Below are 70,478 nucleotides of genomic sequence, written 5' to 3'. Positions count from 1 at the left end.
CCTCAAGGCCAGCAGCCCAGGACTTAGTTTGGGACTTCCGCTAGGGTGCCGGGACTCCAGTACCTGGGCCCTCACCTACTGCCTCCCAGGGTGCATGCTAGCAGGAAGCTGGAATCAAAGCAGAGCCGGGACTCAACCTCACACTCCCATGTGGGATGTGAGGGGCCCAAGCAGTGCCTGGACTGCTGTGCCAAACGCCTGCCCCTGTTGTATTTTTTTTAAAGATTAATTTTTAAGATTAATTTATTTATTTGAAAGTCAGAGTTACACAGAGCGAGAAGGAGAGGCAGAGAGAGAGAGAGCAAGGTCTTCTATCTGTTGGTTCACTCTCCAGATGGCTGCAACAGCTGGAGCTGCGCCAATCCAAAGCCAGGGTCCAGGAGCTTCTTTTGGGTCTCCCACGCAGGTGCAGGGGCCCAAGCATTTGAACCATCTTCTACTGCTATCCCAGACCATAGCAAAGAGCTGGATGGGAAGTGGAGCAGCTGGGACTCGAACTGGCATTCATATGGGATGCCAGCACTGAAGGCGGTAGCTTTACCCGCTATGCCACAGCGCCAGTCCCCGTTGTTTTTTAATATACAGAAATAAACATTCAAAACCACTGTTGATAAATAAATCAAGACAAATTCTTTAAAAAAAAGTCCAAACAATCCAAAGCAAGGCAAGAAAAAGGAACTGGAATAAGCAAGACAAACAAACAAAATGATATATTTAAGCCCTCATATATCAATAATTACATTAATTGTAATGATCTAAATACATCAGTTAAAAGGCAGAGATGAGCACTGTGACTTAAAAATACGACTCAGCTACATATACACTGTCCATAAGAAGCTCACTTCATGCAAACATCGATCAAAAGAAATCGGGAGTGAGAATATTATCATCAAATAAAGTGGACTTCAGAGCCAACAAATTACCTGAGACAAAGAGAAACATTTAATACAATGATTAAAGGGTCAATCTACTAGGAGATAAAGCAATCCTAAATGTGGATGCATCAACAACAGTGCTTCCAAACATATGTAGCCAAAACTGACAAAACCAGGAGAAATAGGCAAACCCCTAATTAAGCTGATATTTCAGCATTCTTCTCTCAACCATTTATACAACTATGAGACCAAATCAGCCAGAATACAACTGAACACAGAACCACTACCAACCAAAAAAAATTAAAATTGGTATTTACAGAATTCTCCAGCAGGAGGAAATCTGTGATCCTAGCTTTTGGTGAATGCTGTTCTCTCTGAGCTTGGTGCCCTGCATAATGGTAGTCCTTACATACAGAGCTTTTTTTTTTTTTTTAAAGATTTATTTATTTATTTGAAAGGGAGAGTTACAGAAAGGCAGAGAGAGAGAGAGAGAGAGAGAAAGTCTTCCATCCTCTGGTTCACTCCCCAAATGGCGACAGTCAGGAGCCAGGAGCCAGGAGCTTCTTCTGGGTCTCCCATGCAGGTGCAGAGGCCCAAGGACTTGGGCCATCCTCTTCTGCTTTCCCAGGCCATAGCACAGAGCTGGATCGGAAGTGGAGCAGCTGGGACTCAAACAGGCACCCATATGGGATACCGGCAATGCAAGAGGCGGCTTTACTCACTACACCACAGCGCCAGCCCCAATACAGAGCATTGTTTTAAAAAAAGATTTATGTATTTATTTGAAGGGCAGATTTAGAGAGAAGTAGAGAGAGAGAGAGAGGCTCATCCTCTACTGCTTTCCCAGGTCATAGCAGAAAGCTGGATCAGAAGTGGAGAAGCCGGGTCTCATACTGGCACCCATATGGGATGCCGGCGCTGCAGGCAGAGGCTTTACCCACTACACCACAGCAATAGCCCCAGTACAGAGCATTTTAACTGAGCAGTTTGATAACTGCTGGTTTTTTAAATGATAACTTCACTTGCCCTCTAAAGGTATAGAAAAACTGGAGAAGGTTGTATCCCAACCATAGGCTGAGAACCGTGGCACTGAATCATGGAATCTCTGGATGAGAAAAAAAAGAAGTGAGCTTAGAAGTTACTCTGGCTGCCCACAACTGCTGTCAAGCCTGTTGACAGGGAACTAGGGTAGCCCTGTGGCCAAGCCCTGTCTAGCTGCCTGCCAAGTTCATGTTGCTACATCAGAAACATAAAGGACCAGACAGTGAGTCTGAGAACATCAGTGCCAAGCTTGGTTCTGGTACATAGTAGGTGCTCAATAAACACTCGTAGACCAAATGAATGAATGACTTCTTGCTCTGCTGCCCTAACCAGTGACCTTGGAGGCCTCCTGTTACTTGTCTGACCTGTCCCACGTGTAAATGCAGTGACAACTTGAATCCTGTTCTCTCCAATTTCCTTGAGCTCTTGTGATCCAGCAGTGCTTCATATTGCAAAGTATATCACCCAAATTAAAGCGTAAAAGGAAAGAAATACATGAAAATGAAAAAGCTGACAATTTTCTCCCACATCTTTTACAAAATCGCATGCCACATATTTATTTCTGACCTTCATAGACACAAGGCGGCCTCGGGTGCATGTAGGTGCCACCTGAGGAGCACACGTGCCCTGTGCTATTGGCTAGGTCCTCTCTGAGGCCGAGGTTCACCGTCAGGCCCTGGACTCAAGTGGCTGGGCAGGTGAGCTTCAGCCCAGTGACCATGGTGACACAGTGTGTGTGAGGAGCAGTCACTTTGTGCTTGCGCAGCTCCGGCTCTCTAGGCTAGGGAAGGGGTGGCGAGGACAGTGTTCCCACAGGGAGACCTCGGCTCACTTCTTGTCTGATTGTGGAAGGGTAGAGCGCCTACCCTCAGTACAGGAACTCCCAAAAACTGGCCTAAGACACGCTGTGCCGCCCGGTGTCTTCCTCACGCTCCTGGCTCTTCTCCATTCTTGCACGTTTTAGGGTGCCTCTTGGTCAGAGACAGAGGGTGGGGGAGAGCAGCCCCCAGCAGGAGGTGAGTGTAGGCTCATGCCTGGCCTGGACCCTCCGGGGAGGACTAAGCCCCCTCACTCCAAGAGGCAAAGCCAGCAGCTTCTAATCCTATCACCCAGTGACTGAGCCAACTGGCACATTCCCGCCTCCAAAGTCCCGGAACAGCCATCCTCTGTCAAGAGGGGGAAAAGGAAAAAGGAAAAAAAAAAAAAAAAAAAAAAAGAGAGAGAGAGAGAAAGGGAAAAAGCATTCACTGGGCACAATCTGGTCATCACAGCCGGCAGTGTAAGTGTGTCGCGTGCAGTTCTACAAAATAGCTGTGACACAATTTATAGAACTAGACAATTATCTCTGTTTAACAATTAGTATTGACATTCTTAACGTTCCTTAATGCTCACTATGTATCAGGTCTGTGCGTCATCTCATGTAACCTCAAAATAGCCTGTAAGAGGCAGGCATCAGACCCAGGCATCCTGCACCCCACATCAGAATACCTGGTTTGGAACCCCAGGTCCTGACAACAGCTCCCCCAGTGGGATGGTCAAATCCTCCAACAAACCCCAAGATCCTGATTCCCTAATTGACAGCTGGCTGACGTGGGGTGGGGCTGGGGGAGGGAGGGAGCTCCCGTACAGGCCCAGATGGTGGTTCCTAGAGGACTGAAACTCAGAACTGCACTGAAGGGCACGCCCTGGCCAAGGATGTGGGCACAGAGGCAACACGCCCTGTGTCTCTTTCTCCCAGCCTGACATCAGGGCCCCTCCAGTAGCCCCCAGGAGAAAGGGGACAGGGGCAGAAGTGAGGTGAGCAGGTGGGGCCAGGCGTGCTCCCAGTCACCTGGGCTCCACCTGCAAGCTGCTGGGCCTTGTGCGAGAACAAACCCCACAGTTTGCTGCACAAGTACAGACCCGGAGCCAGGTTCTGTCTCCCACGTGACGGAGCTCAGGGCCCACAGTCGTCCGGGACTCCTGGGGACTCTCCCGCATCCCCAAGGCACTAACCTCCGTGCTGGTTCCCTCCCCTGTCACCTGAGCCCACTGGAGTTCCTGAGGGTGCAGAGCCGGGGCTGGGGACACCACCCACTGCACGCCAACAACCCCACCCTCTCTGGTTCTGTTGTCCAGTGCAGGCTTGGGGTTGGGGCCTCTTAATCAGCTCTTATGCTGCCTTTAGGATTAATTTTTAAAGAACATGGCCACTCTCCAGGATTTGAGCACTCTGGTCCAGGGGTCCAGAGACTAGTGGGAAAGCAGGGGGAAAAAAAGCTCCTACTATGTGCTAGGTGCAGGGTTAACTGTCATTAACTGAACTCCTGCTATCCAGGCATGCCAGCTGGGTTTATATTTGTAATCTCACCAACCCTCTGAAGTAGGGCAAAGCACTTCTCTGAGGCTCAGAGAGGTTCAGAGACTTAATGAAGATCATGTAAAGAATAAAAAGCCACCCAGGAAACCCAGACCCAGTCTTCTGATTTGAAAGTCCTTTCTCATCTCGCTCCCTGAGGCTGCTGGGTGTTTAAACCCCGCTCTTTTATCCCAGATGAGACAGTGAGTGGGGGTGGGGAGGAGAGGGGGATGTAAGGCACCAGCATCGCCCCGGGGCCTCGTGAGAAATGCAGATTCTCAGGCCCAGCCCAGACACTGCAGGGGTAGGGCCCGGGCATGCTCCAGCGTGAGAACCACTGATCTAAAGGGCTGTGTCTCCCTTTGGCGGCTGAGAGTGTGGGGGCTCCAAGGTTAGCAGGATGAGAGCAGGCCCAACAGCAGGTCGCCAGCAGGGATGGTGTGACTGCTTTGGCTCACAAAGCCCCTCTCCAGACCCCACCCACAGAACCCTCAGACCCTGGCAGGACTGGTACTTGACATTTCCTTCCCTTTTCTGATTTCAAATCCTGGCGTTAACCCCTTCCTTGCTGTGACACCTTGGCCGAGTCCCATCTCTGCTGAGCCTTCTGCTCTTTGTAGCACGAGGTGATCCTGTGCCCCTGCTCCCCGGGGAGAAGAAGACTGCTGTGGGGCCAGGGCACAGGGTCTGTGCCTGGCACAGCGGTCTCTGGTGGGCATTATGGCTGCGGTTGGTCAGGGCCCCAGGGGACCAGGAAGAGGCCCCGCCCTGACGACTGCTCTGCTCCCTCCGGAGTCTCGCAGTGGGTGGCGTCCCCAGCTCTGGCTCTGCTCCCAGTGAGGAGGGCGCTGCGCCCTCAGGATCTCCAGAGGCGAAGCAGAAGCCCAGGCTTCACACACGCCCTGGATACCTCCATCACCTCCGTGCCTCAGTGTCTCGGGGGTATAGGGGGCAGGATGTGTTCGGGGCTCATCTACCGCATGGGCTTCATTCCAGGGACGGTTCGATGCTAAACAAAGACCGCACCACCCGCTTTTAACATTTCAGAGATGTTAAAACATGAGCTCCCAAATGGGGGAAACATGGCTGTTTTGCTCCTGCGGCTGCTCTAAGAGGCAGCAGGAAGTATCAAGTCCCTAATCACCTCCTCCTGGACAGATGTGGCTCCTAGCGGGAACCTGATCTGCCTGCAGGGGCTGCCCCTCCACCCCCCTCACCCCCACCCCCACCCCCACCCGGGCAGTCCCCAGGCGCCAGGGGGAGGCAGTCAGACCCATGCTGGATGTGTGTGCTGGATCCCACCCCAGCACGTGCCACTTCCTGTCACATTAATCACAAAATGCAAGCCTTTCCGGTTACCCATGCCTGCGTGTCTGTGGTCTCAGGTGCTCCTTGGAGCTGCTCCAAAAGCACTGTGTTGTTTCCATTTTCCAGAAGTTTGTACAGCTAAAAAGCAACGGAGCTGGGATTCGAGCTCACTTTCTAACAAGCGCAGGGTGCGTCACTTGGAGCTTTCATTGGGGGGGTCTATGATGTCAGGGCTGTGGGACAGAGGCCATCACGAGAGCCCCCAGGGGGTTTCTCTGCTTCAGGGGTGAGGGTGCAGGCTCAGATGGCCTACGCTCCAGGGCTGGCTCTGCAGTTTCCAGCTCTGTGTGTCTGACAAGTCAATCAGCTTCTCTAAAGGGTCATTGTTTTGTTTTGATCTGTTTTGAAGATTTTATTTATTTATTTGAAAGCCAGAGAGAGAGAGAGAAGAGAGAGATCTTCCATCTGCTGCTTCTCTCCTTAGATGGCCACAATGGCCAGGCATGGGCCAGGCTGAAGTCAGGAGCCAGGAGCTGCCTTCAGGTCTCCCACGTGGATGGCAGGGTCCCAAGCACTTGGGCTATCTTCTGCTGCTTCCCCAGGCTATAGCAGGGAGCTGGATCGGAAGTGGAGCAGCTGGGACTAGCAGTGGTGCCCCTATGGGATGCCGGGGTCGCAGGCAGTGGCTTTACCCTCTATGCCACATTGCTGATCCCTGAAGTGTCCTTCTTTAAAGCTGTAATGGTATAAATCGAGAGTTGTAACCTGGATTATTTTACAGGGAGAGGAAGTTCTGATTGGCTCTGATTTGATAAATAAAATGAATGAGGCTTCATTGTTTCATAATAAAAGTGATTTATTTGAGAGGCGTTCTTTGGGGAATACGTGCCACAGAATGAGAGATGGATTACAAGGGACTCCAAGTAATGAAAAGACTCAGGGTGCTGGAGACCGGGCCAGTCCCCTGGCGCCAGCCAGAGCCTGAGCTTGCACGGGGACTGAGCACGACTGACACGCAGAGGGATCCTGTGGGACACCACTCTGTGCTGTCTACCCACAGGGCTCGCGTGGCCATCTTGGTATTTCCAGCAGCAGGAGCTGCTCTCCCAGGCCACACTGCAGCAGCTTGGTGCCACTGACTGTCAGAAACCTCCTCGGCAGAGCGAGTCAGAACCAGTCTTCCGGGGGCTCGTGCCTTTGGTCTCGCTGTGGCCTTAGAGGCCACGTGGTTAGCCCAGGCCAACAGCCCTCTGGGTATTTGCAGACAAACTTTGGAGTCCCGCCAGCAAAGTCTCCTGTTTGTTTTGAGTCCACAGCCCTGGCATCCATAACTACCTCCCCACCACCTCATCTCCAGAGTATCCTGGCGTAGTTTAAAAATTGAGGTTAATTAAGCCCATAGAGGGAATTTCATAACCCCACCATGCTGAAAGACCTAAGGGATAATAATAATACCACCATCACTCCACATCCGCATGGCACAGCATTCCCTTGAAAGCACCCTCGCAGCCTTTATTCTATTTGATCTCCATAGCAGCCTAAGACATAGGCCAGTGAGGGATCGTTTTCCTTATTTCATGGATGAGGAAACAGGTTCAGAAGTCAAGAGACTGGTCTAAAGTCCCTGCTAGGGACTGGTAGGGCTTGTTAGATTAGGGGCCCCTGACTCCACGGTCAGTGTGGGTTTTTTTTTTTTAAGACACTTTTTTTTTTTTTTTTTGACAGAAACAGTGAGAGAGAGAGACAGAGAGAAAGGTCTTCTTTCCATTGGTTCACCCCCAAAATGGCCGCTACAGCCAGAGCTACGCCGATCTGAAGCCAGGAGCCAAGCGCTTCCTCCTGGTCTCCCGTGCAGGTGCAGGGCCCATGCACTTGGGCCATCCTCCACTGCCTTCCCGGGCCACAGCAGAGAGCTGGACTGGAAGAGGAGCAACCGGGACTAGAACCCAGCGCCCATATGGGATGCCAGTGCCGCAGGAGGAGGATTAACCAAGTGAGCCACAGCGCTGGCCCCACAGTCAGTGTCTTTTTGATTACAGCTTATTATCAGAACTAAAGCTAATTTTAAAAAATCCTTTCCTAAGACTTTATCCTCCAGGGATATTCATAAAAACTGCACACATTTGTGCACAGGTTGATGAACACAGCATCGCTTGCACGTGCTTGTTGGCAGATGACTATTTGCAATCAGGTTGTCCATCCATGGAGACATGGTTAGAATTTTGGGACAGTGACTAATGGAATTTTTCTACCTAGCTTTCAAAACAGAGTAGGTGGCTCTCTGTGTATTCAAGGGAGGAAAGCTCACGCTGTGTGGCTGATTCCTGTAGCGCAGAGGGAGGGTGCAGCTCCAAGCGTGCGTCAGATGGCAGGATGCATTCTAGCAGGTTGTTGGACGAGGGCTTTAGTTCCGCGCTGGCTGTGGTCTCAAGCTGCTTTCGGTTTCCTGCCTCGTGGGTCTCTCCACAGAGCAGCTCATACACAGCAGTTGGCTTTGCCAAAGCCATAAAAGAGCATATATCAGCAAGAGGGGAGTTACAATCTTGTGCCACATTCTACGGGTTGGAAGCAAGAAGAGGAGCAGCAGGTGTGATGACCAAGGAGCTGGGGTCATCTGAAGTCTGCCCACCCGAGCATTCCACCGCATGTTTTTTCTGTAAAAGCCTAGAGAATACATATTTTAGGCTGGCAGGTCAGGTGGTTTCTGCTGCAATTACTCAGATAATATGTAAATGAATGAACGTATTCCAGTAATTCTTGATTTATGGACACGGACATGTGACTTTCATTCAATTTTTACACATCACAAAAAATTGTTCACCTTTTGATCTTTATTCTCAATCATTTAAAAATGCAAAAACCAGAGCAGGCATTTGGCACAGCATTTAAGACATTCTTCGATCCACCCACATCACTTATTGGAGTGCCTGCTTTGAGTCCTGGCTCACCTTCTGATACAGCTTCTTGCTAACAAGAAGGGAGGCAGCAGATGATGACCCAAGTACTTGAGTTCCTGCCATCCACATGGGAGACCAGGATGAAGTTCTGGGCTCTTGGCTTTGGCTTGGCCCAAACCAGGCTGTTGCAAGCATTTAGGGAGTGAGTCCACAGACGGAAGATCTCTCTCCATCTCTCTGCCTTTCAAATATAGTGAAAATAAATATCTAAAGCAAGCAAGCAAAAATGTAAAAGCATTTTAGGCTGCAGGCCACACAGAAACTGGCCAGATTTGACCCAGGGGACATAGTTTGCCAATCCTGCCCTAATTCATCAGTTGGAAAAATTAAAATTGCTGGCCGGCGCCGTGGCTCACTAGGCTAATCCTCCACCTGTGGAGCCGGTATCCTGGGTTCTAGTCCCGGTTGGGGCGCTGGTTCTGTCCTGGTTGCTCCTCTTCCAGTCCAGCTCTCTGCTGTGGCCTGGGAAGGTAGTGGAGGATGGCCTAAGTGCTTGGGCCCTGCACCCGCATGGGAGACCAGGAGAAAGTACCTGGCTCCTGGCTTTGGATCGGTGTATAGCCGGCCGCGGTGGCCATTTGGGGGTGAACCAACGGAAGGAAGACCTTTCTCTCTGATTCTCTCTCTCTTTCTCACTGTCTAACTCTGCCTGTCAAAAAAAATTAAAATTGCTGCATATCAAATTTCCTTAATGTGAGTTACTCCAGAATCAGAGGCTTGGGGTGGGGCCCCCAACATGCAGGCAACTTCAGCTAATTGGGAATTGTTCAGCTCACAGACTCCGGGACTCTGTTTTATAGGAGAGAGAGAGAGTCCCCATGTCCACTGATCCCCAACTGCCTCCTCATTTTCACCTGGGTAGTCCAGGCAAGGAGAAAAGCATTTTGTGCTGAGCTGACTTGTCCTTGAGCTAGAAAGTGCCCTCTAAACAGAACATGCAAGGCACAGATAAGGACAACCAAGTCCAGAGGGGCGGGGTGACTGTCGGCACTACCAAGGCTGGGGCTGGAATCAGCTTCCGGCCTTCCTAGCCCATCAACTCCCTGTCTCTCTGTCAGCCCACACTGGCCTCTTCTCGTTCTGTTTTTCACTCTTGATCTCTCACGCGTGTGTGTGTGTGTGTGATTGTGTGTGTGTGTGTGTGTCCTAACCCTACTTCCAATCTCTCAAGCAGACCTGGAGCTGCCTGAGGCCCGTGCGCTGTCTCTTATCTCTCTGCTCATCCTCTCCAACTCCTCTCGCCCATGCCATCGCTTGGCTAGAGAGTAAGGAGCGAGGGCTGGGCGTGCAGTGGGAGGAAGGCGGAGGGCCGCAGGTTCTCACAGAGTCCAAGGGAAATCTCCTGAGCTATCTATGGAGAAAGCAGATAGATGCCTCTGTACGAACTGCTGTCTGCAGAGCACCTGGCTTTGGAGTTGCAGACGTGTGACCCAGTGACCCAGTCTCTCCTCCAGGGGGCACCCGCTTGCCTGGGAGGAGGAGTAGGCCCATGTGGCTGGTGGCAACAGAAGCTATTTGCATTCCATTTTTGTTCAAGGATTTATGAATAATAAATGACCAGTTACTTAATGTAAGTGTACCCAGGGGCTTAAAATGGAGCTTGTCTCTAAACCCTGGAGTCTAGAGTGATCTTTGAAAGACATCAATGGCACCACGGCACCCCTGCCCCATACACTCCAAGTCCTCCCAGCGGAATACAGCCCTGCCTGCCGTGGCCCTCCCTGCTTTTCCCTGCTCCCACGCCTTTGCCTCCACACTGGCCACAGTCTCCCTCCTTGGCCTCAGTCACGTTCATGGCTTTGCACTTGCTGCCCCACACGCTCAGGAGTTTTTTCCTGGGGGACAGGTGCTGTGGCCCAGGGGTTAAGCTGCTGCTTCAGAAGCCGACATCCCATATCAGTGTGCTGGTTGGAGTCCTGGCTACTCCGTGCTTCTGATCCAGCTCCCTGCTAATGCTCCTGGGAGGCAGCAGATGATGGCCCCAGTACTTGGGTTCCTGCCACCCGTATGGGAGACCAGGATGGAGCTCCTGGCTTCTGGCCAGCCCTGGCTAGTGCAGGCATCTGGGGAGTGATCCAGCAGATGGAATCTCTCTCTCTTCCCTCTCCCTCCTGCCTCTCTCTCTCTCTTCTGCTGTGCCTTTCAAATAACTTTATTTTTTTAAGGAAGACCCCTGTGGTTTGTTGAAGGGCTGGTTCCTCCTCATTCAGGTCTTGATTTCAATGTTGCTTGAAAGGGGCCTCCACCCCCTCCTCATAAAGCAATCACTCCTGCCCTGCCAGTTCTCTGCTCCGCCCTCTGTCTGCTTCCTTCTAGCCTTTATCAGCCCCTGCAATCATCCTCCTTGTTTACAGTTGCTGCTCCTTCTTGTTTACTACTACATCATCAGTACCTCTGTAGAACCTGGCTCATCAGGACGATTCCACAGATACTTACTGAATGCATCAATAGATGATTCCTTTCTTTTATAAGGAATGCTTGCAACCCCAAAGCCCTTCAATGGGTAAAAGGTTAAACAAACAGTGGTGCATCCGCACTGCCCCTACTGCTCAGCAATGAGAAGGTACAAACTCTTGAGACACCCAACGACCTGCAGGAGAGTTCAAGGGAGTTCAGTGAGTGGACAAAGCCAACCGCCACAGGTTCCATGCTGTTAGAGTAGGTGTGGCTCCACGTACATGACATTCCTGACATACCAACCTCAGAGGCAGAGGAGAGATGAGGGGCCAGGGATGGGGTGGGGAGGGGCAGTAGAGGTGAGCCCCATGGTGATGGCTCAGTTCTGCATCTTGATTGTGGGGGTGCTTACAAAAAGCTACACGTGCAATTAAATTGTATGGAATTACATTCACACATTCCACAAATGAGTGATTGTGAAACTGGTAAAATGTGAACAAGTTCTGTGAAGTGTGCCAAAGCCAAATTTCTGGTTTTGACAGTTTATCATGGTCATGCAAGATGTGAACACCGGGGAGGCTGGGGCTGTCCGTATTTTTTTCAAAGATTTATTTGAAAGGCAGAGTTACAGAGAGAGACAAGGAGAGACAGAGAGGGGGGGTGGAGATCTTCCATCTGCTGGTTCACTCCCCAAATAGCTGCAACAGCTGGGACTAAGCCGGGCCAAAGCCAGGAGCTAGGAACTTCTTCCAGGTCTCCTACGTGGGTGTAGGGCCCAAGCGCTTAGGCCATCCTACACTGCTTTCCCAGGCATGTTAGCAGGGAGCTGGATAGGAAATAGAGCAGCCAGGTCTCAAACTGGCACCCAACCGGCATCACAGGCGGAGGCTTAAGCTACTGCACCACAATGCCAGCCCCACATTGTTGTTTTTTTGCAACTCCCTGTGAATCTGCAATTATTTCAAAATCAAAAGTTAAGAAAGTGCCCTACACAACCAGAAAAAAAAAAAGGTTAAAATTTAATATCAAATCTTTTACCCTAAGAATCTTTTTGAAAAATAATTGGGCAATATATTTTGCCTCAGATGTCAGCAAGCGATTCTTTTGTTTTGGGATTTGTTTCTCCCTGATTAATACATACCATGGATAAGGGACTTGCAGATTATGTAGAATTGTCACAGGTATCGGTTTTTAAAAGATTTTATTTATTTATTTATTTGAGAATTAGAGTTACAGTCAGAGAGAAAGGTCTTCTATCCACTGGTTCACTCCCCAGATGCCTGCAACTGCCAGAGCTAGGCCAATCCGAAGCCAGGAGCCAGCAGCTTCTTCCAGGCCTCCCTTGCAGGTGCAGGGGCCCAAACACTTGGGCCATCTTCCATTGCTTTCCCAAGCCATAGCAGAGAGCTGGATGGGAAGAGGAGCAGCTGGGACTCATATGGGATGGTGGTGCTGCAGGCAGAGGCTTAACTCACTACACCTTGTCGCCGGCCCCGGCAGGTATCATTTTTTAAAAAATTTATTTGCGAGGCAAAGAGAGAACAAGAGATCTCCTATCCATTGTTCATACCCCAAAGGCCTGCAATAGCCAGAGATGTACAATCCAGAGCTGGGGGCCAGAGTCTCAATCCAGATCTTACACATGGGTGCCAGGGACCCAACTACTTCAGCTATGACCCAGTGCCTCCCAGGGTGCGCATGAGCAAGAAGCTAGAACCAGGGCTCAAGCCCAGACATTCTACCTTATGGAGAGCAAGTAGACCAAGCAACATCTCAACTGCCACGCCGAATGCCTGCGCTGTGGCTCAGGCACCAGTTCATCGGAGACTAATGACACTGGGGCAGTATCTGATTGATAGCCCCATGTTATGGATGAAGCAAAGATGTGGTTCAGATAAAAAAAAAAAAATCCGTGTAACTTAACCCAGAGGTGGAGCATAAGTCATTTATGATCCAGGTTTCCTGCTTGCAAGTTTCCCTCCTTCCTCTTTTCCAGCGAGGGTCTACAACTGAGTACCTGAGGGTCTACAATTGAGCACCTGTTCCTAAGTCCTTAATTAGAACCTGACTTCATTCTCACGTTCAGGACCCAAGCACGCACCCATTGCCTCCTCTAGGGACGCTATGGCCTTGCAGCCCTAGCTAGCTTCAAGAGGCTAATTAGCATTTCTTTAAAAAAAAAAAAAAATCCTCAAGGTGGACTAAGAGAAAAGAGGCTGCTGGTTGTTGCTCACTTGCGGATGTTTTCCCTGCAAAACCACATCAAAGCCGAGAAGCCCACCGTGGACTTGGCCGGAAACCAAAGCTCGCTGGCCAATCTGAGGAGCAGCAAGTTCCGTCAGGCAGAAAACCATTTCATCCTCTGGGCCCAGATTCCTCGCTCGGAGCTGATGGAGGCGGAGTATCCCCCCAAGCAGCAAAGCTCCTAAGTCCCCAGCCGGCTTAGGGAGCCCCCCACTTGGAGAGCCCTGCCCCACGCAAGCCTGAGTGGGACGGGAGGGCGGAGGCGCGGAAGGGGCCCTACAGATGGTCGCTGAGTGCCCACCAGGTGCGGAGCGGGGTGGATGCGATCTCGGGGAGCCACCCCAGCACGTGCCAGGACCAACACAAGGAAAACGCGGTTCAGGCTTCCTGAAAGGCCACAGCGCACGTGTGGTGATTTTGTGAAAGGAATCGGAGGGGTTATCCTGTCTGATGCCAACGAGCGAGCGTGCTTGGCAGGCATTGCAGGAGACGAACGCTACAACGCCTTGGGCCTGCCCGCCCCCGCCCCCCAGCTCCCGCATCTGGACCTCACAGAGGAACATCTAAGGCTTCCTCCCGGAGGAGTCCACAGGAGAGCTGCAGGAAGCCCGGGATTTAGCCGGACGCCGGGGCTGCTGTGCCGGGGAGGGGGGAGGGTATTCCGGCGAGAGGGCTCTGAGCACCTTGTGTGTTCCCATCTCCCCAGGTAAAACTGTGCTGAGCGCTACCGCCTGGTGTTCATAGACTCTAAGCTCCTGGGAGTCCGGTCCCCGGTTTTCATCTTTCCAGTCAAAGCATATGGCATTGTATCTGGCATTTAGTAGACACCAGTACAGTTTGTTTTCTTTTAAAAAATTTATTTATTTGAAAGAGCAGAAGAGAGAAACGGAGGGAGGGAGAGAGAGAGCCAGAGAGAGAGAGAATGTCTTCCATCCATTGGTTCACTCCTCAAATGCCTGCAACAGCCAGGGCTGGGCCAGGCTGAAGCCAGGAGCCAGGAGTGCTATCTTGGCATTCTATCATGAGTCTCCCACACGGGTGGCAGGGGCCCAAGCACCTGAGCCATCTTCTGCTGCCTTCCCAGGCACATTAGCAGGAAGCTGGATCAGATGTGGAGCAGCTGGGACTTGAACATGTGCTTTGATACGGGAGGCCAGTGTTGCAACCAGCGACTTAACCCACTGCACCAGCCCCAACCAATACATTTTGAAGGGAAGGATGAGTGACTAATGCATGGCTTGTTTCCCTGATAATGTAGACCCACCGGTGACTTTTGAGCTGCAGAGGTGACACGATTTTATATGTTTTAGAAATATCACTTAGCGTTCACAGTAGCCTGAGTCTGGAAATTTTCGCTGGGCATTCAACATCATCTGAGCCAGGTAGGGCACATCACTTTAAGCCTCCCCCGCACCCCAGTTTTATCCCTGGTCCTATAAATAAAAAGCCTGCTCGAGGCTTGGCATGTACAGGAACTGAAACCCTGGAGCTCCTTGGAGATCTGAGGCTTAGGCTACAGATGACAGTCACTCGCCTCTTCACGGTGCTGTACCTGCACCTGGGACTCCATAAACAGAAGTTGCATTTGTTGATTCATGAACTGAAGGGACCTGGGGAACACCATGGCTTTGGGGATGCAGACACTCGTCAGTTCTCAGCCCCCTGCTGCTGCCCCATGCCTCAGAGAAACCCACTTAAAGGAAAAGTAGAGCAGACCCACCACGTTCACCCAGGGGCAGGGCCTTTGATAGACAACGCAAGAACTCTTGACAAGATTTCAAGTTAGGGGCCGGCACTGTGGCGTAGCAGGTGAGGCCGCCACCTGCAGAGCTGGCATCCTATATGGGCGCCAGTTCTAGTCCCAGCTGCTCCTCTTCCGATCCAGCTGTCTACTATGGCCTGGGAAAGCAGTGGAAAGTGGCCCAAGTGCTTGGGCTCCCGAACCGATGTGGGAGACCCAGAAGGAGCTTCTGGCCCTTGGATTCGGCCTTGCCCAGTCCTGGCTGTTACGGCAATTTGGGGAGTGAACCAGCAGATGGAAGACCTCTCTCTGTGTCTCTCCTCTTTGTCTATACCTCTTCCACTCAAATAAATAAATATTTTTTTTAAAAAAATGGATAAATTGGGGCTGGCACTGTGGTGTAGTAGGCTAAGCCACTGTCTGCAATGTTGACAACCTATATGGGCGCCGGTTTGAACTCTGGCTGCTCCACTTCCGATCCAGCTCTCTGCTATGGCCTGGGAGAGCAGTGGAAGATGGCCCAAGTCCTTGGGCCCCTGCACCCACGTGGAATACCTGGAGGAAGCTCCTGGCTTCTGGCTTTGAATCAACGCAGCTCCAGCAGTCATGGCCATTTGGGGAGTGAACCAGCAGATGGAAGACCTCTCTCTCTCCCTGCCTCTGCCTCTGCCTCTCTGTAACTCTGACTTTCAAATAAATAAATAAATCATTAAAAAATTTAAATAAAATGGATAAATCATTTTAAGAAGGAATACTGTTGAAGATAAAGCCTGCAGCGGTAGACTGCCCACATTGATTTGCTAGGAAAAAATTAATCTTGTCTGTGTCCTAATTTTTGAGGACTGATGATCAATAGATAGACAATAGGCAACCCCCAAGACATTTCAGTTGGTTATTCACAAATTTGACAGCAAAAGTATAAAGTCCAGCAAGCTCCCTGTTCTTTGGGTGCCAAAACTGTTGCATCCAGGTCCATGGCAGACAGGAGCTTTCCATGGAAAATTTGAACAGGTGGAATCAAGATCAAAGAATTGGAAGAGGGGATGAAACAGGGCCTTACCAGTATGATCCTGAAGACAAAGCACAGTCGGAACAATGGCTATGGAGAGGCGGACGGAGAGGTGGCCCAGTCAAAACGAAGGTCAAGACAACTGCTTTCTGATTTTCCAGAAGCTCAAAGAATAACATCTGAGTTTTAACTTTTATCTATGTATTTGAAAGGTAGAGGATAGAAAGAGAGAGGAATAGGGATAGGGATGGGGATGGGGATGGGGTGAGAGAGAGAGAGAGAAAGATCTTTCCATCTGCTATCTACTCTCCAAATACATGCAACAGCTGGGGCTGTGCCAGGCCAAAGCCAGAAGTCAGGAACTCCATCTGGGTCTCCCACGTGGGAGGCAGGAACGCGAGTCCTTGGTCATCATCTGCTGCCTCCTAGGTGCCTTAGCAGAAGGTTGGATTGGAAGCAGAGGGGGTTCTCCATCCCAGACCTTCTAACAGGGGATGTAGGAAGGCCTGGTGGCAGCTTAACCTGTTACACCACAGGCTCGCCTCAATATTTGGTTCTTATGAGATTGTTTTGAGAAAGTTAGTTAAAGCTGTAACAGAAACATTCCAGGAAAAACTTCACCATTGGGTCCTTTTCGGCCCTGCGCTCTGCCTAGTCATCTCCACAAACAAGGGCGAGAGCTGAGAGTTGCAGAGGGAAGCCATCGGGCAGCCACCTTACAGTCCTGACTTGGCCTTTTCCAACTTCATTTTGTTTCCTAATTAAAAAAATCTTTAAAAGGTACTCATTTTTCTTCAGTTAATAATGTGGGGAAAAAAAGACTGCCTTGACACAATGAACTTCCCAGGGCCACAGTTCTTCAAGGAATGAGCGAAATGGTTGCAATCACGATCATCATTTACCAAAGGGCCTTGAACGGGGTGGAGCTCGTGGTGAGAAATGTTTGCATTTTTTATTTTTACTCTTTTAATTCCATTTTTCCCTCAAATGTTTTGAAGACCCTTCGTAAGTGAGAATATGCAGTGTTTGTCTTTCTAGGCCTGACTTATTTCAGTTAGCATAATGTCTTCCTGGCTCTTTCATGTCGCCACAAATGACAAGATTGCATTCCTTTTTTTTTTTTTAATGGTTGAGTAGAATTCCATTGTGTGTGTGTATGTGTGTGTGTGTGTGTATGTATATATATATATATATATATATATATATATACACACACACACACATTTTCTTTATCCATTCATCCATTGGTAGAAACCTAGCTTGATTCCAAATATTGGTCATGATGAATAATGTTACAATAACCAAGGGACTACAGATACCTCTTTGATATATTGATTCCCTTTACTTACTATTCTTTTTTTAAAGAATGAGGATTTCTGACAGAAAGTACAGAGAAGAGTACAGTGAACCCCAATGATCCATTGCCCAGCCCCGCCTCCCTGGCCTTGTTTCACCGTATCTATCTTCTCCACGTGCTCCTGCTTCTATTTGAAACAAGTCCCAGCCATCGTTTCATGTAGAATATTTCTGTGTGTATTTTAAATGGTTAGGCCTTCTCTCTCTCTTTCTCTCTCTGTCTCTTTCTCACGCAAACATAATGAAAATACCACTTTAATATCCCCAAATTAAATATAATTCTTTATTATCAAATATTTATTTGGTGTTCATATTTCCAAATGTTTATTAAATGTCAGAGTTTTTTCTCTTTGAAAAATAATCATGATCTAAGTATCACAGTTTGCAATTTGCTGCCTTTAAAAATATTGTAATATTGTTAAGTGCTGTCTTTTTTGTTTTAATTTTTAGTTTTTAATAGATGCAATATGATTTGTAGATACAATTCTAAGAACATAATGATATTCCCCTCTCCCTCCCTCTCTCCCACCCTTCTTCCTTCTCCTTTTCTGTCTTTTTTTACTTTCTGAGATAGCATATTTTAAATTTGCATTACAGTATAAAGGCTTAATATTTCACCGAATAAGAAGTTTACCAACACTGTGTCTTTCACGTTGCACTTTATTTGTTGAAGAAGTTCAGGCCTATGGAGCCCCCATTGTTTGGGTTTTGCTGGTGACATCGCTCGGAGGTGACTTAACGTTCTTCGCTCCTCTCTCTCCTCCGTGTTCTCTGAGAACTGGTGCTTTGTTCCAGACCGGTGATCAGACGGAGGTCACAATTTATGGAAAGGAAACAGCCGCAAGGGGCTGGGTGGGATCCATGCTGATGGAGCCCACACGTGACTTGCGTCTTTGTCACCAGTGTGACTCTGTTCACGAGCCACTGGTCAAACCTCAAGGTGTCCGAGGACAGAACTAGGCTGATGTGCATTGCCTGAGTGACACTGCCCCTCAGCTGTTTAATTCCCTTTGCCACAGTGTTCCCGGATGAGCATTAAACAGCGCACTTGCCACGCTTGGGGCCCACTCCTATAGGTCCATCCGCGAGCCTGTTCTCCAAACTTGTTTGTTCCCAGTCTTTTTTTTAATTTTTCATTTTTATTAGTTTTTTTTTTAACAGATTCAGTGTACTTTTGTAGATATAATTCTTTTTTTTTTTTTTTTTTAATTTGACAGGTAGAGTTATAGACAGAGAGACACAGAGAGATCTTCCTTCTGTTGGTTCACTCCCCAAATGGCCGCTACGGCCGGCGCTGCCAGGAGCCAGGTGCTTCTTCCTGGTCTCCCATGCAGGTGCAGGGGCCCGAGCACTTGGGCCATCCCCCACTGCACTCCCGGGCCACAGCAAAGAGCTGGACTGGAAGAGGAGCAACAGGGACTAGAACCTGGCGCCTATATGGGATGCCAGCACTGCAGGTGGAGGATTAACCAAGTAAGCCACGGCGCGGGCCCCCCACTCTTTCAATTTTGCTCTTTACAGGTGCCTGGCAAACCAGCCAAGCCACTCACAGCCCAGGAAGCTACTGTCCACAGAAGATGCATTGACCACTGGTAGGAGACACAGGGTAAAAACAGTGTTTTTACTTCTGTTACACAGTCAACACAGAACACTTCACATGTGCTAGGCGTCACCAGAATGACAACCAACAAGCAGTTCTCCAGTGTGCCATATATATAGTGCCATATAATTCAACTCAGCTCTGATACTGTCTCCCTGGAATTGAAGTCACATCCCAAAATTGAGGGTCTGACCCCACGAGAGTGCCTCCACTTCTTCTTCTTCTTTTTTTTTTTTTTTGACAGGCAGAGTGGATAGTGAGAGAGACAGAGAGAAAGGTCTTCCTTTTTGCCGTTGGTTCACCCTCCAATGGCCACTGCGGCTGGCGCATCGTGCTGATCCGAAGCCAGGAGCCAGGTGCTTCCTTCTGGTCTCCCATGCGGGTGCAGGGCCCAAGCACTTGGGCCATCCTCCACTGCCTTCCCGGGCCACAGCAGAGAGCTGACCTGGAAGAGGGGCAACCGGGATAGAATCCGGCGCCCCAACCAGGACTAGAACCCGGTGTGCTGGCGCCGCAAGGCGGAGGATTAGCCTGTTAAGCCACAGCGCCGGCTGCCTCCACTTCTGATGCTAATTGCAAGCCCCAGGTATGACCTGCACTTCCATCCAATTGGCTGCTACAAGTGCCCCCTAGCATTTAATTTGCTAGATGAGTTCACAAAACTCAGGAACACACTCATATTTACTGGTTTATTGTCAAGAATATTAGCAGAGTTGTGGATAAAGCCACTGCCTGCAGTGCCGGCATCCCTTATGGGCGCCAGTTCGAGTCCCGGCTGCTCTACTTCCAATCCAGCTCTCTGCTATGGCCTGGGAAAGCAGTAGAAGATGGCCCAAGTCTTTGCACCCCTGTACCCATGTGGGAGATCCAGAAGAAGCCCCAGAATCCTGGCTTCGGATCGGCTCAGCTCCGGCTGTTGCGGCCATTTGGAGAGTGAACCAGCGGATTCTCTCTCTCTCTCTCTCTCTCTGTCTCTGCCTGTCTGTAATTCTGCCTTTCAAATAAATAAATAAATCTTAAAAAAAATTGAGGTGAGCTGCTGGATGCCCCACCCTCTAGGCATCTCCATGTGTTTAGCCATCTGGAAGTTCTCCAAACCCTGTTCATTTGGGTTTTTCTGGAGTCTTCATTATATAGACGTAATTGATTACATCATTAGCCATTGGTGATCAATTAAGACTTCAGCCCTTCTCCCTTCCTCGGGTTAGAGTCTCTGGTGACCAACCTCTATCCTTGTAGCTCTCTAGGGGCCCCCAGCCAGCAGTCATCTCATTAGCATACAAAATACACTCTCACCATTCTGGAAAGGCTAAGAGCTTTAGGGGCTTTGTACAGCAACCAGGGGCAGAGACTAAATGTTTATCTTATTATACCGGGGGTCTTCAAAATGTTCATAGAAAGCACATATCATGAAAAAAACTATGCATGAATTTCAAAATTTTTGGATGAAAATAAACTTAAATTTTTGTTTGTTTGTTTGAAAGCCAGACCGACTGATGTAGGAACAGAGTTCTTCCATCGGTCGGTTCATTCCCCAAATGCCCACAAGAACCAGGGCCAGGCCAGGCTGAAGACAAAAGCCAGGAACTCAATCCATGTTTCCTTGTGGATGGCAGGGACTTGAATAAACATACAAAAAACCTAAAGATGTCCACCTGTTATTGGAAGAGGTTTAAGGTACAATGTCCTTTATTTTGGCAGGGACATCCTAACACACCACTAGGCTCTCTTTTTTTTAAAGAAAAAAAAAAAAGATTTATGTATTTATTTGAAAGGCAGAGATACAGAGGGAAAGGTCTTCCATTGGCTAGTTCACTCCCCAAATGGCTGAAACAGTGGCCAGAGCTGCACCGATCCGAAGCCAGGATCTTCTTCTGGGTCTCCTACACAGGTGCAGGGGCCTAGTGACTTGGGCCATCTTCCATTGCTTTCCCAGGCCGTGGCAGAGAGCTGGATCAGAAGTGGAGCAGCTAGGAGTAGAACCAATGCCCATATGGGATGCCAGCACTGCACGCAGTGGCCTTACCCGCTCGCCACAGCACTGGCCCCAATCACTAGACTCTTAAAACCTTTATCCATGTTGCAGATCTTGAAACTCTTACAATATGCCTCCTACATTCTAGAAAGCATGTCTTTCACCATGACATCCAATAGTATTTGCTACTTTTTTGCATATCAAGTTAGCATGGTTTTGCCAATTTATCGTGGGGGCTATGGTGCAGCTTATCTCCCATGGGATGGTAATAGGTGTTTTACAACAAAACCTTCAAAGTTATACAAGCCATGCTTTTTCCCTAAAAATATTTTATATATCTACCTGAGAAGAATAGGTGCCATTGGTATTAGCATGTGATAATCTGCTGTTTAAAAATGCTGTGCCTCAAAGGAGACCGCAGGGCAGTGTTCCCTGGGCATCTGGCATCCAGTGTGGTCACCCTCTGTAACTGCCCCTGAGTAATTCTTCAGTGAACATCATCAGCGTGTACCGTACGTTCAGACTTGTAAGATCCATATATATTTGCAATTCAATGCTTCCTGTAGCCTAAACGTTTCTATTACCCTATATCACTCTTCATAGATCTGGAAGAATAAGGTGTTAATTTTATCTTTAATTGACAGGTAATAATTGGACATATTTATGATATACAACATGATGTTTTTTTTTTCTGTTTTTGTTTTTAAAGATTTATTTATTTATTTGAGAAGCTGAGTTACAGACAGAGGGAAAGAGAGACAAAAGTCCTCTAGCCACTGGTTCACTCCCCAAATGGCCGCAATGGCCAGAGCTAGGCTGATCTGAAGCCAGGAGCCAGGAGCTTCTTCCGGGTCTCCCATGAGGGTGCAGGGGCCCAAGGACTTAGACCATCTTCTGCTGCTTTCCCAGGCCATAGCAGTGAGCTGGATCAGAAGTGGAGCAGCCAGGACTAGAACCAACGTGCATAGGGGAGGCTGGTGCTGCAGGCAGAGGCTTAGCCTGCTACCTCACAGCGCCGGCCCCACAGCGTGATGTTTTGATGTGTGTTTACATCATGGAATGATTAAATTAAGTGAGTTAAAATATCTGTCACCTCACTGACTAATTTTCTTTTTTTTGATAAGAACATTTAAGATCTACAGATATGGTGGCACAGCAGGGTAAGCTGCTACTTGGAACCCCACATCCCATACAGGAGCAAGTCCCACCTCGACCTCTGATCCAGTTTCCTACTAACGCACTTGGAGGGAGCAGATGATGGCCAAGTTCATGGGTTCCTGCCACCGATGTGGGAGACGAGGATGGAGTTCCCGGCTCCTGGCTTTGACATGGCCCAGTCCTGGCTATTGCAGGCCTTTGTGAAGTGAACTGTGGATGGAAGATATCTCTGTCTATCCTTTGCTCTATCTTCCAAATTAAAAAATTGAGAAATATTTAAAGAAATAAGTCTACACTTCCAGCCATTTTGAAATACCAAACACATTATTATTAACTGTAGTCATCGTGCTGAGCTATAGACCTTAGAATGCACTTTGAACATCTCCCCACCCCGTCCCCAGCTGCCAACCTCTGGCAACCAGCATTCTGCTCTCCACTTCTGTGAGTTCAGCTTTTTAAGAGTCTACATCTAAATGACATCATCTGTTATTTGTCTTTCTGCACCTGGCTTCTTTCACTTAGTGTAGTTTCTCCCAGGTTCATTCATGTTGCTGCCAATGATAAAACTTCCTTCTTTTGAAAAGCTGAATGGTGGGACCAGTACTGTGGCATAGCAGGTGAAGCCGCCGCCTGCAGCACCGGCATCCCATATGGGCGCTGGTTCTAGCCCTGGTTGCTCCACTTCTGATCCAGCTCTCTGCTATGGTCTGGGAAAGTAGTGGAAGATGACCCAAGTGCTTGGGCCCCTGCACCCACGTGGGAGTCCTGGAAGAAGCTCCTGGCTCCTGGCTTTGGATCAGCCCAGATCCAATGTAGCCATTTGTGGGGTGAGCCAGCAGATGGAAGACCTTTCTCTCTGTCTCTCCCTCTCTATATAACTCTACCTCTTAAATAAATAAATAAAATCTTAAAAAAAAAAGAAAAGAAAAAGTGTTCCATGGTGCATCCAAATGACATCCTCTTTATCTCTGGGCTGATTCCATAGCTTGGCTATTATGAAAAGTGCTGCAGTGAGCATGGGTGTGCAGACAGCTCTAAGGCACACTGATTGCAACTTCCTTGGATATAACCCTAGTAGTGAGACTGCTGGGTCATTTGGTGGCTCTATAGGAAGTTTTAAAATAAAAAGTAGGATCATATATTCCAAACAGGGTCTGACTCAACCACAGTGAGCCTCCAAATCAAGATAGACTTTTTGATTTCTAAAAAGTCAGGAGAAAAGCCGTTCAAAATGAAATAATGAATTGCTAACAACAACAACAACAACAAAGAAACATTGCACAAATATTGTAAAATAGGCCACTGATCTCTTCTCCTTTCCTACCTTGTACGGATGACAGACATAAAATACGGAAGCAGACTTGATGTTGAACCTGATGGCAAACATCCAAATCAGCCGCCTTGCTCCTATTATGAAACAGAAAGATATTTTCAAAATATGGAAGAAGAAGTATTCCAATTTAAGCAATCTAACAATTTCTAGAGGTCATACTTTATACTAAATATAACTATATATACATATATATTTTAATCTATTTACCTATTAGTTATAAAATCTTACTTTTCTATTCTAAACTAAAAATATAAAGTTCCCTTTGATAATTTTTAAAAATTATTTTACTTTTATTTGGCAACAACAGAAAGCCTTAACTTTTTTTTTTAAAGATTTATTTTATTTATTTAAAGGCAGAGTAACAGAGAAAGGGGAGGAGAGAAAGAACGAAAGGTACCTTCCATCCTCTGGATCACTCCTCAAATGCCCATAGCTTACAGGACTGGGCCAGGCTAAAGCCAGGAGCCAGAAACTCCAACCAGGTGTCCCACATGGGAAGCACTTGGACCATCTTCCACTGCTTTCCCAGGTAGGTTAGCAGGCAGCTGGATCAGAAGTGGAGCAGCCAGGAATCCAACCATCACTCGATATGGGATGCTGGTATTGTAGCCAGTGGCTTAACTGGCTGTACCACTATGATGCCCCTTCTTTTAATAATTTCTTGCTGCGATTAATTAATCTACAAGCCCATGTTCTTTTCTCTGGGGGTAATCCAGGGACATTAATGCCTTTATTTATTTATTAAGATTTTATTTTATTTATTTGAAAGTTGAGTTACACAGGGAGAGATCTTCTATTGCTAGTTCACTCCCCAAATAGCTGCAAAAGCCAGGGCTGGGCCAGGCCAAAGCCAGGAGGCAGGAGCTTCTTCAGGTCTCCCACATGGGTGTCTGGGTCTATCTTCTGCTCTCCCAGGCACATTAGCAGGAAGCTGGATCAGAAGTGGAGCAGCCGGGAATCAAACTGCTGCAGTACAGAATGACCGTGCTTCACACTGTGACTTGAGCCACTGCATCACAAGGCTGGTCCCACGTTATCGCCTTTTAATTAATCAGCTCAGCGTCCCTTCAACACCTGATATTTCCCAACAATGTAAATTGGAGTTGCACACAGACAGAAGTTGGCCAGGCAGCAAGTGTGCTGGCCTCGGGGTCACCACACCTGGGCTTGACAACTTGTTTCTGCCATTCCCCAACTGTGGGCCCCAGGCCGGTTCCTCCGTGTCCCTAGGTCTGCGTTTTGTGGCTTTTGTACATCAGCCGAATGCCATTTTCTTAGGGAGGAGACAGCCTCGATGGACAATGGAGCCCGCGCTGTTGCCGCGGGCCAGAGTGACTGATGGGGCATAAACAGCACAAAGTCACCCCGTCCTCTGCGCCCCAGCCTGGACTGGCCAGCAGCGGGGGCTGCTCTTCCCGCACCCTCCCGGAAGAGGCCGTGTTTTTGGGACCCGGGGAGGAGGTGCTGCTGCCTGCGGGCAGTGGGTCTACACTGGAGCCCTCTTTCCTTGATTGCAGGATTGATTTATTTGCGATGAGTAAATAATCAGGGGGAAAAGTAGCTGCCTTGAAGAAGAAGGAGGAGGAGGAAGTGAGGCCAGGGCTGGAGGGCTGGCTGCCCCTGCCTCCCTGCCGGCCCCTCCTCCCCGGCGCTGGGTCCCAGGGGGGCTGCGGAGCTCAGAGGCAGCTCAGCGCCGGCTTCCAGCCCCAAATCCCACGCTTACTCACTTCACAGCACCTACTTTTAACCTGCCAAATGCCACTAAATCTGCAAATTAAACCTCTGATTACAGAATTCCTTTTGATGTAAAAAAAAAAAAGTGGGGATTTTTTAAATGTAATTATTCATACACTAAGATTTTAATTGTGCTTTTTTCTCTCCCTCTCTAGCCTTTTTTTTTTTCCAGGGCAGGGTGATTCCCCCTCGCCAGGCCTGCCTGGGCAGCACCCAGGGCCCGGTGCAGGAGGCAGCCTGCAGGACTCTGCTTCTGGGATGAGGAGGCTGAGTTCCAGGGAAGTGGAAGGGGTCCCGACAGCAGCTGGCAGGCCCCGCCCCGGCCTCCCGCCCCAGCCTCAGCTGCACACACACACACGCACGCAAGCACCGGTCACTGGGGAGTACCAGACTCAGAGACCGAAGTCCTAACTCCTGGGCAGCCTCAGCATCCAGGCTGGGGCTTAGCGCTCTGGGGGCGGGCGTTGCCAGGGTGGTGGGGCCACCTACTTGGCCCTGTGCACTCACCCCCCCACACACACAATGTACAACCCGATTCAACTTTTTTTGTGTGTGTGTGAGGCAAAGACATAGAAACAGAGCAGACTGAGAACTCCCATTGCTGGTTCTCTCCTCAAATGCCCTCAATGGCCCAGGCTGGCCCAGGGCCCAAGGTGGGAGCAGGGAACCCAATCCAGGTCTCCCATGTGGGTGACAGGAACCCAAGAACTTGAGCCACCAGTGCAACCTCTCCAGGGTCAGGAAGCTGGAGTCAGGAGCCAGAGCCAGGACTTGAACTCTGGCCCTCCGATGTGGGGGCATCTTAGCAGCTGGGTGAAATACCGATTCTGCTTTCTTAATGGGTAAAATGTACACAATATAGAATTTGCTATGCTAACCATCTGTGAGCGGTAGTGCACACAAGTTGCTGTGCTTCTGTAATCTGTCTCCAGAAAGTTCCCATGTTTGCAGACATCTGTTAAGAACAGGCTAATCCTCCGCCTTGCGGCGCCGGCACACTGGGTTCTAGTCCCGGTCGGGGCGCCGGATTCTGTCCCGGTTGCCCCTCTTCCAGGCTAGCTCTCTGCTGTGGTCAGGGAGTGCAGTGGAGGATGGCCCAAAGTGTTTGGGCCCTGCACCCCATGGGAGACCAGGAGAAGCACCTGGCTCCTGCCTTCGGATCAGCACGGTGCGCCGGCCGCAGCAGCCATTGGGGGGTAAACCAATGGCAAAGGAAGACCTTTCTCTCTGTCTCTCTCTCACTGTCCACTCTGCCTGTCAAAAAAAAAAAAAAAAGACTCTTATTTTCCCTCACAGGGCTGGCGCTGTGGCATAGTGGGTGAAGCCTCTGCCTGCGGTGCCGGCATCCCAGCTGCTCTACTTCCGACCCAGCTCTCTGCTATGGCCTGGGAAAGCAGTGGAAGGTGGCCCAAGTGCTCAGGCCCTGCACCCATGTGGGAGACCTGGAAGAAGCTCCTGGCTCCTGGCTTCAGATTGGCGCAGCCCCGGCTCTTACTGCCATCTGGGAAGTGAACCAGCAGATGGAGGATCTCTCTGTCTCTCCCTCTCTCTAACTCCACCTTTTAAATAAACAAATAAATCTTTTTTTTTTTTTAAGACCCCTGTTTTCCCTCCCTACCCTCTGGAAGCCACTATTCTACTTCCTGACGTTATGAATTTGGCACGCCCAGGTACCTCATGTAAGTAGAATCATAGAACATTTATTCTTTAAAGTCTGGCTTTTCCCACTCACTAGAAGGTCTACAGGGACCTCTCGTATTGTGGCATGTGTCACAGTTGATTCCTCTTAGGGCTGGGTAATAGTCCATTGCGTGGCCACACATTTGTCCTTCCATTCATCCACTGAGGGGCGTTTGGATTGCTCCCGTCTCTGGCCGCTGGGAATGGTGCTGCTATGGACATGGGTTTGCAAGTCTGTTCAAGTCCCTGCTTCCAGTCCTTGGAGTGTCAACCCAGAAGTGGAACTGATGGATCCTCTGGTACAGACTCATCTCTTAAACATGCAAATTAAATCATTTTGTTCCATCATTTAGAATACGCAATAAAATCCAAGCTCCTCCTACACAGTGGGGTCCGTGCTGAGCTTGGGAGAGCATCCCAGCACTGCGAAGTTTCCCCCCTCCAGGATTCTCAAACCCCAAACCCCTCTCCCTCAAGCCCCAACCCGGCCCTCCAGGCCTCAGCTTCTCCCGACCGCGCTATCTGGAGCTGGGCCTGCGCCCCCCGGTCTGCGGTACACCCTCACCCCTCTGTTGGGTTCTTCACTGCCTTGTCGCAATCTGGAGTGACCTTGCTTGCGCAGGTGCTTCTCTGCTGCCTGGCTTCCCAGCATGAACGCGCCAGAGGCGCAGGTGCTTTACCTACTACATCCATGTGCAAAAGCCATGCCTGGCTTGTAGCAGGTGCTGCTTAAAAATATAGTGAATGAATCTGAGCCCCTTGGGCCTTTCCAAGTGGTAGAATGGGGTCGGGGGGAGTATCTAGGCAGGTGCATCTTCCAGGAGCATATGTTTTATCTGGAGACTTGAGGAGAAATGTATTCATATTTATATAATTACTAAGACAAGAATAATAATGACGACGTCCTGGGAACCTTTCTAAGAACTTTTTGCATGTTGGATGGATCAGATAACCTTCTGACATAGACATTGCAGAACTCCTGCTAGGTACATATGACCACTTCTGTACATGAAAGACAGGAGCTCCCCAGGGCTGAGGCCCTTGTGCAAGGTGTCAGAACAGGCCAGTAGCTTAGGCAGAGCTCCCTTGGGACTCCCAGCTCACAATGCATCTTGCCTTGCCACTCGGTCCTGGTGTCCCCAGGGCTCACACTGTTGCTGGAGCTCCCAGCTCCTCCTGACTTCTGTGGGCAGGGGAGAGGGCAGAGAGGCCTGGCGCAGGCCTTTCTCCTGGGTTTGCAATGCCCTCCTCTCCCCGAGTCATCATGTGACCCACCCTCTGCGCCTGTACTGATGTCCTCTCCATATAAGGGCATTGGCCACGTTAGACTGGAGCCCTTTCTAAATGACCAGCACCTCACTGTACTCTAATTGCTCCTTTAAAGACCCTGTCTCCTTGGACAGCCATGGTCTGGGGGGCTGGTGGTTAGGAATCTGAGGGGGAGGGAACTCAGGCCACCCCTCACCTGCTCATCAGAACTTCCTGAGCCCAAATGCCACCCCCTTGGCATTGGATCCTCCCTCTAGGACACTCTTGCAGACTGCCCAACTCTGTCCGGGTGATGTCGTCCCTGCCCTGGAACCACCCCAGGGACTCACCTCATGCTGCCACCGCTCCCACTGTGTGCACCCTGATAGAGACCGACCTGGTAATGGCAGCAATGATGCTCTGTAGACTTGAAATTTGCTAGGAGAGCCCAGAGCATGGGCTTTCTGGTCCAGTGAGAGATTAGTGATTTCTCAGACTCATAAAAGGGATGACTTCTGGTACCGAAGGGGCACCTAGGAGCCTGTGGCCATGTTGGTGATGAGAGTGACCTGCCAGTGGGGACAGGGCCTCAACACCCGACCCGTAGCGCCATCCTTAGCAGCCTGTCCTCCTCGAAGGTGTCGCCTGGTAGTTGATTTTCCCATCAGTGCTTAGTTTTAGCAGGCTCACTTGCGCCATTTCTCTTTTCCATCAAGCTGGGTGCAAAGCAAGGCCCCACCCCAACAGTGGCTTCTCTACCATGTTTGCGCTATTCTACCATTTTATCAAAATTTTGCACCTGTGACATCCTCCACACTGCCTCCCACGTCATCTCTTGGGGAGCACGAATTGCACCATTTCCATTCCTTCTTCCCATCACGTAACCCCCACCTCACCCCCTGAGGCCACCACCTCCAGGGTAGGAATAAAGCAGATTCCTTAGAGCCCCTGTTGTCCCCTTTGCTTCAATAGAACTAACCTGTTTTCCTCCCTAACAAGAGGTGGGGACTCCGCAGGGCTGCTCAGCCCAGGGGGTTCCAGCGTCATCAAGGACTGGGGGTCTTGTCCTGTCCGCTCTGCTGTCCTCACAGGGCCAAAGGGGCTGCAGCAGCTCTGGGTGTCCTGACCTCCCACTCCCATGGATGAGCCTTCCATTGAAGCCCGGGGACCAGGGCCAGGTGGCATGCCCCTTCTGGATCTGCCGTGGAGAATGAAGTTCCACGATCAGTTTTGATCAACCTGCACCTACCTGAGTCTCAGGGCCTCACCAACACTCACCTTTCCTTTGCAGGATTTCCTACCCCACTCCCGGTAAGGCTACTTGATCCTGTCTTTCTAAAAAAGGTTGGTTTATTTGTTTGTTTGTTTATATTTAAAAGGCAGGGGAGGGGAGAGAGAGAGAGAGAGAGATCTTCCTTCTGCTGGTTCAATCCCAAAATACCCACAACAGCCAGTTCTGGGCCAGGCTGAAGCCAGGAGCTCCATCCAGGTCTCCCATGTGGGCGACAGGGACCCAAGTACTTGGGCCGTCATCTACTGCCTCCCAGAGTGTGCCTATGGGGGAGCTGGATTGGAAATGGAGGCAGGACTCGATCTCAGGCACTCTGATGTAGGATGCAGCCGTCCCAAGCTGTGGCTTACCCTGCTGTGCCACAACGCCTCGCCCCAGCCCCAATCTCTTTTTCTTTTTTTTTTATTTTTTGCCAGGCAGAGTTGGACAGTGAGAGAGAGAGAGAGAGACAGTGAGAGAGAGAGAGAGAGAGAGACAGAGAGAAAGGTCTTCCTTCCATCGGTTCACCCCCCAAATGGCCACTGTGCCGATCTGAAGCAAGGAGCCAGGAGCTTCCTCCTGGTCTCCCATGGGGTGCAGGGCCCAAGGACTTTGGCCATCCTCCACTTACTCCTGGGCCATAGCAGAGAGCTGGCCTGGAAGAGGGGCAACCGGGACAGAATCCGACACCCTGACTGGGACTAGAACCTGGGGTGCTGGCACCGCAGGCAGAGGATTAGCCTAGCGAGCTGCGGCACCGGCCCCCCAATCTCTTTTTCAATTACCACTTACTATGCATCTAGGAGGCCCCAGGCCCAGGAAATATAGCTGTGAAAGAGAAAAAAGATACGGCAGCACTCTCATTTTGTCTCTGTGCCTGTTGAGGGCCTCCGGAAATTTCCTGGGGAATGTGGAGGGTGAAAACACTGAGTGCATTTCAAAAATTTTTGAACAAAATAAACTTTTCATTCCATTTCTTCATGAACTTACTGAAGTATTCTTTTTATTTTTTTTAAAGACTTATTTTATTCATTTGAAAGACAGAGTTACAGAGAGAGGTAGAGAGAGAAAGAGAGAGAGGTCTTCCATCCTCTGGTTCACTCCCCAGATGGCTGCAACGGCTAGAGCTGCGCCAATCTGAAGCCAGGAGCCAGGAGCTTCTTCCCAGTCTCCCATGTGGGTGCAGGGGCCCAAGGACTTGGGCCATCTTCTACTGCTATCTCAGGCCATAGCAGCGAGCTGGATCAGAAGAGGAGCCGCCGGGACTAGAACCGGTGCCCATATGGGATGGTGGCGCTTCAGGCCAGGGTGTTAACCCGCTGTGCCACAGTGCTGACCCCTGAAGTATTCTTTTTAAAAAAAGGTTTATTTTATTTATTTGAAAGGCAGGGAGAGAGAGAGAGAGAGAGAGAGAGAGAGAGAGATTATCATTATCTTCCATCTGCTGTTTCATTTCCCAAATGACTACAACAGCCAGGACAGGGCCAGGCTGAAGCCAAGAACCTGGAATGCCATCCAGATGTATCCTACATGGGTGCAGGGGCCCAAGCACTTGGGCCATCCTCTGCTGCTTTCCCAGGCACACTGGCAGGGAGCTGGACTGGAAGTGGAGCAGCCCAGGACTGGAAGTGGCGCTCATATGGGATGCTGGCTTTGCAGGTAATGGCTTCATCCACCATGCCACAGCGCTGGCCCCTGTTGATGTCTGATGCCTCTGAGCCCGTTTCCTCCTGCACAGAAGGAGGATAATGATGTCTCCTTGGCCATAGCCAGACTTGGAGGTCATGTGCATGCAGAACCCAGAGGCACCCAGCTGCCAGCTGATGCACAAGAAATGGCAACTCTGCAGGTTTGCTTCCTGGAAATATCCAGGGAGTAGTGTACACCCGAGTGCGTTCATTCCCCAGCTTTGGAAGAGGGCAGCTCGGACACTGCTGGGAAGTCTGTCCAAGCTGGGATGGAGGATCCTGAAAAGAATCCCAGGGCTCTTGTCCAAGGCCAAGGCTGTCCTGGGCCGCCCAAGGGTACCCGTGGAGGTACTGCTGTGCAGAGTGAGAGCCCCAGCCTTCTCAAGCTGCCCAGGTTTGCTGGGTGACTTTGGCTAAGGCAACTCTCTGAGCCCTGGGGAAGCAGCAAGGGTGGAGGGAGAATGGAGATCTCTCAAAAGGAGCTCCAACCATGCATTCCCGCTCTCTCGGAATTCTGACGTGCCTGGGATTTCGTCTCCACAATTCTTTTCTCAAGACATTTCTAGGTCCTCAATCTGGCCACCTGCAGAATGTCAGCAAGGTCAGGGGCAGCATTTGCATTCGCATTTGCATTTACAATTGCAAGCAACAATGCTATTTCAACTGTCACAAGCTAGTAAGGAGAGACAACCAGAACACACATAGGACAAGCTGGCACCAAGTAAAGGCCACGTGACATCACAGATTCCAGGCTGGGGCTGTCTCCTTGTGTCTAGAGTAGGAACAGAGCAAAGTGATTCTGCCTCAAACAGGAGATAAATACGCTAAACAAACAACATGCCCTACAGGCTCCGTGCCAGAGCCAGGTACTGCTCCAGAGACTGGAGTGTGCCACAGCCTGCATTATAGACCAATTAGATGCCTCTGATTGTATGGATTTTGTTTGTAGATTTGCTCACATTTAATTTGAATTTTTGTTTCTGCTTATCTTTGTTTTAAAAAGATTTATTTTTATTTGAAAGGCAGAGTTACACAGAGGACAGACACAGAGAAAGAGATTTTCCATCGACAGGTTCACTCCCCAAATGACCACAATGACCGGACGGAAGCCAGGATCTCCACCAGGATCTCTCATGAGGGTAGGCAGGAGCCCAAATACTTGGACCATCTTCTGTTTTTCGCCCAGGTGCCTTAGCAGGGAGCTGGATCAGAAGTGGAACAGTGGGGACTCGAACCTGAGCTCATATGGGATGCCGGCATCACAGGTAGCAGCTTAACCTGCTGTGCCACAACACCAGTACCAATTTCTGCTTCTCCTTGTATGGAGCTTCAGTAGAAGCGTAGTGGATAGTGTTATGCTTGTACATGTTTTCAGTAGGTGCATTGCAAACAAAAACTGTATTACCAAGACAACATTGGGGGCATATTAGAATTGAGAAACAGCAAATTTAAAAGTCTAAAATCCCCCCTTCTCTGACTTCCAGGGCTACTCATATTTCCTGTAGGGTATGGAGGTGGGAGCTGGGGTTCACTTTAGAGAGGGAAGATTTTGGGTGTTCTGCTGCCCTCTGCTGGCCGTGGGAATCACGGGCTGGCCTCACGCTGTGCTTGCATAAGAATTTGGAGGGCGTGTTTGCCCAGTGGGGCAGGTGGCAGCTCACAGGGACCTTTACTTGAAGGAGCTTTGTGCAGAGCTGGGCCCCAAACCACCTGAACCCTTGTGGCCTCCACTGAGCCAACTGCAAGTTTTGTCCCTGCTTGGGACTGAGCTTTGGATAAGAATCAATGGGGAGCCTGGGCAGAGGGAAGTTGCCCCGAAGTTCCTGGCTCCGTGGTCCCTGTCCCAGAGCAGCTGGCCCTCTCCTCCACCTGAGACACCACCATCTGCCCTTCAAGCCTTCAGCACGTCACACTTGGGGATTTGTTGGTGGTCGGGCCCAAGACAACCCTGCTGACACAGCAGCCAGGCACGAGCCCACCAGCCGTATACGCAGCCACGCGTCCGTGCCCCAGCACTCACTGGCTGCGTGGCCTTGGAAATGGTACCTAACCTCCCTGAGTTTCATTTCCTCATGAGGATTTTGGGAATCAGCGTCTAGGACGGGTTTCCTTGGCGATATCTCATCCCTGGTGATAGAGAGGGAATAATTCTATCATCAGCATCATTACAAATTTACAGGGCTTGTCACCAGCAAGCAGAACTCAGGCCCTCCGTGACCCTGGCAGAGCCAGCCGCTGGGCACAGGGCTGAGCCAGGACCGAGTCCCCGCCTGTGCCTCGAGCCCCATTGGCACTTCATCCGCCAGGGAGAGGCAAGCTCCAGACAAGATAAGACAAATTCACACAGCAATTAGTAAAAAGCACAAGACAGCTTAAAAGTACTCACTGTTCGATGTAGACGATAATCGTGTTACCGGGGAGCATTTGGACTGCGCTTGAGTTTCTTAAGCGCTTGGAAAGGCGTTACATCCCGTGATCCCCTAAGCAAAGCTGCATGGGGAGGAATAGGGCAGCAGCAGGGGAGACAGAGGTGCACAGAGAGGCCACGGCTTCTTGGCAATCACACAGCCAGAAAACGAAGACTCAGGAGAGACCCCAGCAAGATTCTAACTTCATGCAGTACTGAGAACTCTGCTGTTTCCACTAATTGGTGTGTGTGTGTGTCTGACTGAGCGAGCTCCAGCTGCCAAAACAGAACACCACAGACTGGAGGGCTTAAACAGCAGAAATTTATTTCCTTGCCATTCTGGAAGGCTGAAGGTCAAGACCAAGGTGTCAGCTGGTTGTTTCCTTGCAATACCTCTCTTTGGCTTGCAGAGGGTGGCCTCCTACCTCTGTCATCTTCCCTCCGCGTGCACTGGTCCTTGTCTGTATCGTCTCTTCTTCTTCTTCTTTTTTTTTTTTTAAATTTATTTATTTAATTTGAAAGGCTGAGTTACAGAGAGGCAGAGGCAGAGAGAAAGAGAAAGAGAAAGAGAGAGAGGGAGTCTTCCATCCAATGGTTCACTCCCCAAATGGCCACAATGGCCGGAGCTGCACTGATCCGAAGCCAGGAGCCAGGAGCTTCCTCCGGGTCTCCCATGCAAGTGAAGGGGCCCAAGGACTTGGGGTCATCTTCTGCTGCTTTCCCAGGGCATGCAGAGAGCTGGATCGGAAGTGCAGCAGCCAGGACTTGAACGGGCGCCCATATGGAATGCCAGTGTTGCAGACAGTGGCTTTACCCACTACGCCAGAGCACAGACCCCTCACATCTTACAAGGTCACCGGTCATATTGGATTTAAATCTCACCATAAAGACTTCATTTTAAATTAACCATCATTAAAAAAAAAAAAAAGATTGACTGATTGAAGGAGAGCAAGGGCTCTTCCATCTGCTGGTTCAGTCCCCAAATGGCTCCAATAGATAGGGCCAAACCCAGGAGCCTGGAACTCCATCCAGGTCTCCTAAGTGGTCGTCAAGCACCCAAGTACTTGGTTCATCTTCCATTGTTTTCCCAGGCGCATTCACAGGGAGCTGGATTAGAAGCAGGGCGGTCAGGACTGGAACAAATGGGATGAACGTGTGGGATGCCGGCATCACAGGCCAGCCCCTAGCCACCTTTTTAAAGATTTTATTTCCAAGTGGTTATGTTTGGAGGTGCTGGAAGTTGTAGCCGCAACCTTTGGGGAGCCAGCCGGGGGCAGGAGTTTCTTCACACCTCACCCCTCCCCCGTCTTCCTCCGCTTGCCCCACTTCCCCCAACCTGCGGCAGGTGCACCCTGCAGTTCAGTTCCCGTCCCTCTGTGCTGTGCTTGTTCTGGGCCCTCTCACAGGGGTGGTGGCCTCTCAGGGCTGGGCACATTCCAGAACCATTCAGAGGGCAGGAGATTCCCTGGGACCCTGGCCCTGCCCTGGGGCCTCACAGAGGCCCCAGAGCCCCCGAATCCACTTCAGTGGAGAAAAGGAGAAGAGAAAAGGACTCAGAAGCAGGGCCAAGGAGCGAGCCCCACAAGCACGCGGCTGGATGTCCAGGAGGCCGGGTGGCGAAAACCAGGCCACACCGGCAGCTGCCACGCCTGGCGTGAGTCTCCGCCTCTCTGCGCCCCCAGCAAGTCCCCTCCCCTCTCAGAGCCTCCATTCCCCTAAGTGTAAAATCACAGGCTGCTGCCAGGACTGGACGAGCTAACCCGTGGGAAGTCTCACCAGGCACGGAGGCCACCTTAGGACTTCCGGGGGCCTGTTCTTCTATGAAAATGTCGCAAATGTGTTGGGAGAAAGGTGAACACAATTCGTCTGCATTCATTGCTTGCTTTCGGTTTTATAAGAAGTGAGGGGCAGGCTTCTGGCACAGAGCAAAGCTGCGGGCTGGGACCTCCACGTCCCGTAGCTGAGTGCCTGGACTCCGATCCCAGCTTCGCATCCAATTCCAGCTTCCAGTCCGCACTCTGCAGTCGGCAGGTGGTGGCTCAAGCCCCAGGATCCCTGCCACCCACGTGGGAGGCCCTGCCTGAGCTCCCAGATCCAGCTTCAGCCTGTTGCAGGCATCTGGGGGAGGGAGATTGCGGTTTCTGCCTCTAAAATAAATGAAACTCAATTTGCCTCATTTAAAAATAACTAAACGAGAACATTTTCATGGGCCTCCCACAGCGTGGTGAGCCTGAGCATTGGGCCTACTGTGCCTGACGGGAAACGGCCGGGTCTCCAGCAGCCCGTTTCAGAAATGAAGTGCCCAGCCTGCAAAGGCCACGGCCATTCCCCTGGGAACCCTCCCCCCACCCTGTGGCTCCAGCCTCCCACCTATTGTGCAAAGCCACGCTTCCCTGGGGACTTCCTCAGTCGCGGGCAGTCCCTGGACAGCGCACAGAGGCAGGGTCGGCACATTCTGCTGTGGGGCGGTGCCGGACAGAGGTCAGCCCAGTGCGTTCAGACCTGGGCTGGGGAAGCGGGTTCTGGACCTCAGACGCCCACCGGGTCACGGCACAGCAGCCCTGAGTGAGGCAGTATTGACCTCTAGTGGCCAAAGAATCCGTCTGTCCTGCACCTGCCTCCCATGCCTTCCAGAGGAACCCCACCCCCATACCCCACCCGGGGTCCATGGCCAGAGGCTTGCCTTATTAACATTTGTTGTTTGTCCAAAACTACTCTGGATTCCCACAGGCTCAGAACCCTGTAGCGCACTCCTGGGTCTGCCGACCTGGTGTCGACCTGGCCGACACCATCACTCCCAGGGCTACTTGTGCCCGCCTGCCCTGCTGCCCCCTCAAGGCTCCGCAGCCCTCAGCACCCCCACCCAGCAACCCACCCATCATGTTCCTGCAGCTCGGCCGGGAAGGGATCTGCCCATGGGACACACTTCATCTCCATCACACCCACCAGGTGCTTCTATTGCAGGGACAGGGCGTGCCAGGCCTCCCAGATCCAGCTTTGGGGTCGGATACACTCACGTACAGAGACTGTCAGGCCCCAAGGCTGCACTGAGGTAGTGAGCAGCCCCCAGCTTCTCAGGTCTGGAGTCCGAAGCCCCTGGAGACCAGGCTGACCCTGCACTCCAAGCTGTTCCTTTGCAGGCCTGGCCAGCAGTGGTCACCGCCTCCCCGGTGCCCAGGCACAGGGCGGCCACAGTTAGCGCACGGGGCAGCCAGGGAACAGAGCAAAACCAGCTGAGTCAAGATCCCTGGCTCTCAATGGAGAAGGTCGTGTCCATGTTGAGGAGGCCGACCCCAGGCTGGCTACTGGGAGGCTGGCAGGGGGTGGCCCCCCACCGCCGGCTGATGTCCTCCACGGTGGCCCGAAGCATCAGCGTCCAGTCGTCTTCTCTCTGCATCACAGTGCAGCGCGTCTCCTTGTGCTCCAGGGCCAGGATCTCGTCGGGAGTCTCGGGGCTCAGCCCCGCAGCCAGGACAGCTTCCGGGAACTTGGCCGCAGAAGCAGGTGCCAGGCAGCACCGGGGGACGCTGATGGTGAAGAGGGGGCAGAGGGGAGCAGTGAGAGAATGGGGGGGGGGGGTCGGAAAGGAAGGAGAAAGCACAGGGGAGAGGAGGGTGTATGGAAGAGAAAGACAGGTGGGCCATGCCTTGCCCTCACCTGGCCAAGTGCTCAGGCGGCTGCAGGCCCAGCGCAGCCACCCCCTCCCCCAGCTGTCCTGGGAGGTCTCGCTCACTTCCTCTTCTGACCCACGGTTCCACCCAGCATCCTTTCCCCACATCCCTGTCTCCCCTGCGTGGGGAAGACCAGGACCCCTGCAAGTCACAGGGCCCCTGTGACCGCGACTCCGTGGCCCATACCTGGGCTGCTGCCCTGCTGTCTGTCGGTAATGGCAGCTCACGGCCACAGCCGAGTGAGGGCACAGCAAGTACCGGTTCTCGTCCCAGCAGCGGCGCATGGTCTGGGTGATGGCCGCATCCGATACTGACTCCGATGTCACAGCTTCTGAAAGCTGAGTGGGTCGGAGCGGTGGGAATCAGGGTTGGGGGAGCAGGGAAAGAGGACCGGCAGCCCACGAGCACCACGCAGCCAGACACACGCCAGGAGCCCCAGGCAAAGGCTCCGATGGAGTGGCTGGTTCCGCTCAGAGTCAAATCCCATTTCCCAGGTTTGAGCTGATGCACTCACCTGGAGGAAGGAGACATGTGAGCTTCAGGTCAATAAACCGAGTTGGAATGTGACTCACAAATCAGCTTTCAGTCTTGCTCAGCAACCTGACCCAACACAGGGTAGCGGCGCCCAAGTAGTTCTGGTGCCCATTTTATTTACTTATTTATTTACGATTTACTTATTTGAAAGTCAGAGATACAGAGAAGGGGAGAGACAGAGAGATCTTCCGTCTGCTGGTTCACTCCCCAATTGGCCGCAAAAGCCAGAGCTGCACCGATCTGAAGCCAGGAGCCAGGAGCGTCTCCCGGGTCTCCCACGTTAGTGGCAGGGGCCCAAGCAATTGGGTCATCTTTTCCTGCTTTCCCAGGTGCATTAGCAGGGAGCTGGATTGGAAGTGGAACAGCCAGGACAGGAAGCAGCGCCCATGTGGGATGCCAGGGTCCTGGGCAGCAGCTTTACCTGCTACGCCACAGCACCGCCCACCTGGTGCCTGTTGTTGGCGTACCCCTCTCCTGTGGGTGGGAGAACCCTGTCAGTTCCACCCAGCTTTGCAGCACCTCCTCTGGGAAGGCTCCCTGCTACTCCTACACGGGAAGACACCGTCTCTGTACTGCCCCCGTGTGGCTGGCTTATTTGATCATTTTCTGAAAACACACTGCCTGCTTACAATAAGCCAAACACCCTGCATATACTCGACTGTCACAGAGATCGTGAGATTTTTGAATCTGTGCAGCCACCTCCCCTCACCGGAGTTCACAGAAAGTGAGCAATGCATTTTGTCTTTCTGTCTCCAGCACCTGGCAGAGTTCCTGGCTCATAGTGGATACATAGTAGAGAGGAAGGGAGAGGGGAGGAGGGAGGGGGAGGGAGGAAGGTCATGCCAGCAAATCAGGCGTCTCCTAAATGTTCAGCCGGGGAGGGAATGAAGCAGAGGACTTGCCTTTTCTCCTTCTCTCTGTAACTCCATCTTTCAAGTAAACAAATAAATCTTAAAAAACAACAACAACAACAACAACAAAAAACAAGAGGAAGCTGGGACTAAGCCCACCACCTGTGATGCTGGCATCCCACATGGGTACTGATTCTTGTCCCTGCTGCTCCATTTCTGATCCAGCTCCCTGCTAATACACCTGGGAAAGCAGTAGAAGGTTGAGGCCTGGCACTGTGGTGCTGTGGGTTAAAGCCCCAGCCTGCCGTGCCGGTCTCCCATATGGGCGCCTGTTCGAGTCCCAGCTGCTTCTCTTCCAATCCGGCTCTCTGCTATGGCCTGGGAAAGCAGTAGAAGATGGCCCAAGTCCTTGGGCCCCTGCACCTACATGGGAGACCTGGAAGAAACTCCTGGTTTCGGATTGGCCAAGCTCCGACTGCTGTGGCCAGTTGGGGAGTGAACCAGTGGATGGAAGACCCCTCTCTCTCTCTCTCTCTCTCTCTGTATCTCTGCCTTTCAAATAAATAAATTTTAAAAAATAAAGAGTGTTAGGCTGGTTACAGCTGGTAGAGAGGTCTCAGTCACTTTAGGCATACACAGCTCTGCTGACCACTTACTGGGAATATGTTAGAGAAAACTGAACGTAGTCCTCCAAATCCTATTTTTTAAACTTAAAATGCAAGCAGTCGATACTAGATTGCATTAAAACAAAGGCAACCCTTCCTAATTAGAATCCTACCACTCTGGGGAAACGAAGAGGCTCAACAGCACAACAACAATACTTGGGCGCCGCTACCCTGTGTTGGGTCAGGTTGCTGAGCGAGACTGAAAGCTGGTGTGCTGATTCGTGAGTCACATTCCAACTCGATTTATTGACCTAAAGCTCACGTCTCCTTCCTCCTGCCCTCCTGGGGGGCGGAGCAGCCTCCAGTTGTCCAGCTGGGACGGTTATAAATTCCCAACCCAAAACAAAACTTGTGATAGCTCGCCTAGCAAGTCCTCCAGCCACCCAGCACGCCAAGTGCCTCCATTGAGTTAAATCTCACAGTCCTGCGAGGGAGGCCTTCTTATTCCACCCCCGCCCAAGCCACAGATGAGGAAGTTGAGGCAGAGTTCAGGAAACTGGCCCAGCGCCTCACCTCTGGCTGAGGACTGAGGCCCCTGCCCCCAGACCATGCTCTTACTGCCTCTCCTCATGCAATCCATGAACCCATATAAAATGACTGTAGAAGCACCCAGCTCACCCCAGGGAGCCAGGAAACAGATCCCAAACCCCCAACCCCCTCCTCTAGTACACGGCTGCACCCTTGCCCTTCTCTGTGCCGGCTGGGCGGTGACTGACCTTGCTGTGTAGTTCCTTGGGTAGTTTTAGCCCTTGCGTCTTTTCAAACTGTTCCATGAGGGCCCTTGTCACCTGGCTGTCAGAGCCAGAGAGCAGCCAGAAGATCCTCTCCATGTTGTAGGGAACCTGGGCAGGAAGGCAGAGTCCCAGGGGCCATGTGGATCTCAGCCCTGTGCAGCTCCACCCACCCAACAGCTGGGCCAGACTCGCAACCCTCCCCATCCGTCGGCCCACCTGGATGTCCATAGCCGATGCCAAGGTTGGTGTGACAGCCGCAGACAGAGAGAAGTCCCCCTGCTGGATAGCCCTGTGGATGATGTCATTGCGGTTCACTGCCACCACCAGGCGGATCGGCAGGCCCATCTTCTGAGCGATGCACCCCGCTGAAGGCAAGAGGGGACAACGAGGGTTATTTCAGAAACAAAAGAGAAAGGAATACAGTTCATTTGACTTGCTCAGAGTTAAGGAACTTTTGTCCCTTTTAAAGCTTTCGTGCTTCAAGACTCCCCCCCCCCCCCCCCAAGTTGAAAAGACAATTGAGAATGGGAAAAACATTTGCAAATGTGGTATCTGATGAGGGACCTATGTCCTGACTAAATGAACAAATCTTACAAATCAACAATAACAACACAAAGAACTCAATTAAAAAGTGGGTAAATATGGACAGCACTGTGGCACAGCAGGTAAAGCCGCTGCCTACAACGCGGGCATCCCATGTGGGCGCCCACCTGTTCACTTCCTGGCTGCTCCACTTCCGATCCAGCTCTCTGCTTATGGCCTGGGAAAGCAGTGGAAGATGGCCCCTGCACCCATATGGGAGACCCGGAGGAAGCTCCTAGCTCTTGGCTTTGGCTTGGCCCAATGTTGGCCATTGTGGCCATCTGGGGAGTGAACCAGCAGATGGAAGATCTCTCTCTCTGTGTCTGTCTCTCTTTTTCTGTGTGTATATAACTCTGCTTTTCAAATAAACAAATAAATCTTTTTTAAAATATTTATTTATTTATTTGAATGTCAAAGTTACACAGAAAGAGAAGGAGAGGCAGAAAGAGAGAGGTTTTCGATCCACTGGTTCAGTCCCCAATTGGCCACAACGGCTGGAGCTGTGTCGACCAGAAGCCAGGAACTAGGAGTTTCTTCCTGGTCTCCCACATGGGTGCAGGGGCCCAAGAACTTGGGCCATCTTCTACTGCTTTCCCAGGCCATAGCAGAGAGCTGGATCAGAAGTGAACCAGCCGGGTCTTGAACCGGCGCCCATATGGGATTCCAGCACTGCAGGTAGTGGCTTTACTCGCTATGCCACAGCGCTGGCCCCAACAAATAAATCTTTAAAAAACAAAGTGGGAAAATGATTTGAATAACCATTTCCTCAAAGAAAATATACAGACGGCCCATGGACATATCAAGACACTCAACATCATTAGCCATCAGGGAAACAAAAATCAAACCGACAGTGAGACACCACTTCACATCCACTATTGGCTAAAATAAAAAAGACAATCACAAGTGTTGACAGGAATGCAGAGAAACTGGAAACTTCTACGTGGCTGGTGGGGACATCAAATGGTGCAGCCACTTTGGAGAACCATCTAACAGTTTCTTGAAATGTTAAGCTTAGAGTTACCATACAGCCCAGAAATTCTGCTCCAATCACACACCAAGAGAAATGAAAAGTAGGGTCATACAAATGTTCACAGCAGCATACTCATAATAACCAAATGTCCACCCACTGCTGTGTTGATAAACAAATGCAACACATCCATACAACAGAACAACTACGTGGGTGACCCCTGGAGACACTATGCTAAGTGAAAGCAAGCAGATGCAAGGACTACATGTTATACAATTCCATTTATAAAATGTCCAGTGTAGGAAAGTATACGGAGACTAAAGACTAGAGGAGTGGGGCCACCTCGGGCTGTAGGGGGAACAGAATGAGGAGGAAATGAGAAGTGACTGCTAATGGGTACAGGGCTTATTTTTAGGGTGATATAAACGTTCTAAAATCCATGCGGGGATGGTTGCACAAACGTGTAAACACAAGAGTACTTAAAAAAAAAAACACAGAAAAGGGAATTAAACAATGTCTATTTTGCAACAAAAGTTTTTTGGAATCTATGCACACAAGTCTTCAAGAAGTTCATGAGCACACATATTATGAAAAATCTATGCACTGATTTCACAATTTTTTGTACTCAAATAATAAATATCTTTTAATTCCATTTCTCCATTAACTTTCTGAAATACCCTTGTATACTAAAAAACATTGAATTGTACACTTATAAAAAAGATTTGTTGTTTATTTATTTGAACAGCAGACTAATGGAGAGAGGGGAAGAGACAAAGAGAGAAAGAGCATCTTCCATGCTCTGGTTCACTCCCCAGATGGCTACAACAGCCAGGGCTGGGCCAGGCCAAAGCCAGGAGCCAGGAGCTCCATCTGCATCTCCCATGTGGATGGCAGGGACCCAAGGACTTGCAACATCTTCAGCTGCTTTCCCAGGTGCATTAGCAGGGAGCTGGATTGGAAGCAAAGCAGCCAGGACTCCAACCAGTGCTCATGTGGGATGTGGCATCACAACCAGCAGCTTAACCTGCTGTGCCAGAATGCCTGCCCCAAAATGTACACTTTGAAATTTATTTATTTACTTATTTAAAAGGCAGAGTTACAGAGAGAGGAGGAGACACACACACACACACACACACGCAGAGAGAAAGGAGATCTTCCATCTGCTGGTTCATTCCCCAAATGGCCCCAATGGCCAGGGCTGGGCCAGGCTGAAGCCAGGAGCCAGGAACTTCTCCCAGGTCTCCCTCATGGGTGCATGGGTCCAGGGACTTGGGCCATCTTCCATTGCTTTCCCAGGCCACAGCAGAGAGCTGGATCGGAAGTGGAGCAGCCGGGACTCGAACCGGCACCCACATGGGATGCCGGCACTGCAGGCAGTGGCTTTACCCACTATGCCACAGCGCCAGCCCCACTGCATGGAAATGATAAGAACTGTTGTTCTGCTAGTGGCAGAAGTCAAGAAGCTTCCTAGGCACTGAGGTGCTTTTGTGGCCTCACCTACAGCCCCCATAGTGCCCACAGACACAATGCCACTGATAGAATGGTCAGAAACAGTAGCAGCCACTGGGCTCCTGAGTAGGAGGGGCCACAGGCTCTGCATCGCCTGGCTTGTAACCCTGGCTCGGCCACTGGTCAGAGACAAGCAGACTGACTCCTCTTCGTCTCCCTCTCCTCAATATAAACCGGAAACAAGAGTACAGTCAGGATTCAACCCATCATGGAACAAACATATTTGAAAAAAACCCACATCTCTGTTGAACACGGGCAGACTTTTTCTTGTCGCTGTTCCCTTCAAGGTACAGTACAACAGTGGCTTGCACAGCCTTTGGCTTGCATTCGGTGTCAGAAGCAATCTAGAGATGATTTCAAGTCTACAAGAGGATTGCAGAGGTTCCGTACAAACACCACGCCGTTTGCTAAAGGGACTTGAGCAGCTGTGGGGTTTGGGGCCAGCAGCAGGGGGCGAGGAGGTCTCGGAGGCCATTCCCTGTGCGTCCCAAGGGATAGCTGCCAAGCCCTTCAGAGGCACGTGTCAAGATTACATGGGTTAACACCTGGGAAGCCCAGCAAGTGTGCAGAATATTAACGGGTATTGGAGGACTCGACCTCCGTGCCACACAGCGCTGTAGCCTTCCAAAGGTTCAGAGGCACGCTCGGATTTTACTTGCTCCCGCAGCAGGCCTGAGGGTTGTGAGAACCGTCGCAGCCTTCTATCCACAGCTGAGGCACTGAGCCTGGGAGACCGCCCCAGGGCCATTCAGCTGGGAAAAGGTGGAGGGGTGGGGGTGGGGCTGAGCTGGGCCAGAACCCTAAGTCCAGAGCTCTCTGCCTCTCACACGTGTCTGGGCCACGTGTCTAGGAGTGGGAACACCTTGTGTCAGTCAAGCCACATGTCCTCACAGAGGGCGGCTGTCCAAAGCAGGGAGTGAAGTCCGTGTTTCTGGGGTAGGCCACTGCCAGCCGGGCACAGCAGCTGACCCTTGCCCTCGCCCGTCCACACTTCACTGAGTGAGTCAAGCACCCAGGTCTGGCTGTCGGGGCTCGCAGGTGCTCACCCATGACCCTCTCCCCTGCAGCAAGAGCCCAAAATGCACCCCCTTCCCCACCCCAGGAAGTCAGGGGTAAGCTCTTCTGGGAGCTTCTACTGTCTGCGTTTCCATAGCCTTCAGAACTTCTCCTCACAGCTGGAAGGAAGCAGGTGTTTTTTGGAAAAGCCCTTGGTCCCCCTCCCCGCCTAATCTGCTTACCTGTGACATTACCAGCAGCTCCTGTGGGCACGACCACCTCCACGGGCGGCAGAGGGTGCGTGTCCAGGGAGGCTGCACACTGGAAGTACGCGTAGAAGTGGTGGGCCATCTGCACCAGGACCCGCGCCCAGTTGATGGAATTCAGGCTCATCAGATTGTGCTGCCTCGCGAAAGCGGCGTCAGCGAACATGGCCTTGATGGGCTCATCGAGCTCGTCACTGGTCCCCTCCACTGTCAGGGGAGACGGGAGGGCGGGGTGACCTCAGGGCCGGGAAGAAGCCCCGGGGGCCGGGTCCTGCCTGTGACAGGCCCTCCCAGGCTGAGCCTGGGGCACCTGGGACTCTCGCTCGGCCGCTGTTCCTTCATTTTCCCATGGGTTGGCCCAGCTGGCCAGAGGCAACATCAAGCACTTCAAGGACAGAAACCATGTCTTATATCCCTGTGTTCCTGAACACCTGCCCTTGCTTGAGAGATGAAAAAAATGTCGCAGGGACGGTGCTGTGGTGCAGCCGGCTAAGTGTCCACTTGCAGCGCTGGCATCCCATGTGGGCGCCGGTTGTCTCCACTGAGCTTAGGGTGACAACAGTCACTATTCCCGTGTGGTCTGCCCCTCTGCGCCCATTTAGATCACAAGGTGAGTGTTCCGCCCTCTGCGCCTGCGTGGCAGGTAAGCTTGCGTGGGCAGAAGGTGCCCTCCCTGAAGCTGAGTATGTACAGCAATTTAATTTATGGTTTATTGGGTAAGTTTATGGGCGAATTAACTGTCCACTAGTCCGAGTTATACCCCACAAACCAGCTCAAACCAGCAATCGAGCCAATATCAAGTCTTATCTGCTATCTGCGTCTATTTCACCCTTGGATCTATACTTGTAGGGGAGGGGGTTGAAGTGGACAGGGGAAATCACCAGTCTAGACAGTTGGGCTGTCCTTCACCACTGGGTGGCAGCACTGAGGGGGCACTGACTCCTGATCCACTCGTGAACCCTTCATGGGTGATCCTAGCCCTTGCTAGAAGGAGCCAATTAATGCCTGGCAGTCCCATGGGGGTCAAGGGTTGGCTCCAAGATGGGCACATCACTCAGTTCAGGTCCATGAGAGGTAAGAGGAGGCCTGTTGGAGTTCTACCAACAAATTTTCACTGAATTCAAGAAAGCGACACAGGAAGAGAGACCTGGTACCTTGAGTGACCACCACACGGCCACAGAGGAATGAGCCTTAAGACTGGGAAGGCAGAGCAGAGAATGGGAAGAAGGTAGGCTTATGAAGGCAATGTCGAGTCACTGAATCAACTCACTGGGAGCACACCACACCTCCGGGCTGCCAGCTACAGAGCTGGAAAAATCGTCGTTTAAGCTGGCTGACTTGGATTTTCTGTTACTATCAGTCACAAGCATTCCAAAGAATGTAACTGATAAATACTTATCACTTGCTTATTCTATACTTACAAAGAACCAAATGTACAAAGTACATTGACATTGATGATTCTATAAACCCAATCAGTGGCCACACACCATACTCCAGTGGTCCATCCCTACTTTCTGAGTCCAAGTGCAAAATACTCAACAGCTACTTTTCCGTCAGCTCCTGAATTAACCCACATCTTCCTTGAAGCCGGACCAGAAGGCTCCAGAAAGGAGAGGAACCTGGACAGTGCTGCTTACAAACAGAAATGATTTTTTCAAAGTCTGCTGCCTTATTTTCTTGAAACTCAGAACAGGTACAAAATAGCAATGTGCCTTTGGCTGCAGCAAGAACACATTTAGGACATCCTGCACTCATCACCTCCTACGAGTCTGCCACAGTCTCCCACGGGCACCATTCTCCAACCCACGGGTCAGGAAGGGGCGTCAGGTTCCGCTTTGGAGTAGAGGACTTCCAACAGCCTGTGTACAAGGCAAGAAGGAAGCAGGCAGAGGGGCAGAGGTGCAAAAAGCTGTTCTCCACTGCGGTGCTAGGGACAGTCCTAGAGCCCTGAGTAGTGATGGCAGTGCTCGGGGCTATACAGGGACTTTTTTTGGAGCCTGAATGCTGTGCACTCAAGTCTTGAAATGACTACAGGGTAATGCAGCCGAGTACGGGCAATTGTGGAAGATTCTGCCAATACCCACGATAGCAAAACCACAGCCTTTACACCAGGATGTGTGTGCACTTGCTAGAGACAAAGAGAAGAAAGGGCTTTTTGTTTGCCCTTAAACAAGGAGACAAAGGATATGCAGGCTCCTCCAGTGGGTAAGGTGTGCTCTGTGCTCCTTGACAAAGTTCATGTTGGATAAAAGCATTTCTCTGTGAGATTAGCACAAGTGGTGGAAGGAAAGTTTTCTGCCATTACACTTACTGTCCTGTCAGTTAAGTGACCAAACCAGACCAGGCCAGGCCAGGTGGATATCCTGCTCACAGTCACCAGAAAACCTCAGCCACGACCCTCCGTGCCATGCATATTCCTCCCCCAACCTGGAGGCCAACCTGGGTTCCTGTGGTGTGTTAAGAGGTAGAAATCAAATGGACGGCTCTACCCATAGTCATCCCATCTTCCTCGACTCTCAGTCTCTGTAACGATCAAACCCATTGAGGAACAGAGGATCTGCTATTAAAGGAGAAGGTGTGTCTTTCTCCAAGCATAAAACGCTATGATTCTCAGGAGCTGGCTCAGCAAAGGATATAACTCAAGATGGGTAGCTCTGTTTAAAATACTGGGATCTGCTAATTCATGCAGGGCTTGGCTGTTTCTGTACGGTAAGGGAGGGTGTGAATGGTCAACATGTAATAACAGGTACTTATTTAACATGTTTGTGCATTCTGAACTTCAGGCCCTGGAACAAATCTCAAGTCACCTGGCTCAGGTTACGGCTCTACCTGGCTGCTTCCTACATGGTGCCAATAGGCTGAACCTGCCTGGAGTGATATTCTTCGGGGTGTATATGTAAATCTACACTCCCTAGGCTGTCTGTTAGTATTGGTTTATGCATCTGTGGCCTTGGTACCTTAAGAGACTGCACAGCCAGGAGCCTGCCCAGAGCCAACCAAAGGCATATAAACCAACCTCAAAATATGTGTAAGGAAGAAAGGGAGGGAGAGAGACAGAGAGATGAGAAGGGAGGATGGCCAATTAATCAACTGAGGGGTTTTGTCCCAGTCCCCAGGCAGACCCAGTGCAGGCAGGGCCGTGCCGCCCCCGGAAGCCTCTGCACAGTACCCACCTCCAAACACATGTACGTTCTCTTTGAGCACCGTCGTCATCTGCAGCTCCTGAATCTTGGAGCAGTGACCCTTAGGCAACAGAACAATGATGTCCACATTCTTTGCCCCTTGGACACTCTCAATGGCAGCACTCCCTGTGTCCCCGGAAGTTCCTGGATGAGAAAAAAGGGGAAACCTCCTCTTTAAAATGAGAAGAATGGAAACACAGATTCTTACAGCATTTTTGTGCAAACACAGCAACATCTTCCTTCAAATTCTTGGAGGACAGGGCCTTAGAATCTAACACACAGGCTGGCTTTATCGCACAGCGGGTTAAGCCACCACCTGCGATGCTGGTATCCCATTTGAGTGCCTGTTCAAGTCCCAGCCGCTCCACTTCCAATCCAGCTCCCTGCTAAAGCAACTGGGAAAGCAGCGGAAAATGGTCCAAGTGCTTGGGCTCCTGCCACCCACGTGGGAGACCCAGACGGAGTTCCAGGCTCCTTGCTTCAGCCTGGCCTAGCTCTGGCTGTTGCAGCCATTTGGGGACTGAACCAGTGGATGGAAGATATTTTCTCTCCCTGCTCCCTGTAAACTCTGCCTTTCAAATAAATAAATAAATCTTCAAAAAAAAAAAAAAAAAGGAACTTAATATGGAATCCACGAACCTCCAAGAGATGCATGGATAAAAGGGCATTAGTGAACATGGTACCACTCATGTATTTAAAACTACTCTTCTGGAAGGCTCTGTAGCTTCTACCAGGCTGACACGGGGCTGTGGCCCAAGAAAAAGTTGGGAAGCTTGCTGTAGAAGAACCAACACCACAGTCCCCGGGCCCCCGAGTCCTGCAGGCGGGCACCCTGCATTAAGGCGCTCTGGGCTCAGGCCCACCACACGCACCCACAATCACGGTGACGTGCTTGTCCCGCTTCTCCAGGAAGTACTGTAGGAACTGCGCCGTGCAGCACAGGGACAGGTCCTTAAACGCATAGGTGACGCCATGCCACAGCTCCAACACATTCAGCCCGTCCCTCAGCCTGGCCAGACGGACCACCTCTCTGAGACGGAATCTGCGGAAGGCCCGGTCGATCAGATCTGTGAGGGCGGCAGTGGAAGTCAGACATCGGGGAAGGACATTAGCTCTGTTCTCAAGTTCTCTCCCATTTGAATTTAAACTTTCCATCTCCTACTATCAGGCTAAAAGAGCAGCAGTTTTTATCTTAGCTGATACTACCTATGAGTATAATTAAATAAACTCAGGTAAAAGTCTGGGGGCAAAGTTGTGGCATAGCAGGTTGAGCTGCCACTTGCAACATTGGTATCCATTATGGACACTGGTTCCAAACCCAGCTGCTCCACTTCCGATCCAGCTCCCTGCTAACGTGCAGCGGATGATGGTCCAGGTACTTGGGCCCCTGCACCTGTGTGGGAGACCCAGAAGAAGCTCTGAGCTCCTGGTTTTGGCCTGGCATAGCCCTGGCCGTTGTGGCCAGGTGGGGAGTGAACCAGCAGATAAGAGTGTGCTCTCGCTCTCTCTCTCTTCCCCCATCTTGTTCAAATGCACTCTGGTTCAGCAGGTCGGAGATTCCTAACAAGTGCCCAGGCAGTGCCATCACTGCCGGTCACTGGGCCACTTTCTGAGTGACCCTTTCTGCACCCCAACCACAAACAGCCACCATTAGGTTCTAGGTGCTATTTTTGCTACTCAAAGTGTGGTCCACGGACCAGCAGCACTAGTCTTCTCTGGGCACCTGAGAGAAATGCAGAATTCTCAGGCCCACCCCAGACCGGCTAAACCAGCACCTGCTTTGTGACAAGACCCCAGGAGGAATCCACAGGCACACTGCCTCTTGAGATGAGCTAGCTCAGGACATTCCTCTAGGCCCTTCTAGAATTAGCACTCAAAGAAATAAAACAGCAATCGGTATCTATTAAAGAAAATAAAACAGAAAGCTGGGGTCCAAGTGCTTTATATGCAGGAAGGAAACACTCAGACTCAAGATCGTGAAGTCCTTAGCCTTGAAGAGGCTTGTTGAAAATAAACAAGGGGCTGGCGCTGTGGCCTAGCGGTAAAGCCGCTGCCTGCAGTGCCATGCCGGCATCCCATATGGGTGCCGGTTCGATTCCCAGCTGCTCCACTTCTGATCCCTCTATCTTCTATGGCCTGGGAAAGCAGTAGATGGCCCAAGTCCTTGGGGCCCCTGCACCCGTGTGGGAGACATGCAGGAAGCTCCTGGCTCCTGGCTTCGGGATCGGCGCAGCTCTGGCCGTTGTGGCCATCTGGGGAGTGAACCAGTGGATGGAAGACCTCTCTCTCTCTCTCTCTGCCTTTCAAATAAATAAATCTTTTTTTTTTTAAATAAAATAAACAAATTCGCTACAGATTATTTAAGCTTTCATCTCGCTGGAGGAGAGAACTTGGATACATGACCTCATTCTGAATATTTCCAATCCTACAGTCAGGAAGAATCCCCCAATTTTGGGAAAAGGGACCAGAGCCTTCCTAGAGACCGGGCAGTGGAGGCTGAGCTGGGGGAGGGGCCCGGGGCAGGGGTGCTCACCGTGTAAGTCATCCCTCGGGATGAGTTCGGGACCGATGAAGAGGGCACACAGCTCCTTCACCAAGCCGGGGTAGGAGAGCGTGCTCCACGCACGCAGGGTCTCCCTGTCCAGGTGTGGGATCTCCTCCGGCATGAAGAGGCCGCCGTCAGGTGCATAGCCAGAGAAGAGGGCCCCCTCAAAGTCGACCCGGGGGGCCATCCCCCGAGTGCTGACGTACCACATGATCCCGCGGGCCTGCAGTGGGACAGTCCAGAGGCACCTGCTCTCCAAGCGGCCAGCGCCCCGCAAGGTGAAGCCAAGGCACACACAGCCCCTTCCTAGCCAGCCTCTGGGCCAGTCCACTTCCAAGTCTCACGCCAGCTTCACCTGGGACTGTGCAAATCGTGACCCCCTCCCCTCAAAATGAGGCAATTCTACTGACCCACAAGCTCGGGAAAAGGGTAGTGGAGAATGCCAGGAAAAGAAAAAGCTTGGTCCTCACTGGTGAGAAAGGAAGCCTTGGGGTTGGGACAACTGCAACACCCATTTCCATGCCGCTCTTGATATGGAGAACACCGATGCATCAGGTCTTCCCCCTTTGAGGGCTGTCTGGGACCACTTCTCAGGACGCAACCACCTTTGAGAGTTACTTAGGGGACTGCCTAGAACCTACTGGTTCTCAACTCTGGTAGTTTGTTGGATCAACTTGGAAGCTTTGAAACTGACACTTTCCTGGGGTCCCACCGGTGTCAATTACTCTCTAAATGAGAGCCTCCTGGAGCGAACCTAAGGCGCAGCCAGCACTGAGACAGGTGAGCAGATTCTCCTGGTTTGCCCAGGACTTGCCTGGTTTTAAAACTCATGGGCCCCCTGGGGCCGGTGCTGTGGCACAGTGGGTTAATGCCCTGGCCTGAAGCGCCGGAATCCCATATGGGCGCTGGTTCGAGACACGGCTGCTCCACTTCCAATCTAGCTCTCTTGCTATGGCCTGGGATAGCAGTGGAAGATGGCCCAGGTCCTTGGGCCCCTGTACCGGCGTGGGAGACCCGGAAGAAGCTCCTGGCTCCTGGCTCCTGGCTTCGGATTGGTGCAGCTCTGGCCGTTGCGGCCAACTGGGGAGTGAACCAGCAGATGGAAGACCTCTCTCTCTCTCTGCCTCTCCTCTCTGTGTGTAACTCTGGCTTTCAAATAAATAAAAAAATCTTTAAAAAAAAAAAAATATGGGCCCATGTCCCAGTAAACCACTCAATCCCAGGCACACTGAGATCTTGGTCATCCTGGTTGATACCCACTTGCCCTCCCTCTCAGCTGAATCCTAGAATACTTAGACATGTTGCTGTGCTGTCCTTCAAACTCTCTGGCCATGGGGAAGTGGGCCAGCATGGGCTTTCTGTTTCTCCCCGTGGGGAGCGTCCCAGGTCACGCTAGACCCACCCTCTGTCACACTTGCTCATCAGTTGGGTTCTCGGAAGCCAGGTGCCGGGCCAAGGAGCTGGCTTGCACTCTGAGCACCTTGCTCTGGACCATGGCAGTGAATTTAGGCGCTCTGGTTTTGAGGCCCCACAGTGACTCTGGGGATGAATTTGAACAGAAGTAGCTCTCAGTACTGGCTCAGAGTCTCGTGCACAGGGAGAATGGCAACCCCTGCCCCTGGGGACAAACGCACCTGAAGCTCTCCACTGCAAGGAGGGCGGGAGCTAGCATTGACCTGGAGGAATTCTGGTTTCCTAGACTGTGGCTCTGACACCTGTGAGCCCAGCGTGAGTCCTATGTGGGCTGCCAGGTCCCTCCTTGGCTACCTACAGATCCACGTGCATCCAATTTAGAGACAGAGGCACGCTGACTCATGCAAATCATGAATCTCTCCAAACTGAGAGGGAACACTTAACACTGGGAGAATGGAGAGACAAGCCAGAACTGTCTCTGACTGGGACATGTGGTCAACCCAGTATAGGAGACCATTAACTCCAAAAGCCAACCCTACTGGATGAGCAATGAAGGCTCAAGGTTTCACAAAACAGAACCAAGGTCGGGGGCCAGGGCCTGGCTGTGCCCTCAATAAAGACAGGGGATTCTGTGGCAAGAGAATGCAACGCAAACTGCCCAAGACCTTGGAGTCTGGCCAGGCCACTTCACAAGACCTGACCAGAGAAAATGCTACAAGCAGGCTGCCAAGGAGCCTGCTGCAAGGGGTGAGGGCAGGGACAGGGACTTGCAGGAGCAGCAAAAGAAAACGTATGTGGAATGGCCCTGGTGGAACACACCACACCCCGGGCACTGGAGCCTCCGTGGGTCTCCCAGATTTGGGCGGATGTGGACACATGGCCCAGAAACAAAGGAAAGCAGCTAAGGGGACTCTGCACCTGTCAGTGTGAGGAGCTGCCCTTATCAGGACCCAGGCTCGTGCTCCTCACGGGGCAGACTGTCCCCGTGTTGTCCAAGGACTTCCAGGGACACCATTCCCAGGACAAAGCCACAGACACCTCCCAGAGCACCCCGCCTATCTGTGGATTCCACTCCCCAGGAGTCAACCAAGTGCAGATGGAAAATACTCCTCTTCCTCCCCACCCTGCACCCCCAAACCTGGGCCTGCACTGAACATGCAGAGACTTTGTTCCTTGTCCTTATTCCTCAACAATACAGGGAAGCGAGCGGCATAGCATTTTCCCCATATTGGGTATTGCAGGTCATCTAGAGATGACTACAGCCTCGGGGGGAGGAGGGGATACACACCAACACTGGGCCATGCTACTCTGTGTCCAGGGTACTCCTGGAATCCACCTGCACCTCCCATACCGAGGGAGGGCTGTGCACTTCCTCGGATTCAACCTACGGCCAGCCACACAGAAGCCCAGGAGGGGTGACGTTAAGACAGCCAGGCCTTGTCCTGGCTTGCTGCGCGGGGACCAAGCCCCATGGCCTCGGGAGTAAGCCAGTGATTTCTCCCATGTGGCTCCTCTGGGCCGGATCCCAGCAGAAAATCTGCCAATAAAAGGAGAATGCAAAGCAACGGGAATAGACGCCCCGGGAAGCCAAGAGCCCCAGAGAAGGCCTGGGGCAGGCCTGCTCACCAGCTGGGTGGAGGCGGGCCGGCTGTCGGGCCCTTCAGGAGTGTGCACGGGCCTAGGGCTGCACTCCAGGCTCCTGGGCCCCCAACGGCGCCGCGCAGCCCTCTCAGCTGCCGACAGGGAGCTGCGGGAACCCGCAGAAGCTGCAAAGCCCGGGCGCCGGAGCGCCAAGCCCGGGCGCCGGAGCCCGCGCGGGGGAGGCGCGGCGCGGTTAGTGAACGTGACCCGGCCGGCGGGACGCGGAGGGCGGAGGGTGGGCGCGGTTACCGGGTGCGGGGCGCGGGCTGGGGACGGCTCCGCAGCACACGGGCCTTCGGGCTTCCGGCGGGAACCCGCTCGTGCTGGGTCAGACGCCCGGGACAAGAGGCAGCGGCGGCGAGGGCGGCGCGGGCGGAGGAAGGGGCGTGGGAGGCGGCGACAGCGGCCGGGGAGAGGGCGAGAGAGGAGCCGCTGGGTCCTCCGGGCGCTGTCTTATTCTCCTCGCTTCTGTGGCCTTAATGGCTCTGTTTGCAAAACCCCAAACGGGGCAAATTCTGTGTTTCTCTGACTGAGGATAGGTGATCTCGACCTAGCTCAGAAATTCTGCAGAGCAAACTATTTTTATTAAGCTCAGATCTATTCTAAAATAACACACACTCCCATTCCTTTGTAAGGAAAAAAAAAAAAAAAGCAAGAATTTGGACAAAAAGGCCCTCCAGATGTGCCCAAGTGTCGCTGGATATGCAGTCATGCTTATCCACCCCACAGGTGACAAGGTTTGGGTTGCTGGATGGACAGGTGAGAGAGAGAGGAGAGAGATGAGAGGAGAGAGAGGAGAGAGAAGAGGAGAGAGAGGAGGCAGAGAGAGAGAGGCTGCATTGATACAAAGGTCATGGGACTCTTCTAGAATGGTATAGGCCAGACAGACAGGGACCCCCAAAAGATGTCTGTCCCCTCCTTCAGATATGCTCAACTTCTCAGAGGCCAGGGAAACTGAGGCCTGAGGCCAAAAAAAAAAAAAGCCTTCAGAGTCCGAGTTTGTTCTAGTGCGTGTGCTTGCCAGGCGAACAGCACCCACCACAGGGACAGAAAAGCCCACCCAGCTTCTCCCAGGAGGTCCTCTGCCCACCTCAGGGCTGCCGGGCGTCCTCCTGTAAGGGGGTGAGGGGCGGCCCCAGCCCGTCTGTGAAGTGTTGGCTGATTCCCCAGGACAGAGAGGGGTCTCTGCCCGGAACCTTGACGACAGTGCAGTCACAGACGGTACAGACTCCTGGCTGGCCCAGAGGAAGACGGCGTTCTGTAATGCAAGTTAGGCTGCGTCAACATTTACTCCTGTAGGGTGAAAATGTACTCCCCCCCCTCCCCGTCTTAGAGTGCTTAGCATGCGACAAAGACACTGGGCTCTAGATTTTCTGTATGGAGTTATTTTTTATTGGGAAGGGCAGAGAGACAGCGTTGTTGTGGGCATAAACATGCTCATGTTTTTCCAGGCCCTTGTCTCACGGCCCTAAGATGAGATTTCTAAGTGCAGACATATATAAGGTGTATCTGTAGGTGAGAAGGTAAATGCACACGTGGACGTGTGGGTTGCCCCACAAGGAGACATACCCATTATGAGTGCACCAGAGGATTGCCCCAAAGGGGGAGGTGGAGGGAGAAGAGAGGGGGCCCTGGGAGGCTCCTCCAGCCCCAGTCTGCAGCAAACAGAGAGCTCTCCCTGGTGGCTGGCCTCTTGTATGAGGTAGGGAGTGGTGCCCCCACATTCAGGAAGCCACCTGGGTTAGCCAAAGCCAGGAGCCCAAAACTCAATCCAGGTCTCCCCCATAGACGGCAGGGATTCAAGTGCTTGAGCCATCCTTGGCTGCCTCCCGAGATCACATTAGCAGGAAGCTGGAATGGAGATCAGAGCCCGACTCAGCTTCCCAGGCAGTGGCTTAACTGCTGTGCCAAACAGAGTTGGTTACTAGAGCCCTGGCTAAAGATTAGGGGACACGCAGGATCTGGGCTGCTGGAAAGGAAAGGAACCTTCCAGAAGCCCCACAGATTCAGGGCAGAGGCTAGAGCACAGGCTTGGGCAGAAGAGAGGGAGGATGGCGCTGCCGGTCAGGACACACCTGTTTTCTCTGAGCATTCGTGCCGCCTACACTGACCGTCATTGTGTCACCTCCTGTGTGTGGCGGGAGCTTGAGGAGGTGGGTCACTCTTTCTGCTCCAGAACCACCCTCAGATCCCTCTTGAGTTCCTGACTCTGTAACAAGGGTTCCAAGTACAGGACCCCGAATGATCAAGCAAAAGCTGACTGGCATTACTTCAACTGCCATGTTGCTAAAATGGATAAATGGCTGCTAACATTTGTATGGAAATACAAGAGAGCCAGAATAGCCAAAAGAGTCTTGAAAGAGAAGAGCAAAGTTGGAGGACTTATACTTCACAACTGTATTTTTAATTTTCTTCTAAAGTTTTGTTTATTCTCATCTACATGAAAGGTAGAACAACAGAGAAGGGGGGAGAGAGCAGTGAGAGGCTTTACATATGCTGATTTACTCTCTCTTTTTTATATATTGTATTCTTTTTCTTTTAATGTTGATTTATTTGAAAGGCAGAGTGACAGAGATAGAGATAGAATCTTCCATCTGCTGGTTTATTTTCTTTCTTTTTTAAAGATTTATTTATTTATTTGAAAGTCAGAGTTACAGAGAGAAAGAAGGAGAGGCAGAGAGTGAGAGAGAGAGAAAGAGGTCCATCTGATGGTTCACTCCCCAGTTGATTTTTTTTTTTTTTTTTTGGCCAGGCAGAGTTAGACAGTGAGAGAGAGAGACAGAGAGAAAGGTCTTCCTTTTTCCATTGGTTCACCCCCTAAATGGCAGCCACAGCCGGTGCGTAGCGCCGATCCAAAGTCAGGAGCCAGGTGCTTCCTCCTGGTCTCCCATGCAGGTGCAGGGCCCAAGCACTTGGGCCATCTTCCACTGCCTTCCAGGGCCACAGCAGAGAGCTGGACTGGAAGAGGGGCAACCAGGACAGAATCCGGCACCCCAACTGGGACTAGAACCTGGGTGCCATCGCCACAGGCAGAGGATTAGCCTAGTGAACTGCGGCGCTGGCCAACCCAGTTGATTTTTGGAAAGGATGTCAAGACCCTGGAGTGGGGAAAAAATAGAATAATTAATAATCAGACAACTGATCATATGCAAATAAGTGAATTAGGACCCCTCCCTCACACCATATGCAAAAATTAGCTCAAAATAGGTCCAAAGATCTAAATGTAAGTAAAGTACTAAAACTATAAAACTCTTAAAACACAGATTTAAATGTGTAACCATGGATTAGGCAACAATTGCTTAGATATGACTCCAAAAATGCACCCAGCAACAGGGAAATAGGTAAATCGAGCTTCATCAAAATTAAAACTTTTGTTGCACATGAAAGAACTCTATTAAGAAAGTGAAAAGACAGATTCAAAAATGGGAGAAGATCCTTGCAAATCACAAGTCTGGTAAAGAGCCTAGCTTCTAGAATTTGTGAAAGCTCTTACAGCTCATTAATAGAAAGACAGCCTTAATCTTTTTTTCTAAGGTAGAACCTAGCATTTTATTTAGATCTTCATTAAACTGTTGGAATTGAGAACCAGACATACGTAATAAACCTCCAAAAATAGATCCTGAAAGGCACTTTCTGCTTAGGGCAAGCAGTCATGGATGAAGCATGTAAACAAGCTGGCTTCTCTGTACCACACCAGCCAAGTCCGCTTTCTCCATGGCCAGCCGCACCAGCTCTGCCCTCCCTTCCGCTAACACCAGCCAGACCCCCTGTAGGTCTAACCCAAGGTTTTTCTGTAGGACACCTTGGCCTACCTGGGAATGCTGGAAACATGTTGTTAAAGGAATCATGGTGTTGAGAGAGAAAGAAAAATCTTTTAAAAGCTGCCATCTGAGGAGATGGCTTCTCTGTACTTACGCCATCCCCCAGAATACAATAAATAAGCAATTAGAAAATGTTCAAGTATGAAGGGATTGCCTCCTCCCCGCCAAAAGCACTGCTCTCTGAAGGAAGCTGGTTTCTCTGTAGCCACACCAGCTGTTCAGAAAGCTCATTGGACCTGGTTTTGAAAATAAAACAAAGTTAAAACCCTGGGAGGAGTTATTGTGCAGTGTGGAGTACTCGGTCTTTCTTATAAAGAAAAAAAAAGTTATCTGGTACCAAAGTGTGCAACCTACAGACCCTCGGGTACTGCCCTGGGACTTCTCTGTATGACGTCACAAGGGTGCCAAGTGCCTGTTTGCTAGAGCTAGGAGTTGGTGAGGTTTGGCTAGTGCTGAAACCATGCATAGGATTGGTGTACTAAATAAAAACCTTATTACATACGTACGTCCTCCAAAAGACAGCTGAAAGTGGAGATTTAATTTGGTGCTGTTAGAGGTGGCCATTAGAGCATGAGCACCAGGAAAGTGAAGACAACCTAATTCTAAAGCGGGCAAAGGATTTAAAGAGACATTTCTCTAGAGAAACACAAATGGGCTATAAGCATATTAAAAAATGCTCAGTATTATTAGACATTAGGGAAGTACAAATCAAAACTACAATACAATCAGATATCATTTTGCACCTACTGGACTGGCTAGAAAAAATAAAGTTAAATATTATCAAACGTGTGGTGAAATTGGCAGCCTTATACATTACTGGTGCAGAAATAAAATGGAAAACAATTTGGCAATTCTTCAAATTGTTAGAAATAGAATTCCTATGTGACCCAGCAATTCTATTCCTAGATACATCCTCAAGAGAATTAAAAATATTTTATTATACGTGAGAGATTGTTATTGTGGCCCAGCAAGTTAAGCTATTATTTGAGATGCCTGTATCCCATATTGGAATGCCAGTTTGAATCCTGGCTACCCTGTGTTTCCCATCCAACTTTCTGTAAATGTGCCTGGGAAGACAGCAGATGATGGCCCAAGAACTTGGGTTCCTGTCACCCATGTGGGAGACCTAGACGAGGTGCCTGGCTTCTGGCTTCAACCTGGCTCAGCTATTGCAGGCATCTGGGGAGTGAGCCAGTGGATGGAATCTCTCTCTCTCTCTCTCTCTCCCTCTCTCTCTCCCTTCCTCTTCCCCTCTCTATCAGCCTGACCCAGCTCTGGCTGTTGTGGGCATTTGGGGAATGAGCCACTAGAAGGAAGATATCTCTGTCTGTCTGTCTCTCCCCCTGTCTCTCTATCTCTATATATATATCACTCTGGTTTTCAAATAAATAAATATATATTTAAAAAGAATACTGTACATGAATGTTCATAGCAACACTCTTCATAGTAGACAAAATGTCCCAAACCCCAAATGTCCATAATTGATGAGTGGCTAAACAAATTGTGTTATAGCCACACACTGGGCTATTACTCAGCCATAAAAGGAATGGAGTACCGAAATACGCTGTGACATGGATGAACCTTGAGAACATTGTGGCTACGTGAAAGAAGCCTGACACAGAAGTCTGCATGTTGTATGGTTCTGTTTACATGAAATGTCCAGAAAAGGCAAAACCGTGGAGATCAAACGTCTGTTAGTGGTTGTCAGGGGCTGGGCCAGAGAGAACCAGGAAGCGACAGCTAATGGACCCGGGATTGGTACCGAAAGTCTGGGCCTTGTCAACGGTGCCAAGTCAGAATAATGAAGACAAGGTTTGAGGGTGAGGAGAAGAGAAGTTGATTGCATCGATAGAACGAGGAGGTAGCAGATGGACGTCTCAAGAGCTGCCCTCCTCCTGGGTGAAGACAGTTCTCGGGGGAAGCTGTGCTGGGGAGCCATGATGAATAACACGTCAGGAATTTGAGATAAGACGTAAGCAGCCAAACCTGGAGCTGAGTGCGGGTCCAATAACTGGCTGTTTTTTTCATACCTTCCAAAGGTCAGTGCGGTTTCTTGAGCTACATGCTGAAGGAGAGCTGATGGCTTGATCTGACCGCAGGTGAAAGGTAACAGCTCGTTCTGCAGGGGTGAGTAGCTACAAAACACTGTTTGGCTGCCATCTGAAAGAGACAGAGCGTTGTGCTGACATTCTAGTGCTTCATTAACCAGGGAGGCCCACTCGCCCTGAGGTCTGTGACCAGTCAGGTGCATTGTGCCCTTAGCCACCTGCACCCTCCTACACCCTGTTCCAGGAGTAAAACGTTCTGGAATCAGATAATGTGAATTTACTAAAACCCATGGAATCATACACATTAGAAGGATGGATTTTTATGCTATGTGAATTACATTATAATTTGAAATATGCAAAAAATAAGAAAACTGATTGGCTAGGAGTTAAGGCACAATATCCAGATGCCTAGAGAGGAAGGCTTTTTTTTTTTAATTTATTGATCTGAGAGGCAGACTTGCAGACAGAGAGAGGGAGAGATGGAGAGAGAGGTCTTCCACTCACTGGTTCCCTCTCCAAATGGCTGCAGTGGCTGGAGCTGGGCTGATCCAAAGCCAGGGGCCATCTTCCACAGCCATTGGCAGGGAGCTGGATTGGAAGTAGAGCAGATGGAACTCGAACTGGCATCTGTATGGGATGCCGGCACTGCAGGCAGAGGCTTAACTGACAACGCCACAGCTCCGGCCCCCAGAGAGGAAGGCTGAGATGTGGAATGACTAGGATTAAAAGCAAGCAAAAAAAAAATTGCTGCCGTTAGGAGGAAAAAATCATCAGAATGATTTTGATTCAGGTGTGATCCAATTCATCCATAAACACCTTTAGGAATCATCTCTAAAAACCCAGCAAAGGCTCTGCCCGTACAGGGTGCTCTTACACCAGGCGCTTCAAAAGTCTGTAGGAAAATGGAATTCAAAGGTAAGTTTATTTTGGTGCAAAAAAATTTGAAGTCTAAGTTTTTTCATAGCACACACTTTCTGTGAACTTTTCAAAGTGCCCTCATGTGTGTTAATTATTTACTGTTTCCTACTGTTGTAAATAAATTCTTCCATTGCTGAATTTATTTGGATTAGCAGTGAGTAGTGCAGACTTGGTACAAAACCAGGGATGTCTTTTAATATTCTGATATCTAGTTTACTATTTTTTTAAAAAAAGATTTGTTTGTTTTTTTGAGAGGCAGAGTTACAGACAAAGAGAGGGAGAGACAGAAAGAGAGGTCTCCCATCTGCTGGTTCACTCCCCAGATGGCTGCAATGGACAGAGCTGGGCTGCTCTGAAGCCCAGAGCCAGGAGCTTCTTCTGGGTCTCTCACGTGGGTGCAGGGGCCCAAGCACTTGGGCCATCTTCTACTGCTGTCCCAGGCCATAGCAGAGAGCTGGATCGGAAGTGGAGCAGCTAGCCGTATGGAATGGGACGGGTGCCCATGTGGAATGCTGGCACTGCAGGCAGAGGCTTAACCTACTATACCACAATGCCAGTCCCACTCACTAACTTTTAAGAAAGCAGTGAACTATATCCAAGAAGGGAACAGATAGTTGTGTCATTATTTTTAATTCCAGGGCTACTCTTTGGCCATCTGGGTGGGGTGTGAGTGTGTGTGTGTGTGTGTGTAAGAGGTGTTTGTTAGAAGGACTGGGTGTTGGTTTTTCAGTCATGTCTTTTTCCTCTCCTGGTTGGTGCTAAGCATTGCTCTGTGCATGCAAGCATTTATGCCAAGTTCAAAGATCTTTTCTTATGTGAATTGTATTTATTTGAAAGGCAGGGTTGGGGCCAGCGCTGTGGCACAGCGGGTTAAAGCCCTGGCCTGAAGCGCCGGCATCCCATATGGGCGCTGGTTTGAGACCTGGCTGCTCCACTTCCAATCTAGCTCTCTGCTATTGCCTGGGAAAGCAGTGGAAGATGGACCAGGTCCTTGGGCCCCTGCCCCCACATGGGAGACCTGGAAGAAGCTCTAGGCTCCTGGCTTTCGATCGGCGCAACTCCAGCCATTGCGGCCATCTGGGGAGTGAACCAGCAGATGGAAGACCCCTCTCTCTGTCTCTACCTCTCTCTGTAACTCTGTCTTTCAAATAAATAAAATAAATCTTTAAGAAAAAAAAAAAGGCAGGGTTACACAGAGAGAGAGATATCATCCATCCGCTGGTTCACTCCCCAGATGGCTGGGCCAGGCCGAAGCCAAGAGCCAGGAGCTTCATATGGATCTCCATGTGGGTCGCAGGGGCCCAAGTACTTGGGCCATCTTCTACTGCTTTCCCAGGTATATCGGTAGAGAGCTGAGCCAAAAGTGGAGCAGCCAGGACTCCAACCGGTGCCCATATGGGATGCAGATATCATAGTCACCTGCTACACCCCAGCACCGGCCCATGGGTGATGGATAGGATCTCAGGGGACCACAGCTGTATATGTGGTCCATTGTTGACCACAGTGCCATGATGCAGTGCACACTGTACATCCCGCATAAATTGTGAACCTGAAGTGTAGCAGGCACTGGGCCAGACTCTAAGCGTACAACAGAAAGAGTGAAACAAGATCTCTGCCCTCCAGGAATTCGTAGTCTGGGGAGCAGAGGGAGAAACATAGAAAGACATGTGCAGTCCCACTGAGAAGCGCAGGCCGCGGCACAGCACAGAGTGCAGGCACCAGTCAGGAGACCCGGTAAAGGCTACATGGAGGAAGTGGCCCCTGACCTGGTCTCAGCAGCCTGAGTTTACAGCATGGTGTAAAACATGCCAGGCAAGAAGCTGATAATGGTGTTTGGTGTCCTCTTCTGCAGGGTATTGGAATTTGGAGTTTGAACTTCTCGGCAGAAACCAAGGTGATCACATTCACTGCCACTAGATGGCAGTAGTGAGTCAGGTGGGGTTGCAACGTGTTTTTTTGCAAATTCAACGCTAGTTGACTGATTCTGGTGGTGAGTAGGGACTGACATGTAGCAATAGACTTTTCTAGATTAAAAACTTACTTAAATTTATTAAGTTGCATATGACATATATATTCATGTGCCAAAAAGAGGCTAAAGCAACAAGCAAATACTAGTGTGTGTAGGCTACTAAATCCACAATACACTGGAAATTACTGCTTAAAAAAAGAAGAGGAGTGGGCATTTGGCAAAGCATGTTAAACTGCTGCTAGGAGTGGCCAGATCCCATATCAGAATGTCTGGGTTGGAACCCTGGTTCCAGCTCCCAATTCCAGGTCCCTGGGAGGCAGCAGATGGCTGCTCACGTAGCCGAGTTCCAGGTTCCTAGCTTTGGCCTGGCTGTTATGAGCATTTGAGGAGTGAATCAGCAAATTGTCTCTCTCTCTCTCTCTCTCTCTCTCTCTCTCCTTTCCCTTTCAAATAATAAAATAAATAATCTAAAAAGAAGAAGCGGGGTCAGCAGATTAAGTCACCTCCTGCAATGCTGGCATTCCCTATGGGTGCCCTTTTGAGTCCCAGCTGTTCCACTTCTGATCCACCTTCCTAATAATGTACCTAGGAAAGCAGCAGAAGATGGACTGAGGGCTTGGGTCCCTGCCATCCATGTGGGAGACCAGCATGGAGTTCCAGGCTCCTGGCTTCGATCAGGCACAGCCCTAGCAGTTGTAGCCATCTGGGGAGAGAACCAGCAGACAGAAGATATCTGTGTGTGTGTCTCTCTCTTTCTCTCTCTGTGTAACTCTACCTTTCAAATACATAAATAAGCCTTTTTTTAAAAAAAAAAAACTCCATTTTTAATAAAGAAGAAATAATAAATATTTTCCTAAAAAATTGGAAACACTGGAATTTTTCTATGAGATCTTTCCTTGCTATGTCCACTCCACTAACCTCCTGGCCAGGTACTGGATATGTGCCCACATTAGTGACGTTATATTTAATTTTTTTCTTGATCTCCAAGTGGCAGCAGCTCCTATCACTTTTGCCTGTTCCCTCAGCTTCTCTGTGAAGCAGACGATGATCGAACACGTAGAGTAATGCATTAGAGTCAAGGTAGGCTGGGTCTTCCCCACATTTTACAGGTGTAGCAGAGCTGGGGATCTTATCTGCAAGTTATCCCGGCTCATTTCCCAGTAATCTCCTTTGGATGGGATTAAGATTCTTGGTCGTGTTGACCAAGCGATTTCCCATAACTTTATCCCTAGGAAACTATACAGAAGTGCCGGCAGCTCTTCTGCAAGGCAAAGTCATTCATTCAGCAAACACGCAGTTAGCAGCAGCCAGGCACACTGCTTTCGGGTGGAGAGGCAAAGCCAGACATGGCGACCTCAGCCCTGCAGAGACAAGTGGAGAAAGCTGGGGACAGTACAAGACCAAGTCTTACAGTAGAAGAGGGACCTTTTAAAACATTTATTTATTTATTCACGTTTTTTATTCAAAAGGCAGAGAGGCCGGTAGACAGACAAATCTTCCATGTGTTGGTTTAATCCCCAATTGCCTGAAATAGCAGGAGGAGGCTGGGCCTAAACCAGGAAACTGGAAATTAACCGAGGCTCCCGTACAGGTGACAGGGAGCCAACTACTTGGGCCACGCCCTGCTGCCTCTCAGAGAGTGCATTGGCAGGAAACTGGAACCGGAAGAGGGGGAGCCAGGAACTGAGTGAGGCACTCCAATATAGAATGCACCTGTCTAAAGGGACATTTTCTTAAATACAGATTTCATGTATTTAATTTGAAAGAGTTACAGAGCGGGAGAGACAGAGAGCGAGAGAGATCTTCCATCCATTGGTTCATTCCCCAGACGGCTGCAATGGCCAGCACTGGGCCAGGCCAAAGCCAGGAGCTGGGAACTTCAACTGAGTCTCCCACATGGGTGGCAGGAGCCCAGATAATTGGGCCATCTTCTCCTGCCTTTCCCAGGCCATAAGCAGAGAGCTGGATCAGAAGTGGAGCAGCCGGGACTAGAAACGGTGCCCATACTGGATGCTGGTGTTGTAGGCGGTGGCTTTACCCGCTACACCACAACACCAGAGGGGCATCTTAAATTAACCATGATATCAAGTGTCCTCCCCCAACTTTGTTTTCTGAAGTAACACAAATGAAAGAATAACAAAGGAAAATCTATGGGCTGTTTTGTCGACTTCTTGTGACTTGGGGAGCTGCACAGGGTGCGGAGGCGGGTGAAAACTGATGCTGTAGCACCGGAGAGGCCAGCAGGTTGACCGTGCAAGCCAGGAGGAGGCAAAAGTCCCCTCCTTACTGGCACACCCCTGTTGAGAAGGTTCACCGGGGGCTCCCAGGCTCCTTGCAGACGCGAAGCAGCTGAGGAAGGTGGATGAGGACAACGCACCCTGAGCTAGCAAGCTCCAGTTCCCGGCTCCCAGGTGAGGCGAGGCTGGGCCTGCTATGGCAGGTGCAGGGGTAGGAGCATACCTGACAATGGAGAGGACACAGCTGTGCCCAGATGTACACCTGAAGACCACCCTGTAAGTCCCGGGATCCTTATCTTCTGTGGTTATAAGTCAGCTGATAAGGATAGAAGGAATAAGGGGAAGAAAGAAAGATTATAACAGGATGTTACTTAGAAATGTGGAGAAAATGTTACTGAAGGAGTGGAAGCAGTTGAAAGGGCGTCTCATGACCTTTTATGTGTGCTTTTAAATTGCAGCACAGGCCCTGGATTCTCAGACTTCAGCGGGCCCAGCACTAGGAGAGTGCTAGAGGAGCCTGCCCAACATCCAGGCCTGCCCTCAGGGACTCGGACCCCGCAAGCCGGAAATGTGCTGAACATGGAAGTGTTTAACCTGACACAGGAGCTGGGTGGGTCCCCCGGGACAGCTGAGCTCTAGATTGCCAGCAGGAGTTAGGAGTGGAGTACAGCACCCCCCAGTTCTCGTCCAGCTCCACCCCTTCCCAGCCGTGTGACTTTGAGCAACTCACTTCTCTTCCCTGTTTCTTTAGAGTTCAAGAGGGAATGCCTGAGCTCGAGGCTTGTTGAAATCTGGGGGAGATTTGAGAATCTGATGAAAATTTGAGAAAAATATAAGCTGAAATTCTGCACACAGTTCGGGTCTTTCTGGACTCTCTGGGTTCTACGTGGTCTCGGCTACAATCTTTTAGAGGAAATGCTCCCAAAGAACATGGCCCTGTCAGCTCTGACAGTCAGTGCATCCTGGGGGCTGCGAGCAAGCTGGCTGGGGAGCAAGGACCGGGCTCATCCTAGACAGCGGAGCTAGAACCCCGTCCTGTGGGGTTTGGGGTCCTGGGCACGGAAAGAAGCAAATGGTAGAGAGTTTGAGGCAGGGGGCTCAGAGCTTAGCGGGGAAGCCAGGAAATCATGTCAGTTCGTCCAAATGCATACCTAAACAAGGTATGCTGGGGAGCTACGGGCACAGAGATGAAGGGCATAGGCCTTGCTTCAAGGAAAGGATGTGGGAGAAGTTGGAGAGGACTTCACAGAGGCAATGATTCTTAAGCCACATCTTGAAGGGTTAATAGGAGTTCAGTTGTTTTACTAAAGGTGGATGGCACTGTAGGCAGAAGGAAAAGTATATGCTAAACAGAGTTGCGCGGAAGCAAATCTAATGTGATTCTAGCAGCAGGTGTTTGAAGAAAGGGTGGTGAGGATCCGGCACTGTGATGTAGCAGGTAAAGCCTCCGCCTGCAGTGCTGGCATCCCATGTGGGCGCTGATTTGAGTCCCGGCTGTTCCACTTCCGATCCCGCTCTCTGCTGTGGTCGGAAAAAGCAATAGAAGATGGCCCGAGTCCTTGGACCCTGCAGCCACGTGGGAGACCTGGAAGAAGCTCCTGGCTCCTGGCTTCTGATCAGCAGAGCTCTGGCCGTTGCGTAATTTGGGGAGTGAACCAGCGGGTGGAAGATATCTCTCTCTCTCTCTGCCTCTGTAACTGTCTTTCAAATAAATAATCATGGAAGGAAGGAAGGAAGGAAGGAAGGAAGGAAGGAAGGAAGGAAGGAAGGAAGGAAGGAAGGAAGGAAGGAAGGAAGGGAGAGAGGTGGTGCCATGGCTCCCTTGGTTAATCCTCTGCCTGTGGCGCCGGCATCCCATATGGGTGCCAGGTTCCAGTCCCAGTTGCTCCTCTTCCAGTCCAGCTCTCTGCTGTGGCTTGGGCCCTGCACCCACATGGGAGACTGGGAGGAAGCACCTGGCTCCTGGCTTTAGATCGGCGTAGCACTGGCCGTAGAGGCCATTTAGGGAGTGAACCAATGGAAGGAAGACCTTTCTCTCAGTCTGTATCTCTCACTAATTGTTCGAAAGGAAGGAAGGAAGGAAGGAAGGAAGGAAGGAAGGAAGGAAGGAAGGAAGGAAGGAAGAGTGGTGAGAAATGGGCTGCAAAAGTAGACTTAAGTGGGGTCGTGATGGTTTTGATACTCTGACTTTGGTTCTGGAGGGCGTCTCCTTTTCTGAGTTGAGTAGAGATAGATCCTCAAGCATCTGTACCTCATTATGGGCTTAGGAGTCCAGGTTGCTTGTTCCCATTATCTCATGTTTTCAGCGCCGGGCGGCTGAAGTGATAAAAGAAGTCTAGTGGGGGTAGGCATTTGGCACAATGGTTAAGATGCTGCCTGCGACTCCCACAGCCTATGTGGGAGCGATCTGTTGGTGTCCTTGCTCCTCCATTTCCCACCCAGCTTCCTGTTAATGTGCATTCTGGGAGGCTGCAGTGATGGCTCAGGTACTCAGGTCCCTGTCACTCACAGGGGAGCCCCAGATTGAGCTCTGGCTTCAGCCTCGTCCAGCTCTGGCTATTGCAGGCATTTGGGGTTGAAGCAGTAAACAGAAGATCTATGTCTATCTGTTGCTTTGCCTTTCAAATAAAATGAAAATAAATGTTTAAAAAAGAAAGTCTAGGAGCTGGCACTATGGTGTAGTTGGCTATGCCTCTGCCTGCAGTGCCAACATCCCATTTTTAGAGGAAATTCAGAATTTTCTCTAAAAGATTGTAACCTTATGGGCACTGGTTCATGTCCCAGCTGCTCCTTTTCCAATATAGCTCTCTGCTACGGCCTGGGAAAGCAGTAGAAGATGGCCCAAGTGCTTGGATTCTTGCACCCATGTGGAAGACCCAAAGAAGCTCTTAGGCAGCTGTGTGCCCCACAGCAAACCATCCTTCTCCCTCTCACCCGGCCAGGTAGGTGCCTCTCCACCTGTTGGCAGAAACGATTAACTGTGCTCAGGAGCCCTGTGCTAGCACATGTATCCCAGCGGGGGGCTCCCAGCTTCCCTAGCCCTGAGCTTGCTCCATATCTAAGAACTTGGCCCTGTGACCATTGACCATCCTGGCCATGAGCCACAGGCTCTATTAATCTTGTTAAGATTAGGAAGCAGCAGGAGCCAACGGCTCCTTTGATTGGGCCCCAATTGGTCTGAAATCAGCACTCGATGGAGCGCTCCGATGACTCTAGATACAGGGTACAGCCACGCCATACCATGGCTCATCCAGATGAAAGGTCTTCTGAGACTCCACAAAGATGGCAGAGACCTTTGGACCTCAGATGACCCTGCACATATGACCCCTCCCCTTCCCAGCTCATCTGAGCCCTCCCACACCACAGTTTTGCCTTTCGGAGCCCATGGGTGAGGATAAGGAACTAGCAGCACAGCGTTGATCAGGGTTGCTACTTTAGAACATTTTGTACTTATCTAGAAAAGACATTCTTTATAGGATCTGAAGGCCACTTCCCAAGACTGATCTGTTTCTCTTTCTTGATAGTCATCTTCTGACTGATGCAACTGTTGTGAGACATTCCACCTTCTCATTGCTCTGGGTGGCCTTGGTCACTCAGAACTCCCAGAGGCTTGGTTACTCATATCATGAAGATGGGGGAGATTCGTATCTTGTCTGTATCTTTCAAGTTAGCAACCAGCCCTTCATTCATATACAAGGCAAAATGAGGTGCCCGTTTGATTGTGAACTCAAATGAAACAGAATGGAGCAAGTGAAGTGTATTGGCAGAAACCTATATTAACCATCATACTTAGTTAAAAACTTAAGAAAACTTACTTTTAATTTTTAAAAAAGATTTAATTTGTGTATTTGAAAGAATTACAGAGAGAGAAAAGGAGAGGCGAAGGGAAAGGTCTTCCATCCACTGATTCACTCCCCAGATGGCCACAATGACCAGGTTGGGCCAGGCTGAAGCTAAGAGACAGGAATTTGTTCCAGGTTTCCCATGCAGGGTACAGGGGCCCAAGCAGTTGGCTGTCCTCCACTGTTTTCCCAGGCACATCACCAGGGAGTTGGATTGGAAATGGAGCAGCTGGGACTCAAACTGGCACCTATATGGGATGCCAGCATTGCAGGCAGCGGCTTTACCCACTACACCACAACACCAGCCCCTTAAGAAAACTTTAACACTAAGAGCAAGGCAAAGTAACCCACTATTACTCTTTTTTTGACAGGCAGAGTTAGACAGTGAGAGAGAGAGAGAGAGACAGAGAGAAAGGTCTTCCTTCTGTTGGTTCACCCCCCAAATGGTTGTCACAGCCAGCGTGCTGCACCAATCCGAATCCAGGAGCCAGGTGCTTCCTCCTGGTCTCCGATGCGGGTGCAGGGCCCCAAGGACTTGGGCCATCCTCCACTGCCTTCCCAGGCCATAGCAGAGAGCCGGCTTGGAAGTGGAGCAGCCAGGACTTGAACCGGCGTCCACGTGAGATGCCAGCACTGCAGGCAGTGGCTTTACCTGCTACACCACAGCACCAGCCCCCAGATATTCTTTGAAGATAATATAGTTATCAACAATTTCATTTTCATTTTTTTCTGGTCACGAGTAACCTTCATGTATGAAATCAGAAAATCAACAGACTATATGAAATGACAGATTTCAAGATGATTGACATCATGCAATGAAGCAAACGGATCTCTGAGAGACTGGAAATACATGATATGAGACTTGTAATTGCCCCAGTTGATTGCCTTCCAGGCTATGGCACGGCAAAGAAAATCCAGGCCGGCTTTGGTGAATTCCTTGAGTTGGGGAGAACAGTTGCAGAACAAGTCCTGGAGAAGAGGGAGCTGCTCAAGTAGAGAACTCCAGAGATCTTCAGAGAGTGCTGTCCAAGCAGTCACCCGGAAGCCAACCAGCAAGGGAACTACCCAAGCCCGAGGAAAGAACAAACCTAGAGAACCAGAACGCAATGGTAGCACTCACATGGGGCTCGGAATGGCACCTGTTGAACCAGCACAGATAGAAAACTTCATGACTTACGGAGCATTGCGTATTGTACCGAGAAATCTTGTCTCAGTCCTGGGGAATGATTAGCCCTCATCAGAGCACTGCTGCAGCCTGCCTATCAAATCTTAAGAGCAAGACCTTCCCAAATCAAAATACTTCAAAGTAACTAAACTGTACCCACAAACAAAGGCTAAGAATATTTATAAAAATCCACCCAACAAAGTAAGTAAAATTTATCATATATGTTTGGCAACCAATCAAAAATTATCAAGCATGAAAAGAAATAGAAAAAAAAAAACCTCATAACTAGTGGAAACTGCAGCCAACTTTATCTTCTGAGAATGGATTTGGACGTCAGCATCAGAAGACAAGGACATAAAGTGAATATCCTCGTATCTCGTATGTTCACCATGTTAAGTAGAGACAGGAAAGATCCAAACAAAGAAAACAACAACAACAAAACAACCCAAAAACCGCAAAGCCACATTGAACTTCTGGAGATGAAAATGGCAGTGTCTAAATGTTTGAGAAGAAAAATACACTGGATAGGATTAAAAGATTAGATATGATGTTGAGTACATGGCCATGAATGAATACTCGTCCAAATGACAAACACAAAGAGAAAAGTACTAAAAGCACACAGGAACAATCACAGTACCAGCAGCAGCCTGGAGCCCCGGAGCAACAGAGCAGTCTCTACCTGGCCTGCTAGGGCACTCCTGCCCCAGCTCAGCTGGACTTCGGTGGGGAAGGGGCTCACAGGGAAGACCAGCAGTGGCTGCTGGAAGCTTCTGAGGCAACACAAAAACCTCCTCCCTCCCTCCCTCCCTCCCTCCTCTCTCCCTCTCTCCCTTTATCCCTCCCTCCTCTCTTCCTCTCTCCCTCCCTCCCTCCCTCCTTCCTTCCCTCCTTCCTTCCTTCCTTCCTTCCTTCCTTCCTTCCTTCCTTCCTTCCATACTAGTTACTATATTTAGCACCTACTGGCTCTCTGGTCTAGTAGCCAAAGTTGCTGGGGATAAACTAGACAAAAAAATTCCAGATCCTATTTATACTTCATTAAAATGCAAACCTTGCCTTGCCTTGAGTTGGTGATGTGAAAAGGAGGCATAGCAAAGCTCTGTGAAGGCTCCCGGAAGGCCGCCTTCCCTGATGTCCCTGAGGGATGTGGCCTCAGGCAAGATGCTTTCCCTCTCTGGGTCGCAGTGTTCTTTCTAGTAAAATGGGTATCCCTGGAGACACCCTGTCTGCCCAGCAGGCAGCTGGGAATGAGTGAGTCTTGGCGAGTTGTGCTATGTAGGATAAGGCTTATCATTTGATTCTCGCTTTCTGGAATTTGGAATCTCTTTGAAACTATCTCCCCAGCTGCAATGAAAAATCTCAGCGAGAACCAGGGTCTGTCCTCCTGAGCCTATTTGGAGAAGGAGTCGAGTGAGTGGCTGGAGACCCTGACGCTTCCCACTCAGGTCTGTCCAGCTTTGCAAATCAAGGTTTGAGTCTCTGCACAGCTAATCCTGCCCTTTCTCAACTCACTGGGGCTTTGCTCTCCCGTGACTTTGGAAAACTCCCAGCAGAGCCACTTGCAGC

At 50.5% G+C, this 70,478-nt stretch overlaps 1 protein-coding gene and 1 long non-coding RNA gene across 4 annotated transcripts; one reads left to right on the top strand and one right to left on the bottom strand.

Moving 5' to 3' along the window:
- Positions 1-33,905: 33,905 nt before the first annotated feature.
- THNSL2 (threonine synthase like 2) lies at positions 33,906-53,256 on the bottom strand. 2 transcript variants are annotated; one of them, XM_062209828.1, is made up of 9 exons: positions 53,165-53,256; positions 49,850-50,084; positions 48,189-48,383; positions 47,308-47,460; positions 44,111-44,341; positions 40,031-40,179; positions 39,797-39,922; positions 37,217-37,368; positions 33,906-36,886 (listed from the first exon to the last, which is right to left on the bottom strand). In XM_062209828.1, exons 2-9 carry the CDS (start codon positions 50,070-50,072, stop codon positions 36,598-36,600), a joined length of 1,518 nt encoding a protein of 505 aa, XP_062065812.1. In that variant the 5' UTR covers positions 50,073-50,084; positions 53,165-53,256; the 3' UTR covers positions 33,906-36,597. The 2 variants fall into 2 exon arrangements, with proteins under 2 accessions (XP_062065812.1, XP_062065811.1); XM_062209827.1 differs by lacking the exon at positions 53,165-53,256 and adding an exon at positions 52,901-52,969.
- LOC133772836 (uncharacterized) lies at positions 53,034-69,746 on the top strand. Of its 2 annotated transcripts, none has more exons than XR_009867819.1 (3): positions 53,034-53,107; positions 58,776-58,863; positions 68,643-69,746. It is a non-coding gene; the product is annotated as an uncharacterized LOC133772836 (long non-coding RNA). The 2 variants fall into 2 exon arrangements; XR_009867820.1 differs by lacking the exon at positions 68,643-69,746 and adding an exon at positions 64,367-64,762.
- The last annotated feature ends 732 nt before the right edge of the window (positions 69,747-70,478 follow it).

The sequence above is a fragment of the Lepus europaeus genome, chromosome 13 (genome assembly GCF_033115175.1).
Source record: "Lepus europaeus isolate LE1 chromosome 13, mLepTim1.pri, whole genome shotgun sequence".
NCBI classification, from domain to species: domain Eukaryota; kingdom Metazoa; phylum Chordata; class Mammalia; order Lagomorpha; family Leporidae; genus Lepus; species Lepus europaeus.
The sequence above is the reverse complement of the archived record's forward strand: the minus strand, read 5'-3'. Positions and strand labels throughout refer to the sequence as shown.

What these genes read in the sequence shown, in the direction of transcription:
- THNSL2 (XM_062209828.1), bottom strand. Translation starts at nt 50,072, where the DNA reads ATGTGGTACGTCAGCACTCGGGGGATGGCCCCCCGGGTCGACTTTGAG. An exon ending in CCCGAGGGATGACTTACACG is followed by an intron (nt 48,384 to 49,849) that starts GTGAGCACCCCT and finishes CCGCCCTCACAG; the next exon opens with ATCTGATCGACCGGGCCTTC. An exon ending in CATCGGCTATGGACATCCAG is followed by an intron (nt 39,923 to 40,030) that starts GTGGGCCGACGG and finishes CTTCCTGCCCAG; the next exon opens with GTTCCCTACAACATGGAGAG.